This window comes from Pygocentrus nattereri, chromosome 14, assembly GCF_015220715.1.
Source record: "Pygocentrus nattereri isolate fPygNat1 chromosome 14, fPygNat1.pri, whole genome shotgun sequence".
In the NCBI taxonomy this organism is placed as follows: Eukaryota; Metazoa; Chordata; class Actinopteri; order Characiformes; family Serrasalmidae; genus Pygocentrus; species Pygocentrus nattereri.
In genome coordinates, this window is record NC_051224.1 from 11,832,879 (window position 1) to 11,894,622 (window position 61,744).

The following is a 61,744-nucleotide window of genomic DNA, read 5'->3' on the forward strand; positions in this document are numbered from 1 at the left end:
AATCTATATGTGTCTTCTGAGTATGTATAGCCTATGTAGCGTTGTTAATGGTGAAACAGGCATTAAACCCCTCAGATATCTGAGTCCCATCACCCGCACTGTGAACAATTTTGACTTAGTAAGTTACAAGCCACTCTAAAAGATCTTGTCATATTAACCGCTTAATGACAGAAAAATCTGTGGCATTCCCTTTAAGTGCTCAGCATCTTAAAACTGCATGGGACCCCTTAAGACTTATGAATAAGAAATTCTCTATCTTGCAGGAAATACCCAGAAGACCATCTCTCACTTCAAGCCCATGCAGTTTCACTATGATGCTGGAAGCCTGGAAGTTCAAATGAGTCCACTCCAGACTGCGAAGCAGCATCTGCCACAGTGTGGATCCAGGCTATGACTGTCCTTTTTCTGGCACACGGCCTGTTGCCTGCATCTTCCTAGCTAGAGAGTCTATGTTATGATGGAGGGACCCCTTTGCTTTGGCAGCTTTGTCTTTTAGGCCCTTTTGCTCAGCACGCCGGAGTTCCCACCAGGTAATACAGCCTGTTTAACGCGGGAAATGGGTCACAGCTGAGCAGTGGCGCCTGATCTGAATAATAAGCCCTGGCTGAGGTTACACGCCCCGCAAACCTGCGAGCAGAGAGCTCATGAAATATTCTCACTAGAATCTAAGCACACGGGATGTTCCCATGTGCTTAGTCTTTTAGACTGTGTAGCCGGTGTGAGGTGCGTGAAGAGTGGGAATTTGGTGGGTGATGAGCTTGGCGGAGTGATATGCGCTTAATCAGCAGAAAAATATGCGAGAAAAGTCGCGGTGCAGTTCCTCGCGCCTCTAGCAAAATTAGCCAGCACACTCCCTCCTTGCATGCTCACGACACCCCCCCGCCCCCCGCCCAACCAACCTCCACCCGAACACGCATACACACACCCGGAGTGAGGGGAGTGCTGCTGAGACAGACGGAGAGGCGCAGTGGAGCACATGCAGTAGGTTCTCCAGCCTGCTTTTCTACTATTTACGCGGAAACTAGCTTTAGCGTAGCTCTTCTTTTCTCCATCTTCAGCCCTCTGTGGATTCAGTCTCCTCGCGCCACGCACTGCTGCGTTCATCCAGCATGAGAGCGCTGCTTGGAATATTCAGTCGGGTCTCGCGCTAGAAAAAGGTGGGTGCCAGGCTTGCTGCTGCTCCTTTATGCTTCATTAACGCTCTCGGATTTATGCAGCATGCTGTACAGGACAGTGTGTAGTCTCGTGGGTGTGTCACGCTCCTTTTTGTGCTCGGGTGCTCCCCACACTCCAACACTGAATTGACAGCCCACAGCGCTGGTGATAGTAGGTGAGCACGTAATGGTGTAGCTGTTTACACAAATCAGCATGAAGTTGGTGACATATGGACACAATAGGTCATTTATGTGCTGTGAGGTGAGATTGTCCCTTGTGGAAAAGATCTGTGGTCATTCTTATAAGAATTCCTTATTATTAGTCCTATGTTTAGTTCAAACAGTGACAATAGTTTATCACAGGATATGTGACACAAATATTATAGGATATTATTTAGACAGTGTGACAGGGATGTCACACAAAGGTAAACAAATAGCGTTGGGTTATTCTAGAAGTATCATTACACTATAGAAATCTTATAGTATTGACATAGATTTTATTTATTTATTTATTTATTTATTTATTTATGTGAGAGGTGTGGATTTAAGCATTTCGCCCAGCAATTGTGCCTCTGGAGACGGGTGTGTCGTCTCCTTCTCCCCCTTTTTTCTTTCTCTCTCACAAACGGAATGGAAAATGACTGATATTCTTCAGTATTCCTGCCAAGTGCTGCTTGCTACAGGATGTATACCCCATATTTACTCCTTTAGAAGGCATATCTTGCATAACCCCATGCCATGTGCTCTAAATCTGTGTTTGTGAGTGGTTGGGCAGGTGGGGTGAAGTAGATATAATGCATTAAAGATCTTTGGGGTAACGGAGGAAATTTCACTGAGACGTTTTTTGCCACAGGACAATAATGCTCACTTAAAATCTATAGTGTGTTCTATAGGAGTGGTGGACCCACACGATAAGATAATCAATATGTAATGTGGTTCTTACAACATATAACCCACATTCTGGGCGCCCAGCAGTAGAGCCAGGATTCTGTTGAAATATGTTTTAGCAGTAAGCATTGTAAGCCAGTAGTATTCGGAGAGCCACATAATAAGAAAAGACTTGTGTGATTTGCTTGTGATTGTATATATTGGTGGTCACATATACAGGTGTCGTCTCTTGAGCCAAACAGAAGGTTTTTGTGGGAGATTTTAGCCCACATTTCATGTAGCGCAGCACTAGAGCCAAGATTCATTTGATGCATTCAGCCTGCTGGGGTTCGAATCTACATCCTGTGGGTTTCAGAGCACAGTGACTGTGGGAGGAGAACACAGCAAGCTGTCTGCTCTGCTCAGTCAGGAGTGCTTGTTTATCTCTTGATCTACAGGCAGATTTCTTCTCTCAGCATATTGTAGCATTGGAAGATGAACTGACTGTGGTGTCAGGTTAGGTAAAGGACAAACAGAGAAAATGAGACAGAACCATGGCCGGATCTGTTTCACTTGAGTCAGACTTTTAGGTGAGCATGCAAAGGGGATGGCTTTAAAGGCACATTTAGGGACTGCTGAAACAGCAGCATTGCCATTGCAGCACTAGCACTGCAATTACTGATGTAGAGTGGTAAATGAAAAATGTCATCCCTTTTGTAACACAAGCAACAGTTCTTAACACGTTATAGAAAGAGAGTTGGATATAGTAAAGTGTGTAAAGACGGTTAAAGTTTCCAAACCATGGAAATTCTTTTCCCAGTTCATACAATCCATATATGGAAGCTAAGCTGTTTTGAATTCTGTCACATCACATTTCCATGTATCTGCAGTTAGCAGTTGAGCTCCGCCCATTTATACTGAAGTTATAGGGTGTGTTTTAACCCAGGATGTTTTTTGAAAGAGCCACAGTACAGCCAGTCATAACAGAGGTTATTTACATGTTTCAGTCTTAAAGGCACAGTAGAAAAAACAGACAGTTTATGGTTGGAAAATCATGTGAAGAATGAATTATGGCTGTTTTGGATGCATTAAACCACACATAATTGGACCTCAGTGAAAAAAGTAAAGAACAAGAATAATGTGTCATCATCAGCTCTTTGATCTATCTTGAGTTGAGTCCAACTTATTGGTCATGAAACGTTTATAAAACGTAAAAGGGCAGCCAGTAGTGTTAAAAAATAAAAAGGTTTTGGTATAAAAGATGCAACATAAACTCTCTCTCTCTCTCTCTCTCTCTCTCTCTCTCTCTCTCTCTCTCTCTCTCTCTCTCTCTCTCTCTCTCTCTCTCTCTATATATATATATATATATATATATATATATATATATATATATATATATATATATATATATATATAATGTTTTGTTGTGTGCTTACTTTACAAAATACTATACATCCTGTCTTATTAATATTAATTAAAAGTACACAATAAAGCAAAACATTTCACAGTTGTAAAAATGTTCATCACCATATTTGCTAGGCTTTGCTAGCCTAATTAATAATAGGGAGCAAATAATGAAATTATTCTATTTACCATATCAGTTAAATCCTTTATTTTGATTCTTTCCACAGTGATTGCGGACCTCACTACCCCAAAAGGCACATCTTTGCTATATAGACTGAAAACAAATCAGGCATTTCTGGAACTTTGTGTCTGTAATATGGCTCTGAACACGGATGCCAATGCACCTACTGCTGCCCCAAGTGTTGGCGAGGAGGAAGAACAGCAACAGACAGAACAAGGAACCAATCCACAACCAAATGGCGATCTTGGCCATGCCCCCATCTCCTCTCAGCCAGTGAAGACGGAGCAAGTTTCACCCCCTGCCTCAGAGTCCACCTCCGCCCCAGAAGGCCCCACACAGTTGGACTCCCTGCCCAAAGAACACCTGACCGTCATTGATGAAAACATGGAAATAAGTAAACAGACTCTTAAAATATAATGAAGTATAATTTTTTAGCTTAACGTTTCCATCTTTCTTCTTTACATTCATTTTATTTCATTTAATTGTCCCCCCAGTCACGCTGTGATGTATGAAGCCCTTCTGGAAACATTTTCTTCATTTCACTTAATTTCCTTTGTCAGAGAGAGTGACCATGACACATAACAATGATTTAATGTCTCTCTCTCACTTTCACTCTCTCACTTTCCTCTCCCCCATTTCCTCTCGTTGCTCTGTCCATCTTTCTTCATATCCTCCTCTCTGTCCCTCTCTCTGAGCAGGTAATGGAGTCTGCTCCGTTGCTGTGGACACCTCTCCTCCTGCCTCTTCTCGTTCATCTCCCCCTCGTCAGCAGCACACTAAGCAGAGTCATGCTCATGCTAATGGTCATGCTCGACTGGGCAGCCGCTCGGGGTCACTGAGCTATGCTGGGTCACCTCGCCCATCACTCACTCGTCAGCCCAGCGCCACCACCGAGGGGACTGGAGAAGGCCCCAAGCCCAACGATTACCTCGTTCTGGCTATACTCGCCTGCTTCTGCCCTGTCTGGCCCATTAACATTGTCGGCCTGACCTTCTCCGTTATGGTATGTTTATTTAACCCATTAAGTTTAACTTGGCCAATAAACACCACTTCTTACATTTGGTTTAGTTATTTCTCACTCGTAGCTCACTAAACCAAGTAAAGATATTCCGTCAGAAGTGTGGAATCTGAAATTTCAATCCAGTCTAGGGTTTGGTGATATAACAGCACCACGCTGCTTAAAAAATTAAACCAATATTAAAATGATAAAAAATGACCACTGGTCACTCAACTTTTGCTCTCTCACTTAGACATTAGTTTTATGACTTAACTTGTTTCAGCAGAGCACCAGTTAGGCCGAATCAAACTAGTACTATGGTGTGTGGCACTGTTTGTGTCTGTAGCCTGCTTGCTGAGATAGCGTTAAGTAACGCTTGGTTAGCTGATTCAGCTACAGATCTAAACACCACAGAAAAGTTTTAATTTTGCTTTTCTGTTCCTTATATGCCAGTCTCTCGACTTCACCTCCTCAGATTTAAATAATTATTATCTAAATTTGTGTCTGTGCACTGTTTGACAAACATTTAGCAATTGTTAGATGGCCTGGTGTTTCAGTTATTTGGTGACCATGTAAGTGAACAAAACCTTTTGATTATTTTCCATTTTTAAATAATGTAAAACGAGACGACATAAAAGCAATTTCACAAAAAAACATTCACAAACTGATGTTCTACAAATAGCTTACAAGATACTTTTATATGTATGTATATACATATAAAATATATGTATATTTTTTTAAAGATATTGTACATAAATATCATTACTTATATAATTGTAATAATTTTATAATTACATAAATAGAATCACTAAAATTACAATAACAACTCTGAACTTCTAAGAGTTAGAGACTCTATGGGATAGGCTAATAGGGGCTAAGGTTTCATAAAATGTTTGCATTTCTTGGGATATTACTAAAATTAATGTACAATTTGTATTTGGGTTCAGAATTTAAAGTCACTGTTTATTAAACATCACACTATGCAGTATTGGTATTTGGTATCGGTTAATGTCTTCCCTCTTATCAGCTGTAATTCTAATACTGAGACTGATGATTTCTTACTTTCTTGCCGCATGCTTCTTTTCATCATCTTTAATTTCCTCCTTCCTCTTCTCGCGCAATCCCTCCCTCAGTCTCGGTACAGTCTGCAGCAGGGGAATGTGGATGGGGGGCGGCGTCTCGGCCGCAACGCAAAGATATTGTCAATTGTCTCAATCGTGGGTGGAGTTCTTTTCCTCACCGCCGCCATCATCATCAACTGGGGATGTGAGTATTTTTCGCCTGATGACAGAAACGTTTAGGGCTGGCATGGGATTTGTGATCCAGCAGCATGTAAGATTGCTTGGAGGCTTATTTCTGTCTGTGAATTCAAAGCTGAGCTCATTGCAGTTTGTGGATTTCCATTTTGTTGATAAAAGATGTTAACATGCTAAAGTTGAGGCAGGCTGAAGTTTACAGTAAAATGAAAAGCTGTAATATCTTGTTGAGATTTATGGTTAAGATTTTGTGCAGCATGTCTTTTCTTTGTTTCTCCTAGTTTCGTAAAACCTTTTTGAGCTGGTTTTGGTTGTTTTACCGTTTATATACAAGAGATTACTTTTAGATTTAATAAAGATGTACCTCCCCGTGACCCTGACGGAGAAGTGGCTTAGAAAATGGATAGATGGATGGATAAAGACGTACCTTCCATCTACCTTATATCTTACCTTCCATCTGTGTTTTCCCTACCATAAAATAGCAAACATACCTATAGGCTATTTGGTTCAGTTAGGACAGACTGATATTTGCCTTAACATATTGCTTTAGAATGGCCAAAAGAATTTTTTTTATCTCTTAAATAATCTATTTTCAAATGTAAGAATCTTAAGTCTGGTGTGAATCTGATCTTTGATATAGTGTTGTTTACCAGAAGCAAGCTACTTTGTGCCTATCTACCTTGAGTTTTCATCATAGAATGTTTTTTCTGCAAAGTAAAATACTAGTTTGGGTTGTTTTATTGAAATATGGCATTAAATAAATGGTAATGTAAGACATGGAACTTAAGCATAGTGTTTTTCATTTTATTTTGCTGATGAATAATCCTGCTGGATGTCTGCAGACATAAGCAAACAGTTGCTGTCGCATTCTGCAAGTGCTAATAATCAAGAGCAGCTGTTTGGGCTTTCTTGTATGCTTAGTCTAAGCAATATTTTGTGTTAATTTACTAAACTATTCTGTGGAAACGTACTGTATGTCAATTATGAAAAACTTAATCTTCCTCAAGTGATGTAGTATGTGAACATTTTAAAGTTTCAGAACATTCTGTTAATGCTAAATTTCCTTTGGGATAAATAAAGTATCTGTCTGTCTGTTTGTCTACCCATCTATTTATCTGTCTGTCTATCTATTTATCTGTCTGTCTATCTATTTATCTATCTGTCTGTCTGTCTGTCTGTCTGTCTGTCTGTCTGTCTGTCTGTCTGTCTGTCTACCCATCTATTTATCTATCTATCTATCTATCTGTCTGTCTGTCTACCCATCTATTTATTTGTCTGTCTGTCTGTTTGTATACCCATCTATTTATCTGTCTGTCTGTCTGTCTGTCTACCCATCTATTTATTTGTCTGTCAGTCTGTCTGTCTGTCTGTCTCCCAGTCCATTCAGTCCGTCAGAAATTAAACTGCAAAAACATCATGTGGTTTTGTCATATCACAAGAACCAACTTATTAACATATAGCACCTATGGGGCCTGCACCACCAGTTTTGGTATATAGCAGTCTTTAACATATAGCAGTCTTAAAGGCACAGCAACCCAAAAAGCCTGTTTAATTCATAAAATAATGCAGTAATTTATAAAATATAATCAAACAAACATTATAAGTGGAGCTAAAGAGAAAAATAAAATAGACAAATGTAGGACATGGGCCCTTTAAAGCATTTGTGTCACACACAAAGTTCTCTGCTAAAAATTAACTGCCTATAAATGGCTAATTCTCCTAATGACAGAATTGCACTTTTTGAAAATAAATGTATAGAGGTTATAAAATGTTGTGTATTCACATGTATACACTATGTATGTATGTTTTCACTGTATTTTTGAAAATATTTCTGCGCTGTGATACAACTCCAGTCCTGCATATGTTTGATGGCAGCTCATACACCATTTGTGCTAAAACTGATTTTATGAATCTTGGCTCAGTGATGAAAAATCTGTTTTACTGCTTTTATCAGTCCAGATATTACATAAGCATTTCATTTGCTGCTTCTCATTTAAGGTTATGCATTGCAGTGTCTTCTTTGCTTGCTAATTGTGTGAGTGATTATTGATCATTATTTGTGATTTATTTTGTTTAATTTTCATTCTGATTTTGTTTTGGTGTTAGCGCTGTATCTGACACACCTCTTCCCATCTGTTCCAGTTATATTAAAGTCCTGAGGGTTGCCATGACAATCAGGGCCGAGGAGGAATTGCTGACCAACCACCCCATCCATGATGATCATCATCCTCTCTCATGCTGCATTTCCAGATCATTCTGAATAACCTGGAGCTTTTTTAAGTTATTTTCTACTTATTCTGAAGACTCTGAAGCTGAACAACCCCATTTTCATCTGCCGAAGCAAAATCAACACACCTTCCCAGCCTTTTGAATGCAGGTATAATGACTGAAGCCAACGGAATGGCAATGTGCATGTTTGTTTGTTTGTTTGTTTTCCAACAAAAGGACTAATATTTCTTAATGATGTCAGTGTGGAGGCTTCCAGTATGATCTCATTTTCTGTCTCAAGTCACTTGGGTGTGTGTGTGTGTGTGTGTGTGTGTGTGTGTGTGTGTGTGTGTGTGTGTGTGTGTGTGTGTATGCAGAGAAAGAGAGAGAGAGAAAGAGAGATGAAAAGGAGCAAATGAGCTTTAAGGAAGCTTTTTGTTTGGAGAACAAATGAAAGATGATCTCTTGCCACCAAAGTTCAGTGGGTTCTGAATAATGGCATCAGCTTCATACATAAAGAGAATGGCACAGATAAAAGGTTGAGAACAGTTGATATGTCTCTAATGCAGATTAACATGAGAAATGTACTGGTAGGTGGACTGGTGAACGGGAATGAACAGAGGATTTGAAAGCAGGTTTCTGCAGAAGTAAGTTTTCTTTTGGGTATGAGAGTAAAGGAAAACACCGTAAGAATCTGATGAGATGGGCTAGCAGAATCTGGAGCAGAATCTCCAGCCTAGGCTTTTCATCTCTATCAGACACAATCACAATCCCCAAAGAAGCAAGACCATGAAAGAGACTAGTAGACACTCATACAGCACCTCTCGCTAAATCTGTCTGTCTCTCTATCTGTCTATCTAGCTATCTGTTGATCTGTTTACTTAGCTCAAATATGTACACCATTTGCAATTACACTTGATTTGCAATAGACAGACAGATAGACTGAAAAAATAGTGCATTTAAAATATTTGATTTAAATGCGTACATGAATAAAATATATTACATCAAAACAGTTACTTCCCAAAGTAAACTGAAACACAATATTTAATTGATGTAATATGTTTTATGTATGGTATATACAACCTAATTTATTGTACTGAATGCTTTTTGAAATGACAGTTCATTGAATGTACTGTGTTCAAATTTCTGTATTATTTACAAAAGTGAAATGTATTACTTTAACATAGTTATTCCATTGCAAGTAAACTGAATGATAATGTTGTACATATATGTACACATATGATTGACACTTTTAAATCAAGTACAAGTCTGTCTATCTGTCTACAGTACTATCCAGAGACCACACGTAATTATTTAATTTCAACTCAAACGGCCTTAATGACAGTCTACACCTACAAAGCTCAGTCTTATAAGTGGGATGCATTTTCTGCTTCTCACCATCCAAACAAAACACATTAAATTATGTTGATATCAGGACAGTCCATTGATCTGAGAACACCAGCATCTTCATTCTTTGATTTGCAAATGTTCTAAAGGGTGGTCTAACTTTTGCAGAGTAACCTATCTATCTATCTATCTGTCTATCTGTATGTCCATCTGTCTGTGCTGAATACAACTCGGGCTGGAATTGTGTGAAAACAGGCTGGATTTGTGGGAGGTGAAAAGCAGAGAGGGGGAAACGCAGGTGAACACACAGAGGCATGTTAAGATGATGGTGATTGGCTGTGTGAGGGTAACTAAAGCGCATTGGAGGATTTGGTGGTGTGGGGGGGGGGGGGGGTGCGAGCAGGACTGAGCTGGGCTGCAGTCCTTTGTTTCACACAGATGGAGAGATGAGGGAGGGGTGGAGGGAGGTGGCAAACCGCTGATGATATATACTCTAGAGATGGAGAGAAATAAGGAGTGCAGTGCTGTTGAGAAGGATGGGAACAAGAATTCTGAGTACCGTGTGTAGGAGGGGGGTAGTGATATTCCCCTGCATCCTTTTCTCTCTCTCCTTCCCTCGTTACATTCACTCTCGTCCACCAGTGCAAACCGCATCTCCATGTAATGGTGAATCAGTGCTATAGGTCAGTATGTAGTTTTTGTTTCCTGTTATTTATTTGTTTGTTTGTTTTTGTTTATCTACCTGAATTAATTTAATGTAACTATACACTGTATATCTTGATGTTTACAACAACACTGGAAGCCAGTATTTTCCTGCACAATCAGATACCAGATCAGGACCCTTTCACTATGAAGACCCAACACACAGCTGAATCAGTTAATGTGGTTGACTCGTTTCAGAGTGATACCTGATTCATTTCTATTTGGATGCACAAAACAGAATCTGTGCCAAGTTTCTGAAGGACAGATTTTCTCTTTGGCTCAGAAGGTGTTTGTGTTTGTGTGTGTGTGTGTGTGTGTGTGTGTGTGTGTGTGTGTGTGTGTGTGTGTGTTTGTGTGTGTGTGGTGAGAGGATTAGATTACGAGCGGTAATTGGTAAGTATTTACAGAGTTCTTTTTTTTTTTAAAGCTATAATATTCCAATCCCAAAAACATGGTATTTTACACAATGCTCCTTCATGGAATCACTTCTGATATATAGCCATCCCATTGCTGGAAAGTAAATTCGCTTCAAACCCAGTCATTATCTAAACATTCACATCTTCATAAATTCTCACTCAAAGTGTTTATAGAGTTCCCTTCTCATCCACAGTTTATGTTTACAGTATGATGGCCTTTTGAAGAGACAGAAGGAGGTGACTGATGGTTCGTTGAAATTGTATATGCTCAGTTTTTTGAAAAGGCTAGACCTTTGTTTTGTAGCACTTTGTTAATAGATGGATGTTGGAAAGAACCACTGGATATGACAAGGTTTACACTATTGTTAAGCACCCTGACCCTCATACTGGGTCTAGTCAGTGTAATGCGGGTTATATCGGTCATTAGAGAGCCTGCATGCATTTCGTATTTTAAAGCTGCACAATTAAGATTTTGTCCTCTATAGGTCACTCAATTCATTTATAAAATAACAATTTTGGAGAAGGACCATGCCTGAAACTCTCCCCAACCAGCCCCACCCCCCACCTGCATTCTACGCTCTATAAAGTTTACTCTCTCCCTTCAGCTTCCTGTGATGAAAACTTTGCACCACCACCCCAACTCCTCCCATGCTTCTATGATTTCCCTCTAAATTATCAAAGAAGCCCCAGAGGTCCTGCCCAAGCTTCCCAGTGTTGCCTCCTTTGTCCCCAGCTCACCAGGTGTGGTCCATTGTAATGAGAACTTAGAAGTCTGAGCATGCAAATGTTTGAAAATTTGGTTCTGTCTTTGTCTTTTAGAATCAATGATCTCAAGTCCCATTCAAACTGGATGAGTTTTACCTGGAGAGGTGCTGAAATTTGAAAGATCAATGATTTTAATCTACTTCTAATCTGCTAATAATTCCAGTATTACCTTCTATAATCTGTGAAACCTGGAGCTCCTTCAATAATAGTAGTCCTGTTCAATTCACCCTCACAATAATGTAATTTTTTCCTGATGACCTAATTAGAAGGAGAATAAAAGTTAAATATTTTGGTAGTGTCTCTAACAGGGTAGTGAAATTTCTGTCTTGTTGGGTAGCTTATGTTAAAGCTACACTATGCAAGTTATAGTTTTGGGGATTTGGACCTGTGCCAGTGTGTTAAAACATATAGATATATGACATGGTCCAAAAATCTCCCACGAAATCTGACCCGACTCCTCTGACTTTCAATATTATTATGATTATAGTACTTCTTAAGTTGAACCCACTTTACTATCCTAATGTCATTGTATCTGGCATCAACTGGGAGTTTTAGTGTTTGTTTGTTTAATGGGCCTGTGTAATTTTTAATCCAGCTTGACTAGGGCTTGAGACTGGCTTTGAATGCGATTGTAGGCCAGGTCTGCTCTGATGCCGATGATTTATAAATTAGCGCACAATGTTTGATGACCCTTTTCTTTGCTCGGTAGCGCTTACTCTAACCTGGCAGACGAACACCTTTAAATGTGCAAATGGGTGAATGTGCTGGCCATGTAAATGACCCAAAGGTTCTGAAAGCAGGTCAGAGAATTTTGATATCTGGTAGAAGTTGCCTTGTTGACTTGACACCACATCATGAAAATGGCAACTTGATTTCTGCAGCATTTTGACACCTTCCTTTTTCTTTGCACAAACCTAAAGAACCTGTAGCATGCCTATTTTTAATTAGCGTCAGTCCAAAACATTCTCTAAGCAGCAGTGTGAGAAGTTTGTTTTCTCTTCAAATGCTCTAACTGGCTTTAGATATTTACTCTGGCTGCACTGCTAGAATCTCTCAATGTATATACATGTGTACATATGTGGATGTATATATTTGTACTGCTACCTTCTGCCTCTGCTTTCCTCTTTGATTAATTATGACGAATATTTGCAAATTCTTGACTGTTACCACTACAGTGCTTTCACAAATTCTGTTCTGAAACTTTAATTATCGTTATGCGTATTTTTATGGTTCTGTACTTTAGAATTATGCCTCTGAATTAACCATGCTTAGAAATATATATACACAATATGTACAACATAGCTTTTGAGACTTGCAGTCACTTGTTGGGCTGTCTTTGGTTTTGCTGGTATATTACTGAGGTGTGACCGTTGACCTCGCATGTTTACACACTTTATTACGGAATCCACATGCTGCTCAGTGACATTCTGATGGAAGAATCGTGTAATCTTTCAGTGACACCAGCAGAGTATTAATCTCTGGGTTTCATTCAGTTTCACCAAATCTTAGTCCATTTCTACTTCACGATAACGTTATCGATATCTTTTTTATGCACCTTGTAAAAGCACTCTATGCCATTTCCTCATGTCTCTCTCTTCCGTGAATGTGACTTGATTTCACCCTCACGTCGGGTAAGTCACCAGTGCCAGAGGTTTATGTTTTTTCTCTATGAACTTAATGTTTGTGGCGTTATGATAAGCCCTGTTGCTCCTATAATCCTGACTTTGTGCAGACTTGCCTGTGCATGCCTTAATGGATTGCTTTGAACCAACAGTATGTGATTTACACAGTATGTAAGACAAAGCCTTTGATAGAGCTCTCTGTACTGATCTTTCAGTCCTGGACTGATTATTGATTGTTTCATTGAGCTTTGTGAATAAACTCTTGCTCATTAGAGTCACCTCTGCGTGTTAAAGTCTGGGTCGCAAACACACACACATACACAGATGTGTATGCCGCAATATGGAAAAATCAAAAAGCCACTCTTGAAATTTCAAGTCAAAACGGCCATTAAGTACAAATCGTTCATCATTTCTCGAGGAGATATTACTGAGATTAGATACAAGGTAATCCACTTGCATAAAGGAAGGGAAAGTAAAACAAAGACATAAAAATAGAAGCTTCCAAACTAGAGTTCAAAAAATTATCAGAAGATATCAAGAAAATAAGGTTGTGTTTCAGATTTGGAAAAAAAAAAAAAATCACAGGTGTTTGTTCGTCCTTCTACTACGAGAAGACAGCTCAACACTGAGTCTGAAAAAAATGTGGAACTGTCAAGGAGCTGTTATTTTTAAAATTATAAACAAGAAAAAAGTGCATATCAAACAATGAAGCTGCTGGTGTTCTCAGACCACCCTAGACTGATCACCCCAGCATCCAGACCTCAGCATCATTGAATGTGTATGGAACTTGAATGTAACTTGGATCACAAGAAGCAGAAACTGTCATTAGCTTCTAAGACTGAACTTGGTGTGGAAAAATATGCTTACAGATGTGTGAAAAACTGAAAGCAAGTCTCCTTGCAATGAAAAGCAAAGGGGGGACACAACAAATACTGCAAATTTTGATATTAGATATAATTGTTGAGGATTTCATGTAATTATCTAATCCTGAAAAATGAATGAATAGTTAATGGCTGTTATGACTGGAAATTGAACAGATAAAGGGTGGTCTCTTGGACAGTACTGTATGTCTGTGTCTTAGTTTGTTGAGTCATTAAGATCTCTCTTTCTCTCTATCTTTCTCACTCTGTCGCTTAATCTTTCTTTCCACCTCTCTTTCTTTCTCCTCTCTCCCTTTTATATTTCCCCGCTCTTCAATTCTCACTTTCTTTTTTCTGTTCCCCTTTGCTTACCCTTTCACATACACACACACACAAACACTTTTTCTCTGTCTCTCTCTCTCTCTTTCTTCCCCCTCCCTCTCCCTCTTTTTTCTGGCTCTCTCTGTCTTTCCCTGCCTGCTTTTACTTGCTGTCTCCGCCACATCCTCTGCTTATAAGATGTTTCGGTTTCCAGGGCAATGGTTGGTAAGGAGTGTGGTCCTGCGGAAGGGAAGGGGAGAAGGAGTGTGCTCTACTGACTCTAGTGTGTTAATAAAAAAAATCTCTCATTTGAATTTTAAAGCAGAATGAATTATTAAAAGCTTCTGCCAGTGGTTAGAAAACGGGGGGGGGAGCTCAGGGATTGCAAAGCACACTGACTGGAGGATGAGGTGTTTGAAACAGAGCATGTGAGAAGGGAAGGCGTTGATGAAGAACAGACTGAGAGGGAGGGGGCAGACAGTTTATATTTATACTGAAGTGAGGAAATGCTGCACATGCTGACACTCTAATCTACAGCAAAATGCACCCACCACGAATCTGCCACCTCAGGGGGTTCGTGAGAAATATAATGAACTTTGCCCAAGAGATATTGAGTAATGAATACAGGGAGTAAGCAGAATGTGGGTGATGATAGTGCGGGAAAAGTCTCTGTCATAATGCAGCTGAAGCTCAGAGCAAGGAAGAAAAGATGGGAGGGGTTTGCAAAGCTGAAAACCAAATGTAAAAAAAGAAGCCAAAGTCTAATGAGAAACAGGAGAGAAGTATACTCGCTGGTCACTTTAGGTACATCAACCTTGTATCTACACTCATTGTCCATCTTGTCAGGTCCATATAGCAGTAGATGCACTTTGTAGTTTTACAATGTAGCCCATCTGTTAGCTTTTTCTCCCAGTTCATCAGAACCACCTCAGGACCATCATTGAGCAGATATCTCAAAACAGTTTCCATGTTAAACGACATGTTTCATTGAAACGAAGCAAAACGTGTGTGCAAAACGTGTGTGGAGCAGGCTTTGAAATATGTTTTCTCTCATTTGCCAGGTGTGTCAGATATGTTACTCCTTCAGCGGCAACATGTATGTTTATAGAAATCCTACTATATCAAAAAGGCAACAGACACAATAGATTCTAATATGTCCTCTACAAATATACAGACTGTGTGTGTGTGTGTGTCCCCGAGTCCCTCCCGGATGACCGAACTTCTCACCCTATCTCTAAGGGAGAGTCCAGCCACCCTGCGGAGGAAACTCATTTCAGCCGCTTGTATTCGCGATCTCGTTCTTTCGGTCATTACCCAAAGCTCATGACCATAGGTGAGGGTGGGAACATAGATCGACCAGTAAATCGAGAGCCTTGCCTTATGGCTCAGCTCTTTCTTTACCACAACAGACCGGTAAAGAGCCCGCATCACTGCTGACCCAGCACCAATCCGCCTGTCAATCTCCCGCTCCCTTGTACCATCACTCGTGAACAAGACCCCAAGATACTTAAACTCCTCCACTTGAGGCAAGAGCTCATCCCCGACCCAGAGAGGGCTCTCCACCCTTTCCCGCGTGAGAACCATGGCCTCGGATTTGGAGGTACTGATCCTCATCCCGGCCGCTTCACACTCGGCTGCAAACCGATCCAGTGAAAGCTGAAGTTCACGGCCTGATGTCCCCAATAGGACCACATCATCTGCAAACAGCAGCGATGTGACCCTGAGGTCACCAAACCGGACACCCTCCATCCCCTGACTGCGCCTAGAAATTCTATCCATAAAAATTATGAATAGAATCGGTGACAAAGGGCAGCCCTGACGGAGTCCAACTCTCACTGGGAAAAAGTCTGACTTACTGCCGGCCATGCGAACCAAGCTCCTGCTTTGTTTGTACAGGGCCTGAATGGCTCGTAGCAAAGAGCCATGTACCCCATACTCCCGAAGCACCTCCCACAGAATACCCTGGGGAACACAGTCGAATGCCTTCTCCAAATCCACAAAGCACATGTGGACTGGTTGGGCAAACTCCCATGAACCCTCGAGAATCCTGGAGAGGGTAAAGAGTTGGTCCAGTGTTCCACGACCAGGGCGGAACCCGCACTGCTCCTCCTGAATCCGAGGTTCGACTATAAGCCGGACTCTCTTCTCCAGTACCCTTGCATAGACCTTACCAGGGAGGCTGAGGAGTGTGATTCCCCTGTAGTTGGAACACACCCTCCGGTCCCCCTTTTTAAAAAGAGGCACCACCACCCCAGTCTGCCAATCAAGTGGCACCACCCCCGATGTCCATGCAATGTTGAAAAGGCGTGTCAGCCAAGACAGCCCCACAACATCCAGAGCCTTGTGGAACTCGGGACGGATCTCATCCACCCCTGCAGCCCTGCCGCCAAGGAGCTTTTTAACTACCTTAGCGACTTCGGCCTCAGTAATGGACAAGCCTATTCCCGTGTCCCCAGACTCTGCCTCCTCACTGGAGAACATGTTGGTGGGATTGAGAAGGTCCTCAAAGTATTCCTTCCACCGCCCAATGACGTCTTCAGTCGAAGTCAGCAGCACACCATCTCCACTATATACAGTGCTAGTGGCACACTGCTTTCCCCTTCTGAGTCGCCTGACGGTTTGCCAGAATCTTTTCGGAGCCGACTTAAAGTCACTTTCCAAGGCCTCACCGAACTCTTCCCACACCCGGGTTTTTGCCTTGGCAACGACTGAAGCCGCAGATCGCTTGGCCTGTCGATACCTGCCAGCTGCCTCTGGTGTCCTACAGGCCAACCATGTCCAGTAGGACTCCTTCTTCAGCTTGACGGCATCTCTCACCTGGGGTGTCCACCACCGGGTTCGAGGATTACCGCCCCGACAGGCACCAACTACCTTGCGACCACAGCTACAGTCAGCCGCTTCAACAATGGAGGAGCGGAACATGGCCCATTCTGAGTCAATGTCCCCCACCTCCCCCGATATCTGGTCAAAGTTCTGACGGAGGTGTGAGTTGAAGATCAATCTGACAGGTTCTTCTGCCAGACGTTCCCAGCAAACCCTCACTATACGTTTGGGTTTGCCTGGTCTGACTGGCATCTTCCCCCACCACCTGATCCAACTCACCACCAGGTGGTGATCAGTTGACAGCTCAGCTCCTCTCTTTACCCGGGTGTCCAGTACACATGGCCGCAAGTCCGCTGACACGACTACAAAGTCAATCATTGAACTGCGGCCTAGGGTGTCCTGGTGCCATGTGCACTTATGGACATCCTTGTGTTCAAACATGGTGTTCGTTATGGACAAACTGTGGTTTGCACAGAAGTCCAAAAACTGAACACCACTCGGGTTCAGATCAGAGAGGCCATTCCTCCCAATCACACCCCTCCAGGTCTTACTGTCGTTGCCCACGTGAGCGTTGAAGTCCCCCAGTAGGACAATCAAGTCTCCAGGAGGAGCACTTTCAAGCACCCCTTCCAAGGACTCTATGAAGGCTGGGTATTCTGAACTGCTGTTCGGTGCATAAGCACAGACAACAGTCAGGACCCGTTCCCCAACCCGAAGGCGTAGGGAAGCTACCCTCTCGTCCACCGGGGAAAACCCCAACATACAGGCGCCGAGTCGAGGGGCTATGAGAAAGCCCACACCTGCCCGCCGCCTCTCACCATGGGAAACTCCAGAAAAGAAAAAAGTCCAGCCCCTCTCAAGGAGATTGGACCCAGAGCCCAAGCTGTGTGTTGAGGTGAGCCCGACTATATCTAGCCGGTATCTCTCGACCTCGCGCACCAACTCAGGCTCCTTCCCCGCCAGTGAGGTAACGTTCCAAGTTCCAAAAGCCAGTTTCAGCAACCGAGGATCAGAACGCCAAGGCCCACGCCTTCGGACACTGCCCGATCCACAATGCACCGCACCCCTACTACTGCCCCTCCCATCGGTGGTGGGTCGATAGGAGGGGGGACTCATGTAGCTCCTTCGGGCTGGGCCCGGTCGGGCACCATGAGTGAATGCCCGGCCACCAGACGCTCGCTGGCGAGCCCCTCCCCCAGGCCTGGCTCCAGGGTGGGGCCCCGGTAACCCTGATCCGGGCAGGGTACACGAGTCCTGCTTTGTTGTCCTCATAGGGGTGGTTATGGATCACACTTTGTCTGGCCTGTCACCTAGGACCAGTTTGCCATGGGAGACCCTACCAGGAGCTTTTGCTCCAGACAACATAGCTCCTAGGGTCCTTCAAGCACACAAACCTCTCCACCACGATAAGGTGGTGATCCATGGAGAGGCGTGTGTGTGTGTGTATGTATATATATATATATATATATATATATATATATATATACACACACACTGTATAGGAACAGTTATAGTACTGCATATATATTATTGCAGCTCAGTGTACACACAAATGAAGAAATTACAAGACATTTGTCATAATTATTAGTGTAATTTTATAGAATACGCTAGAAGGATGGCAAGAATGGCCTTCTCAGCTGCCATAGTTGCAATGCTTGCATAACACACACCGCACCACCATTTCCATTAAAATACGTTTTGCTACGTTTGCATGGTTGAATGCCCCCTAGCCTTGCATGGTTGTTAGGAGTCCCATTTCCTCTGTATCTTTAACTAATCTTATTATATCTTATATCTGGGAAACTTATATCGTATATCAACTGAAAAATGAAAAAGTATAACTCAATGACTGTTTTCAGTGGAAACTAAGTAAATAAATGGTAGTCTGTTACTTTTTCACAGTACTGTATATTACTTCAAAGCTGGTACAAAATACCAGTAAATCACTCACTTCTACTAGACATGATATAAAATGTTTATATAATCTAACTCGCTTCAATCAGACCAATAGATCCCTGGTGCTGCTTTATGAGACAATGGATAGAGAGCAGAGAGACCGGGCCAGTGATTAGCAAATGTCACAGAGTGATGGAGGAGATAAACAAGCTGTACAGAGGAGTTAACCTTGGGGGATTTAATTATACATTCTAATCAAATTACTCGATCAATGAATCTGATCTAAGTGGGAGAGGTTGCATGCCTGTCCCAGTGCTTGGCAAGCTGCAGACCTCTAGTTTGACTGTGACAGTAATAGAAGCTGAAGACTACGCAAAAGTGGCAGGGACCTCGGCTAGCTACAGGACAATTACTCTCCTGGTCCGAACTCTCAACACCTCTCAGATGGACTCCTGGTCTAATTTCTAACCCAACCCTCATAAAACAAGACTACTCTGATTAGATGTGCTTGAGAGAAAGGTCATCGTCATCTGGCTGGGCGAAATTAAAACCAGGAAGGGAAACTGCTGGCAGTGCAAAAAAAAAAATAATCTTGTAAGGATAATTATGATATTAATTAAATGACCTGTGTAATTTAAATAAAAACAGTCCCCTATAGAGCTGATATGATTTAAGGCCATGTATTGCTGCATCTTATTCCATGCATACTTTACTTCTGCTAGCTTGACTTAGCCTTGAATTTGAATAGACTAGCTGCACAACCTTCACTGTAATGTAGCTTTTGAACATACGATGTTCTGTTCGGTGCATTCTTAAATTTGTGGTGTTTTGTTACATTATTTATTTTATTTATTTAATTTCCTAAAAAAACAAATACAAAAAAACAAAAACAAAATAAATTTGTTTATACTCTGAGGTGGTCATTATGCTTGATGCACCCTATAAAGGAGGCAGAAAATAACAAATTATCAATATTGAATAAATACAAAACTTTACCAGCTTTTGAATGTAGCCCCCTAGGTGCTTAAGTGATGTCACTTATTCTTCATTATGTGGTTTAGAATGAGATTAAATTATCTTTATATTACCTTTTATTATTTTTATTAACTCTCTGCACATTTTAATGCACTATTACTCTTTAAAGTGGCCTGTGAAAAAGTTCATATAACTGATGTCGGAACAAAACCTCATATATCCATATTGGTCACTTTTCAGTTTTTGACATAATTTGAAAACACCTGTTGTCTTTTACATAGTGTGTAAATTTCATGATGAATGATCTACAAGAAATAATAATAATAATAATACCAGTTGTTGTTATTATCATTATTATTACATTTATATTTTTATAGCTTTCCCTCCAATATGTTAAACTCAGTAAATACACAGAAATTGTGCACTGTAATTTGCAGACAAATGTCATCTTTAAGTTTGTTCACTGTAGAGGCTTTTACTTTCACTAAGAAAATCAACAAAACATGTCACGTGTCTGGAGGCCTTTACAGATTTTACACACGACTGTATGTATGTGAAATACCAAAACGGGCGTTCACAAACTATTAGGAGAAGCTGGTATAGAGGAATATACAGTACAGAGGAAACGGGACCTCGACAACTGGACAAGACCTGGTAGACCCACAAAACTGTCAATATCAGATCAAAAGTACAAAACACTTTGATCTTTGAGAGAGAGAGGAGAAGACCAAGCTCCGCTCTCGCTTCAGATCTGAAAAAGGAGGAGGGTATAAATAGAATACATGGATAAACTTCGGGATGCCCTTGATACCCTTCAGCAGAAGGAGGAAGCTGCGGTCACCATGGCAACAGAAGGATAAGCTGTGTTGTCATACTGAGCGGCATAGCTCATCGCCTTTTAAGCCTGTCCCAAATGCTGAACTTTTGAAAAATTGGTGGAATTCCCCTTTAACCTACTTTTTCGACACAAAAGTGGTCAGATGCTGTTGTGTTCAAATCATAAGGAGATCGTACATCGGAGATTATGCGCATTGTGGGCCGTGTCATCCCAATATTCCGTTATATGTTACATTTGATCAACAGTCATCGTGATTGTTGACAGTGAACGACAAAAACATTTTTATGAGTGTTTTTTCAAAAAAGAACTACAAAGACTGTCGCGCGGATTACGTCACTGTCACACAGCCTTCCAATCGGTGCGATCATTGAATCATGGGATTTGTATGTAAATTTCAGTTATATGGCTCAGCGAAATATTCTGTTAGATTTTATTCATAACTGTGGCGCTTATAGGGTCACAGAATGCCACAGTTCCAGCTTTAAGTGATTTTGAACGACAGAAATATGAAACTGTGATTCAGGCTATGTTAAACGCGACCAGCAGATGGCGCAGCCATGCACTTTCCCTCTCCAATATGGCGAGCCCTCCACGTGAACGCGCACACAAAAGCGGAGTGGCTAGGCAGGGCGAGTAGGGGGCCAGATGAGACTTGTGCTAGATCCTTATTCTACGGGCTCTCTGGCGCCCGCTTGTGGTCTCTGTGTAACACTGACATTGATCTAGATTGCTGACAACCGGAAGGCGGCCAGTGTAGCCTCTCGCTTTTTCCATTTATCTCTTTCTGGCGAGAAGGTGGTGCGGAGATTCGCATCCACAACAGCCTGCATTCACTCCTCTTCGCCTAAAATGTCTAAGATGGATATTTTAAACTCCTATTTGACGGAGCGCTTGGCTGTAGCCGTGAGGGAGATTCTGGAGGCGGTGGAAGCCACGGTGACGGAGTACCGCCAGGAGACCGCGCAGACCCGGATCGAGAACGAAAAACTCCGAGGGCAGCTTAGGGACGCGCTGAGCAGGGCCGAGACTGGAGGACAAGGTAAAGTACCTAACTCGGCTGAATACGCTTACTGGGCCTCGCACTAGGCGTCATGTTAGGGTGCACTTGTAGGGTAACTTAAGTCAGAAGTGCCTCGGGTGGAAGTTGCAGCATCGTAGGAGCCGCAACCCAGACAGCTGCAAATCATCTGGCAAAGATCCCAATAGACTCCAGCTGCAGAGCTCTGGGCTCCTGGCTTAGGAGAGCCCGTAGCAGAGCCAATCACACAGCGCGGTTATGTCACATGACTCTGCTGCCAAGATGAAAATAAAAGTCCCACATCAAAAGGCTGTTTTTAACCTGTTCTCTTTTACAAACGGGAGGTTTGCAGACACGGAGGTTACTTACAATGCACCAAACTCTATTCTGCTGAAAATACTATTTTTTAATTCAGCATGTCAGAATAATGAGCTGAAGAAGAAACAATGGAAAGATCCTACAACTGGTAAAACTAAACAGTTAAAAAAAGATAATGGCGTAATACACTGACATCAAATCAGCTCGTTGTTATTATGCAGTTTATGTTACTATTTACTGTAGGCTGTATGTTTACAGGCTCGCTATAAATGGTCATTTTTATAATGCATGCAGTTGTTCAGTGTTCTATAGTCCTGACCAAAAGTCAGAGACCGCCCTGCCTTTATTACATATTCAGTTAAATTGGCTATTACATACAGGTTTTTCATTTTTCAGGAGATATTTTGAAGGAGATTAGCTGTAAGATAATCTACTTGCATAAGAAACGGTAAATAAGTGGACAAGCAACAGGAGTTTCAAAAAATGGAGTTTCAAAAACCCTTAAGAGGAAATGGCATAGAAGAATATACAGAGGAAATGGGACCTCAACAACCAAGCAAGACTTGGTAGACCAACAAAGCTGCCATCATGAGATACAACTTAAAGCTTTCATCTTTCAAGGAAAATCAAGCTCCACTCTTGCTTGAGATCTGTGTTGTGGGGATGGGATGGGATGGAGGTGTGCATCATTGTGCATCCCTCAGCAAACTTTTGAGGACTGGAAAAATATCCCTGCAGATTTCTTTGAAAAACGAAGTGCACGTCACTTGAAAAGAATGGAAGTTACAATAAAGGCAAAGGGTGGACACATTAAATACTGAAAAACTAGTTTAAACTAGTGTAGTTTAAATATAAGTTTTCTGCTTTTTAAATTATGCGTTAAATGCTGAAAAATGAATAACTTCTACCTAATGGCCATTTTAAATGGAATTGAAATCAATGAAGACTGGTCTCTGACTTTTTACTGCACTGTATACATACTGATAATATACTCAGAAATGTATATTGTGATGTAATGTGTTATGATAATGATAACATATAATCCAGTTGCCAGCCTTTATTTATACTTGTGCTTAGAGACTTACACAAAATTACTTTTTTCCATTGCTTTTCCTCTTCTTGTCCAGAAACAGTCCACAATGCATCCAAGACTGTCTTAGAAGAAATCTCTCCTTGTGGGGCAGAGAAGTGGAGCTCCAGCCTTGAGCAGAGAGAAGAACTTCAAGAGGTGCAGGAAAACGAAACTCAATGCCAGAAATGGAGTGATGGTCCATTAAATGAGAAGGGCCCACAGATACTGGTACCAGTTTGCAAAGAAGAGAGATATACTCTTAAATTGGGATCCCACACAGAGTCTCTAACTTCTGTAGACGTTCAAGGGCACAACTCTCAGCAGGGCTTAGATGTGTCCTTACCTGTTGTGAAACTGCACAGGGTAAAAATTGAACCAGAGGAGACTGAAATTCCCGTAAGTTTGCCAGACACCGACGTTCCTACACACACTGGCCATTCATACAGCCCTGAAACCTCTCAGAGGACGGTTAGTCCTAGCAGAGGCTGCCAGAATGCCCCTCTCTCAGGCACATACATGCCAGACCGAGAAGCACCTCACAGCGCTGCTCAACCGAAACTCCCAAGCTGTTCAGAGAAAGTGACTGGTGAAATCCATGGAGATGCACAGTATAAGTGTTCACATTGCAGGAAGACATTTAAGGAGCTGAAGAGGCTGCAGACACACCAGCAGGCTCACGAGCGAGCCTTCGGCTGCAGCTGGTGTGGCAAGGGCTTTTACCAGTCGGCTGACCTCCGGCGGCACCTGCGCACGCACACAGGTGAGCGGCCCTACCGCTGCACCTGGTGCTCCAAGAGCTTCAGCCAGAGGAGCAACCTGCGGAGACATGTGCGCATCCACACAGGAGAGCGGCCCTACCAGTGCACTCTCTGCTCACGGAGCTTCAGCGACGGCCACACACTGAAGAAACACCAGCGCAAACACTACGAAGAACGCTACTGCTGCTCACTCTGTGACCAGAGCTTCACAGTGGCTCGGTCACTACAGCTTCACCTGCTAAAGCAACACCTGATAGAACAAAGACAGTAAAAATGAAAGACAGATGGGTTTTTATAAACAACGTGGGCTATGCATATCTGTTATACTTATTGAAAGACTAAATAAAATTTTCAGAGATTTCCATTTCCATGACATGTCATTGCTAAATGGAACAGAAATACTTGTGGAAGTACTCTCCTTTTTCTTTGTTAGCAGTGGTACAGTATTGTGAGAAATTGAATACATCTTCTCTAATAAACATTTGGCTCTTTCAAAGGGCCAATATCATGGAAAACCGAATTTCCTTCACTTTTTTTAAAGAAGTTGCAAATAATATGTAAACTTGGGATGTGCGTTTTGATATTTGACTATCCTTAATAGTCCATGGGCATGTGTCTGGTTAACAGTAGGGTAAAACAATCAAAGCCACAAAAACTTTGGACAAATATGATGCAGAGTTGGGTTACCTTTGTAGGTGACAGCAATGGTGTTGTACAAAAATATAGCAGCATGCAGAGCAATGTGTCTTAATCGAAAACAGCTGAGAACATTGTGAGTTTTTTGTGTTGTAATGAGTAATGAGGGCCTCTTCAGATAAGTGGGTGAGCTAACAGAGCTTACAAGTGTCATCTTAGTTGCTAAAGAAGACTCGCCTTCTACACTAATTATTTTCTGTTGAGTGGATGATGTGTCATCATGGTGTTTGCCAGAGAAATATATTTTCATTGTTTTTGGATCTAACATCAGCTAGAATAGCTAGCCTAACCTAACCTAAATGTGTCCTGTCAATGCACTCATGTTCAAACATTCATGTTTCAGAGTAACCAAGTACATCTAAAACATACTCACATATATGAGCAAAACCATTGCATTTCTCTGAGTTTAGCCTCTATTGTCTCTGCCTAACAAACATAACCCGAATAGTGATCTCAGTATTTGAATTCTGGCACCTCGAACAGTTAACCGAGCGCTCAAGTACTCATACACATTCCTAATATAAACACTGTTAAAGTTTAAAAATGTACCATTCACTCCTCACTCTGTTCAATCCATTTATAGAAAGTAAGCTGCAAAAACATTCTGTTTATAAATAATTGTGTCAATGATGTCTTATGACCCATGTACATACATCCACCTACAGCAGTTTAGCTCTGCCCATTCATACTGCAGTGCTGTTTGAATGAGGCTTAATACAGGGCAGCCAATCAAAACAGAGATTATTTACATATTTCAGCTTTAAAGGCACAGAAAGAAAACCAGCCTGTTTAAATCTGAAGGAAAAAGAGGTTGAAAATTTGTCATGTAAAAAGGAGTTATGGCCATTTTTGGTATATAAAAAACTCAAACGTTGTCAGTGAACCTCAGTGGGAAAATATATCCTTTCAGTTCTATCAGTGGATTAAAGTGATCTAATTTAACAAATTATTTTAAAATGCACTAGTTTTTGTATTAATTTGTTACATACGTATTATCAAAAATACCTGAAATTCAGTAACAGTGTTACAACTGAAATAGTAAGCACATCCCTGGCTTCAGTGCACAGTTTATTGCTTTGCAGTTTATAAATAATCTGTCACACTGAGTTGGATTGAAAACTTCACATAGACACTTAGCCCAAGCCTCTTCTGCATGTGAAAGACCAATATTCATGCAAGGCATATTTTATGCAAGGCAACCACTGACACTGACAATCTGCTCTAATATTACTACAAAGGTCTCTATTATTTTTTTGGTTAAAAATAGAATTTAGAAATGTGGTTAAATTATGTATGTTAACTCCTTAAATGTCCAGGGCCCAATGTCAGGCCCAAAGCTTTATTGCTTAATCATATAATTTAAGAATAACTCAACTTGTTTGCATTGAAGCCCCTCTAGCTACTTAATAATAAGCCTTAGTTTGTTGCCTGGGATTTTAAGGAATTTAGGAAGTTAGAGCAGTGAAAGGCAACCAGATCTTTCTATCAGTAACAAAGTAGGTTTAAACAAATCTCTTTAAGTAGCATATTTACTTTCTGACAGCACAGTGATCACAGTGTACCACTTCTGCAGTCTTATCTACATTAATGATAATCTTACCTGTTACATCCCAAAGAAAGTGTATGGGTTTTTGAAATAAAGTAGTGGCTTTGTGGTTGCTGTATTTTCTCTCATCAATTCTTCATATTCCCCTTAACTGCAGATTAATGTATAATTCAATTGTTGATATACAGTATAAAGAAGTCGTGCAGGGTGATTTGATGTAAAATGCTTTATTGTAGAGAAACCTATAGATGCTGATTTCTTTACAGTAGCAGTGAAAGGAACCAGAGGTTGCAATGTGTGCAATACAAATATAGCCACTTTAACATAAAAACACAGTGAACCTACATGTCTGTTTGGGATTTTTGTGTGTAATAAATGCCTGATATGTAAATAAGTGGCAAATTGGGAAAAAAAAAAAAAAAAAAATTCCATTGGGTCCTACTTTGGTTTATTGTAAAACCATGTCTCATGAATCAAGCATTGGATTTATAACAATTTTGTGTAATATTTTTGTTTAAGGTTGTTAGCTTTTAGTGCATTAAACACTTGGACTCTTGTCACCTCCACTGTGAACATTTTATATTGTTCTACCTTCTATGGTCTAAATCAGAATTGTTCACGTTGGTGGTGATTGAACTCAAAGTCTGAAAAGTTTAATGCTTTTGAAAGCCACCTTACAAAATGGTTATTCATCATACACTGCCTGATGCCTGACACATTGCTTTACAGTAATTATATGATAAAATTTTGGCCTAAAACAACTTGTTGCATTTTTTTAATTCGTTCAATGGGGAAGGGAAACATGCAGGCCATTGTAAGGCAAAATAAAAAAAAACGTTTTTCGACGGGATTTTTACTATTTTAACATCATACACATTTCATATAAAAACTTGAATAAGTGTAGGTTCATTGGTAATTTTTGGATAATAAATTGAGCGTTGTAGATATCGCTGTAAAGAAATCTGAATCTCTAACTTTCTCTACAATAATCCAAAAATGGGTGGAATTCCCCTTTAACTCGTTTTATTGCGATAACTGTTTGTGTCACTGTGAGCTGTTCTGGGCTTCAGCCTGTAGGTGGCAGTAAATCCAGCTAGTTGAATTCGCACACTTGAAGGAAGAAGAACAGCGTTAACGAGGAGACAGCGAGTTAGCCGCTCTCTTTGCTGCATGTTTAGATACTAATAGAAAATAGAATAAAATCTGGAGAAACAAACGTGGAAAATGACCAAACTACAGCTTCTGCACCGGGCGCTGAACGAGCGGCTGATGGCGGCGGTGGAGCAGATAATGGAGATGGTGGGCGGCACGGTGCTGGAGTACGAAGCGGAGACGATTCGGGCGCGGAAAGAAAACGAGATTCTGAGACGGAGGCTGAGATGGATGGAGGGCGAAATTCCCACCGACTGGCCAGGTAACGCTCGTCCTACCTGGAGGTTCGGCCTGCGGCTAAGACGGTGGGGGGGAACACTGATAGTCACTGATTCATAACACCGCAGTGTCGAGTCTGTTTACATTCCTCTGGTAACTTACACTGAGTGACGAGGCTAAAGTGCTGAGGTTGGCTTTCCTGGCTTCTTGATCCAGTTTCCCGTTGCACCTTAACTATTGCAGCAGTTACCTCTGAGCTTCAAGCAGCAAAATGTAACTGCTGCACCACTGAAGGTGGAATGGAGAAACCGAACAAGACGCTGGCGAGTAAGAGACTTGACTTCAGCTTCGTCACTGAAAGCATGTCTTGTGTTTTTGCTTGTGTTATCCTGTTCGTTGTTAGCTAGTTAGTTAGCGACGTGGCTAGCAGGTCTGTCTGTTGTCAGTTAACGTTGGTTCTGCACAAGCTATTTTTGTGCTTCTTGTTGGAACAGCTTACGGTTTGCACAATCCAGCAGGCTAGCTATAGTCTAAGAGTAACGCTGTGCGGAGTGAGCAGAGTCTCGGTTAGACTAACGGGATTCTCCTGAACATCTTGAAGAGTCTCCAGTGCCCAACACTGTAATGATAATGTAATTATACATATATAGGATTAATTTAAGTCAGTGTAAACAAGTAATATTACTGTTGCACCATTTAAGGTGGAACAGAAAAATCCAATGAGAAGCCAACTTTAGCTTGGCTCTCCGCTGCATGCTACAGAGCTGCTTTTCGCTCCAAAAGCGACCTCTTTTGTATCTCTGTAGTCCTGCTCCCTCTATGGCCCACAGGCAGTAGTTTCTCCATGTATTTAGCCAGTGAGCTTTAGGACAGTTGGTCCTGAATGGCCATCGCTGTCCCTCCGTTGTGTAACTGGGATTAAACTCGTTAGCTTTAGGATAACTGTATCTACCAACCAGTTTATTTGTTTGGCTTTTGTTCCAGGAGAAGAAACAAAGTTCCAACAGGCCATCTTTGATTTTAGTCTTTTTTTAGTCTGTTTTGGCAGAAGAAAAATAAAATCTACTGTTTACAGAAACCATATAAGAACACTTTAGTTTAACTGCTCAGTGGAATTTGAAGAACGTGTGAACAGTTTACATGATGCTAACTGGTGTCTGTAGGCCACCATTACTTATGAGCTGTACTGGCTCCAGTGCAAACCCAAAGAATTGAGCTTCGGACACCTTGTCCTGTCTAGTTTTGGGTACGTTTTGGGTTAGGGTAAAATTGTGCAAATCATTTTTTTGGCTAGTCAACTCTTTTAAAGCTGGGAGTATGAGACACGACATATAAGATCCTAACAGGTTTTGATATTGGTGAAAATGAGCAGTTTTTTGCAGAATGTCTTGTCTAGTTGTGAGAGCATGCACACATTTCCAGTTTGGGAAGTTCTGTGTAAAATCATTTCGGTGGGAAATTTGGGAAGTTCTGTGTAAAATCATTTAATTCATTTCCATCTGATGATGAGCTCAGAAAGAAATAATTAATCGCAATAGAAAGGAGCGAGGAGCCAACATTCAAAGTAATCCGAAACAGCACGTATGTATGCAGCACACGTTTCAACCCGTCGGACATCTACGTTACACCGAAGGGACAAACATGAGTGAAAAGGGTCGCAGTACCATGTCGTTTCAGCTGTAGTTAACCAGCAAAGAAGTCTGTGTATAGCAGAGAGAGGGCTTGCCTCGGAGACTCTACTAACGAGGAGGAGGGGGGTGGAAGATAGAGGAGGGAGAACAAGTCTAGGAGGGAGGGTATATACACTGTGTGCTCAATTATTAGTAAGTCTTATTTTTGAGGATTATTTTTATTAATCACCAACTACAGTGCTCTCAGTTAATCCAAAATATTAATAAACCTCAAACATGAATGTTTAAGAAAGTAAAAGTGAAGTTTTGGCTTTCTTAGGAGAATATCTATATGTGCACAATCATTGGGCAACTATTATTGTGCAGAATTATTACCCAGCTAACTGAAACACATTTTCCCATCTCACTTTTTTATTTATCTGTTCAAGTGAGAATTATAAACAAACAACTCAAAACTTTCCCATAAATATTTCTGATATATAAAAATAAAAAAATCAGTGGCCAATATAGCCACCCTTCTTTTCAATAACAGTGATAAGCCTTCCATTCATGGAGTCTGTCAGTTTCTTGATCTGTTGACTATCAACTTTTTGTGCACCAGCAACCACAGCCTCCCAGACACTGTTCAGAGAGGTGTACTGTTTTCCTTCACTGTAAATCTCAATTGGGTTCAGGTCAGGTGAGGAAGGGGGCCTTGTCATAAGTTTTTCATCTTTAATGCCTTTACTGGAGTACTTGGATGCATGTGCATTGTCCTGCATAAAAATCATTGCCTTTTTGAAAGATGCAGATTCTTCCTGTACCACTGTTTAAAGAAAGTGTCTTCTAAAAACTGGCTAGAAGGCTTGGGAGTAGATTTTGAGCCCATTTTCAACCCGAAAAATGTCCAACCAGCTCATCTTTAATAATACCAGCTCATACCAGTACTCCACCTCCACCTTGCTGGCGTCTGACTCAAAGTGGAGCTCTGTCCCGTTACTGATCCAGCCACAGGCTAATCCATCTGGTCCATCAAGAGTCACTCTCATTTAATCAGTCCATAAAACCTTAAAAAATGTCTTCAGATATTTCTTGGACTAGTCTAGCTGCTTTAGCTTATGTGGTCGGGTTTCAGCCTTCCTTACCTTGGCCATGTCTCTGAGCACTGAACATCTTGTACTTCTTGGTACTCCAGGTAGGTTGCAGCTCTGGAATATGACAGAACTGGAAGATAATGGGTTCCTGGTAGCTTCACACTTGATTTTTCTAAAATCCTTGGAAGTTATTTTGTGTCTTTTTTTTTTTTTCTCAACAAGATTCTTGCAGCCCTGTTGACTATTTGCAACCAAATGTTTGATGGTTCTGTGATCACGCCCCAATATCTTAGCTATTTCAAGAGTGCTGCATCCCTCTGAGAGACTTTTGGTAATTTTTGACTTTTCAGAGTCAGTTAAATGTCTTTTTTGCTCCATTTTGCCTGAAGAAAAAAGCTGCCTACTAATTATGCACACCTTGATATAGGGTGTTGACCTCCTTAGGCCACACCCTCCCTCATTACACAGAGACACATCACCTGCTATGCTTAAATCCATGAAGCATTCAAGTTTATCCAGCTTGGAGTTAGAAAATATGCCTAAAAATGATAATATGGTCAAAATACTCACTTTCCTAATAATTGTGCACACAGTGTGTGTGTGTGTGTGTGTATAATATGGTCACTTTATTAGGTGTTCAGTTCCTTGTTAACACAAATGGCTAATCAACCAATCACACGGCCGCAACTCAGTGCATTTAGGCATGTAGAGGTGGTCAAGACAACTTGCTGAAGTGCAAACTGAGCATCAGAATGGGGAAGAAAGGTGATTTAAGTAACTTTGAATGTGGCGTGGTTGTTGGTGCCAGACGGGCTGGTCTGAGTATTTCAAAACTGCTGATCTACTGGGATTTTCACACAGAAACATCTCTAGGGTTTACAGAGAATGGTCCGAAAAAGAGAAAATATCCAGTGAGCGGTAGTTGTGTGGACGAAAATGCCTTGCTGATGTGAGAGGTCAGAGGAGAATGGGCAGACTGGTTCGATAGAAAGGCAACAGTAACTCAAATAACCACTTGTTACAACCGAGGAATGCAGAATGCCATCTCTGAACGCACAACATGTCGAACAACAGGAAACTGAGCCTATAATTTGCACAGGCTCACCGAAATTGGACAATAGAAGATTGGAAAAATGTTGCCTGGTCTGATGAGTCTCGATTTCAGTTGCGACATTTAGATGGTAGGGTCAGAATTTGGTATAAACAAGCATGGATCCATCCTTGGTCCGTAACAAAAAACCTACGCAGACATGGGGAGAACATGAAAACTCAACACATATGACTGTTCAAATGTAGTACAAAGCTAAACGAAAATAAATAAATGTATATTATTAAAATGGGAGCAGACTACAGTGGTTGTTTTTGAAATTTTAGGGATATATTTTAATAACAGCATTTCACACACAATGTAAGTAATGGTTGCCTCTTATATGTATGCCGACCCTCCTTGGCTTGTTCTTCCTCCTCTATCGTCAACCACCCCATCCTCCTCATTAGTAGAGTCTCCAAGGCAAGCCCTCTCTCTGCTATACACAGACTCCCTTGCTCGTTGGCTCCAGCTGAAACGACATGGTACTGCGACCTTTTTCACCCATGTTTGTCCGATGGGTTGAAATGAGTGCTGCGCGCATATGTGCTGTTTTGGATTACTTTGAATGTCAGCTCCTCACTCCTTTTTGCTGTGATTAACCTTTAATTTCTGTCTGAGCTCATCATCAGATGGAAATGAATGAAAAACTCATTTTATCATTCTCAACTCATTCTTTACTCAAGAAATCATTTTACACAGAACTTCCCAAACTGGAAATGTTGACCCTGGAAACGAGAGAGGCTCATTGGGCAAGAGAGAATATCAGAACATATAACAAGTTTTAGGTACAAATAAGCACTTAAAATCCCAAACTTTTGTCATTGTCACATGACAAGACAGAGTGCGGAACTTCTCATCCAGTGCGCTGGAGCCCGTTTTAGTAGAATTGATGTGCCTTCTTTGCACTATCCAATGCCCTAGACAAGCCTAGTTGCATGTGGTAAAACTTAATGTACTCTTTAATTTTTTAAAACTCTTTTGTGACAGACTATTAAAAATACAGACTAATTACTTGGACTTGGACTAATTGGACTAGGTAGAAATGCTTATGCTGGTTTATCTCTGAGCTGGCATGTTGACGCCTTTTTGGGTTCAACCCAACCACTGCTTTTTCTATTCTAGATGACGTTGACCCCTATGTCCCTGAGCAGCCTGTTAGCCTGGCAGACGGACCAGTATTTGAGGGGCTGGCGATCAAAGCAGAGCCTGTTGATGCCTCTGATTGTCAGTCATTTACACCTGACCCCAATCTCACAGCATCAGTGTGTACTGCTGATTTGGAAACGGTCAATCCTGCAGCCAGTCAACCTGCCAGTGCTGTCCTTCCTGATGGCACGGTGTGGGATTCGTCTCACAGCTATATGGCTCCGCTGGACTTTGACCCTACCATGGCAGCAAGGCAATGGAGAGGAAGGGGCAGGAGTCAGAAGATGTCATTTGCCTGCCCAGACTGCGGTAAAGTCTTCGGGAGGGAGCAGAGGCTGATGTTCCACATGCGCATCCACTCTGCTGAGAGGCCCTACATGTACCGCAGGCGCAAAGCCTGCTTCTACGGTGACAAGAAACGGAAGAAGAAACTTTGTGGTCTTTCCAAATTATATGTAGGTTTTAAAACTTTTCACGTCATCAGATTATACATTAACGATTATTTAAAACAGATATCCTGTCATTATAAACATTTTAATCTCCTTTTGTAGTTTTATTAGTTCACCGTTTCACTGGCAGGCCTGGTCATGGTTAGAGTTTAGCAAATGCTTGTCCATACATTTTTATACATTTGTTATTTTTTTAAACATGTTGAAGTAAATGCATTAATTGTTTCCTCTCACATCTAGCCATCAAAAGAGATTGTGGAAGATCTGTCAGACGCTTCAGAGCAGACAGAGAAGAGTACAGGATCAGCCAGCATCAGTGCACCAAGAGCTACTGCCCCCAGTGCCCCAGAAGCAGAAACAGGCGAGAAATCAGATGCAGCCAGCAGAGACACTAGCAACAGCAAGTATCCAGAAAGCAGTGGAGCCAAGCCTGTGGGTCACAGAGGCAGGCAGGGACCAAGCAGATCCAAAATTCCTCAGTGTCTGAAATGTAAAAAAGTCTTCAAGTCTGTATCAAGGCTGGCAACACATATGAAGACCCATAGGAAGCCGTTTCCCAGCCAAGAGCAACAAAAAGAGCAGGAAGATGCTGACGAGACAGACAAGAGACCACAAAAGCATCCTAAGGTACAACACACTGAATCTGATTTAAATTTAAAAGCATCTATAATTGGTTCATTACTCTTGTAGCGACATGGTAACGTAAGCGACATGACATTGTAAGCGACTTACATATATATATATTTTGTGGTCTTTTAACTCCTTAAACTGCAAAGGCCAGTATGTGAGTGCACTTTAAATTCCTCTATTTCATAACAGGTGATGTAAGGTTTGAAGTAATTGCCAGATAATTTGTAGTAGTTTGATAATAGTTTCATAAGAATTATGAGCTTTTTTTAAGGGTTACTCATTAACAACATAAAAAAATGTACATGAAAATTAGCTTCAAGCATTGTGTCTTGTTGCTGGTTTTCACTGAATTTGCAGCTGCCTGTGGTCGGGTGTCCCAAGAGCAAAATTGGCCATACTGTCCTTGGAAAGGGTTGCTTAGTTCCTCACTTACCATTGGTTCACAGTGATCACTTGTACTTGTTTAGGCAGTCAGTGCTCTCCTCCACGTGTGCTTAGTTGTCCTACAACAATTTTGGGTCAGAAGTTGGTTCAAATAGTTTAAAAAAAACTTACACTGGGGAGAAACCTGTGTGAAACAAAGGGAGATATTGCATATTTCTCTCCATGTGATATATTTCTGGAAAATGGTGTGGAATGCAGGAGGAAAGCAGTTATACTATGCCGAGCTTTCCATATCTGAAGACACATTTGCTGCAGAATCACAGAGATCTGTGGAATGGTAAGACTCTAAATGTTTTTGAAGATTTTATTTGCCAAATAAATGAATCTCAGCTGAACATAAATTTTAAATTGTGGTAAATGTTTTAAATAATACTGTATTGTATTACATACTATGCATATTAAACAACTTCATAATATATTTACATCTCTAATTTCATAGCAAAATTGTATTTTTTTTTTTGTGTAGTTGGAAATGTTGTCAAAATATTTGATTTGGTTAATTTAGAGTTGTTTGTTTTTTCTTCAGGTTACCCATTCAAATGAGTGGTAAACAGGGTGAACGGTGGCGAGAATGAAAAGGCAACGTGTCAAATTCTGCCCTGAATGCAGTTGTGTACAACCATTATTTTGTATGCAACACTATTTAAAACAGATTGATTTCAGCTTTGATTTCAGGTTTTGATTATTATCAGAATAGTTTATGTTGAGCAAAAATATACTATCATGATTTATTGTTTGACAAGCTGGAACAGACAAAAAAAAACCTGTCATGCCACGTTTAAAAATGTTATGAGTACAACTGGTTCCTATTTAACTTTCCAAACAGTGCACTGAACCAGATTCAATTAAACAGGCCGACTTATGGTCTTTTTGTACTAAATCATTCAGTTTGGCAGTGTTTTAGAAGTGCTGACATTATCCACAGTATGCTCAGAAAAGTATTGTGAAGCCATTTGTCACGATGACGATAAATATTATCATGTCCGCTCCTAAGTCTATGGTTTTACCTCATCGTTATTTTGGCGAATTATTTTTTTTTTTTATTTGTATGTTTGTTTTATAAAAAGCTTTAAAACTCTGCCTAAGACCATTTTGAACCACCGTTACTGCCAAATGTCTGCCATAGCTGTCTATGGCCACGTTCACATTATAAGCCTTATTGCTCAATTCCAATTTTTTGCTTAGATCTGATCTTTTGAATTTGTTGCTTCACATTTGTACTCAAATCTCTTAAATGTGAACAAACCAAGTGTCCTAAAACCACCTGCATGTGTGCCTCCTAATTAATAATGTCACATGAGTAAACGGTTTCGCCTTGAACAACAAACTAATCTGGTAGTCAGTTTTGTCATATCCACACTAACTACCAGTTTTCAGCTGTTTATTATTGAAGGAAGATGAAGTGAAAAAAAATTTGATGCTCTGACTTTGCATTATTTACTGGCTCTAATTTCATTCATCGCCACATTAACACTGAATAACAGTGCAGTGGGGGGGGGGGGGTTGCTGCTCTGAAAACATTGGATCTGTATCACATTACAGCAAAAAATCTTATTTTGTGCAACTTAAGCCTGGAAATGTGAACGAAGTCTATGTTGCCAAATGTGGTGCTTGGCAGGTTTTTATTTGATTTTTTCCTTAAAAGTACCTATTTGAGATGTTGTTCTTTCAGTGATGAATTTTACATGAATAAAGGTTATTTTTCTCTTTGTGGGCTGCATAAAAGTTTTAATGTTATATTTAGAGAAACAGACCATCAGTTAATCACTGCAGACAATCCGTATCCCCAGCCTTGTGGTGTGGGTACAACACGGTAGATAACTGTTTTCAATAATAAAAAAGCGATCATATTTGTTGCCCAAAATTAGAGATGGCACTCTGGGTTAATACAGCAATCACAAAAATGTATGGGTACAAGAGCGGGCAGAGCAGCTAAACTGACAGAAACCGTGCTGACACAAGAGAAGCTGAATAGAATTGGAGTTGCTAAATTACCCTTAGGTTTGATTCTATGTGTGTGAATATATATGTCTGCCCTGCAATGGGCTGGCAAATTGTCTAGGGTGTTTCTTGTCTTTCACCCAATGACTGCTGGGATAGGCTCCAGCCCCCCCACGACCTAGGAGGATAAGCGACTTAGATTGTCTGTGTGTTTGGGAGGGAAGGAGAGAGAGAGGCTGAATAAATGTCCTGATATAGAAATAAATACACAAATAGTAATCCCAACACTTATGTCTATATTATTTTGGTTATTGAAATTATAGTTGCAGAAAGAGGAAAATGAGTCAGTGAGGGTGCTGCCATGAGTTGTAAGAGAGTTGAGAGAGCTTATGCTAAGGTCCAAGAACTGTTGGTGCTTGTGTGAGAATAATACAGTTTTGGATTATGCAAAAAAAAGCAATAAATATCAACATACTACTGAGACTCGTGAATGACAACAGATGGGGTGAAAAAAATGCTAATTCTTAAGTAAATGAAGTTAGTCTTGGTTAATTGTAATGTCTTTCATGTCTTTGTCATGTTCACATGTGTAAAATATATCATATATAATATATTATAGGTCTCACAGTAAAACCAACCTCCATTTCCCTCAAACAACTGCATCCCACCACTCCCAGAATAGTTTGTTTTTTATTTTATATATCTATATATTGTACTGGAATCTGTAATGAAGAAGAAAAAGAGCATCGTGCCATCTCAACCTAAAATATTAAAACCTCTACTGAATTTTGTTCAGTTTGAAGTATTATTACTATTATCTAAATATATTATAAAATACAGTAATAAACAATGACCTTAAGGTGAGCTAGCATGATCATGGCTTTAGGGTAAATTCAAAAAAGCAGTGTCAAAATCTGAGTGAGAGTATAATTAATCAGGATATTAAAAATGTCAGAGAATAAGAAATGGAATACAAACAGTCTTAACTTTAATAGGTTGTGTTTTGCCCAGTTTGGTGTTTTGATTGTTCTGTTACCTTTTTAAACTTCTTTCAGAAACCAATAATGAGAAACAATGAAATGGAGGTTGAAAGGGCCAAAGCAGGAGGCCATTCCTTGTTTCAGTGCCCTGAGTGCAAGAAGATATTTGCTCGTTCCTGTTGGCTGACTTTCCACTTGAAGTCGCACGAACGGGAACGCTCCTTAGCCCGCAAAGAGCAGAAGCAGCTTCCAAGTAAAAAGATGAACAACAAAGATGCAGAACAACGCTCAACTGAGGTATCTACAGTACTTAATTGACCATTTTAATATGTAGTATCTAGGCTAGAGCTTTACTGTAGAGCTGAAATGATCATCTTTAGATCTTCCTATCCAAATTCATTAAATGGGAATTTCAGAGGTTTCAATTCTGTGAACAGAGTACAGGTGCAAGTTGTTTATTAAGTTGAACAACAGAAATAGTATATTTATCTGGTTATTCCCTTTATTTTCTTATATAGTGCGAATAGTATGTTATTTTTAGCAAATCAAATATTTGTATACAGAATTATTTTCAACAGTTTCATTTTTGATGTTTTTTTTTTCATGTAGGTGACAAAGGACGCACAGGAGACAGTTGCTGAAAACAGCACAGCTCGTGTATTAAAGAAAATCTTTGCCTGCCCACACTGTGACAAAGTATTCACTCGTGAAGGCTGGTTGGGGCCACATATTCGGAGTCATGTACTTAAAACGGCATCAAAAAGTGAAATTCACGTACAAGCATCTAGCATCTCGCCTGTCTCTCGGAAGAGGGCTCGGCGTACCCTGTCTCAGGTTGGTTACCTTTTATTTACACCGCACATTGCTGTGTATGGTGGCATCACCAGGATATTAGCTGTATCTTTGGTTTCCCAGAAATGTGACTTTGTAATAACAGGTTAATTGAGTTGATTTGATGAGGTTCATTGAATATCACACATTTATATATTAGAGTATTTTGTTAATTCCAGTGTGTACTTATTTCTACTGCTAACATTGTTAGAACAAAGTCAGATAACAGGAAGTCGGTAAGATTGGATTGTAATTATGTTTTATCATGTTATTCAATCTTTTCAGTTGTCAAAAGAAGATGCTGTTGATGAGAAAAATGTGACCAAAGAGAAAAGAAAGTCAGAAATAGTCTCTGACCAACCAACAACAAAGACTGAGTCACAAAAAGTCAGTTTAGAAGCAAAAAGAAACTCAGAATCTAAAACAAGCAATGATGAATCTGAAAGAATCGTGGATAAATCCAACAAAATCTTAGAGGAATCAAGAAGAATCCCTGAAGAGTCTACCAGAGAAGCAAGAGACATTCCACGATCAAAGAAAACATTCTCTTGTCGGGAGTGTGGCAAAGTTTATTTGCTTCTTGGGTGTCTGAAAACCCATAAGAAGATTCACAAAAGAGAGAGGATGGAAGAGAAGCAAAGAAGGCAGATGCTCAAAGAACTTGGACAAAAGGAAAGGAAAGAAGAGCAAAGGAGTCTTGTGGAAGAAATTATGGAGAACATTGAGGAAAAGAAACGAAAGAGGAAAAGGACACTTCTAGAGATGCAGCACAGCATCGATAATGTAGAGCAAACTAGGAACCCGGATGCAACTGTAATGGTATGTTTCCCTATTCATCTCCAAGACATTAGAAGCTAATATAAAATTGAATGGGATTAAATTGTATGGAAAATATTAACACATGCATGTTAAATGATAAATTAACTCTTATTAACTAATATTTATGTACGTGTTTCCACTGCTCTTAAGCTGTCGAAGGAAAATGGGGACAAGTCATCTGAAATACAGGCACCTGAATCCAAAAACAAGGAATCTGCTAAAAAAACGTCTGCTCGTTATTTCTGTAAACACTGCGGCAAAGTCTATGCTAGGAGGAACTGGCTTAACATGCATTTGCTTGGCCACAGGGAAGCAATGCTGACTTTGCAGAAGAAAGTAAATGATGAGGCACAAAAGAGTGATAATGATCAGGTATTTGGTATTGCCAGGTTTTATTGGAAGCTGTATTAATTGCTAGTCTTTTTTATTTGCATTTTGCAAGTTTTATCAGACCTAATATTCTCCCCCAATTTCAGATGCCGCAAGAGGGTTCATCCACTGAGGATTCTGTAGTTCAGAAAGAAGAGGATGGAGGTAAAGTTTCGTATCCGTGTCCCTTTTGTGATAAAGTCTTTCGACGAGGAATGCGGCTGATGGTGCACATGCAGATCCACTCAGGCGAGAAACCATACTCCTACCGACAACGTAAAGAACAATTTTATGGTGACCTGACAAGACCCAGAGTCCCAGATACCTGCAACCAGGAGGTAGGAGAATTTATGATGAAACACATGATGACTACAAAAGACTGCATGTCAGACTGACACCTTTGAGGAATAACTTGTTTGTTTTTGTAAATAAATTGTTGACACTGTCCACTGACACTAGGATTTGAACACTGGTTATGAAACATCCTGAACTGTTTCTTCAATTATTATTTTAAAATGTTAGGAAAAGCACCTCAGAGACCTCATGCCGTCACCAGACAAGTCAGTCTGGGATTGACCATTTGAATTTTTATTTTTCAGTTTTAGTAACAGTTAATGCAGAATTCTAATAAGATTCTTAGTAACACTCCAGTAGTGCCAACATATGTACTTAAGCATCACCAAGGTTCATGCGCTAAATGTGTAGGGCCCGCTGCCCTGTGCATTTTAGTGCTTTCCAAGCTTTAAAGTCCGTGTAAAGGAAATTCAGAGAAAATACGTGATAGTAACACAATAAGAACACATACGTGTTAGAAAATAGTTGTTGAAAACATGTGAAAAGACATGAATTTGGTAGCACTGAACTGTGGAGTTGGAACGGTTTTCATCGTTTTTGTCTTCAGGGTTTTTTTGTTTGTTTGTTTGTTTGTTTGTTTGTTTTGTTTGTTTTTGAGCAGGGCTGAAATTGTGAGTTGATGATGCACTGGGGCCATACTTGGTATGACCCCTCCCCTCACACTATTACATAATAAAAACTAGAATGCATTAGCATCAGTGGTTCTCACACTTGGTCGTAAGTTGCTACATCTATTGCAGCCTACAGTTTGCAACTAGCCATGCCTTTATCCCACAAATGCATCTTCCCTGGATGGCAGAATTTGCAGAACAACTTGCCCCTCATCCGCTACAGTGCTTGCATTGCTAACTTCAGGTAAGCTATGGTGCTGTCTGCTACATTGGCCAGCCTGCCCTATTCGAGGCCCTTCTTACTGAGCTCGATCTAGGTCAATGCCCAGTGGCTACATTTCACTGGGAAACAGGACCTTCCACAGAGTTTTGCAGCTAGACTCTGAGCCTCAGCCCCACATTACAGCTCACTAGTCCTCCACTGCAGTGCTAACTTCAGCTAATCTAAAGATGCTGTCAGCTAGCCAGCCTACTCTAGCCTTTCAGGCTGTTTGAGCTAGGTCAGTGCTCAGCAGCTACCTTTTACACTGCGAGCCATGGCTCCTGTTATGGCTCCCTAACCCTCCGTCACTTACTTCAGCTAGGCTGGAACTCTCATTCCAGACCATGTGTGGTAAGTGTGTTGTGTCTTCAGGTGACATGTTAGCCGGAATGGATGCTTACAGAACAGGGCTAACAAGCTACAGACTGCTATTACTCTATTATCTTACACTAGCCATTGCATAAATGGTAGAAAAAATTATCATTGTGTTTCAGACTGAGAGGAGCGAGGTTGATTCTGGAATAGTTCAGTGTCCTCTGGCTCCAAATTGGATTCTGGCTGAGGTTAAAACGTGTAGCCATACATGTCCAAAACTGCTAGACATAGCATCCATTTTTCAGGTCGTAGTGGTATTTCATACTTGAGAGAGGTTCCATCTATTGAATTGAGTTAGATTGAATCTTTCAGACGATTGGGTGTGGTTTCAGTGCTTTCAGTGTACTTGCCCCTTGTGTTTCAGAGCAGAGAATATTGTTTTTTTGTTTTGTTTTTCACGATAATAAAACCTCATTTTATATGCTTGGTGGTGTGACAAACTCCGAGGCATTTATTCTTGCTTTACACGGACTTTAACACGCTCGTTTAAACTCAGTAAGGGCTTCTTAATGAGCTGATTATTTCAATTAGAATAGCTGGGAATGGGAAAAACGTTAAAATGTGCAGGACAGCGGACCTCCAAGACCAGGGTTGGGAAACACTGCACTACTGGACACCCTGTTTTTAATTTTGTTTTTTGACATAGACTACTCATGTAAAAGTTACAGCCTCATGTGTCAAATATTTCTAATTTCAGTCATGTGGAAGCCAAAATGTGTGTTCAAAAATAAAGATCTGTCTTTGCATGTTAATAAAGCATTGTTCTCATAGTGGCCATTACCATAACACACAAATGGGTATAGATTATTTGCAGTTATGCCTTCCAAATAAAGGGCTGTTTCTACCTGCAAGTTGAGTGCCTTGACATCTCCATTTGTTCCACTTTTTTCCTTAAACCAACAAAAAGAGTAATTATTGTGGGTTACCACATTAGGCTTTTTCTTAAATAGTGTTTAGACTTCTCTTGTTAAGAATTACTAATTGCCAACTTTCCCCCCCTGCAGCCTGCAATAGAAAGCAGTGATGAAAGGGAGAAGGATGGAGGATTCGCACTGACTAGGAATCAGACTTCTGCAGTGTCCCAACATCATTCAAGTACCACAAAGCCTATGGAAACTGTCCAACCTCATTCAGTTTGCACTGGCAGCCTAGTACTACCTCTGCAGTCAGCTGGTGCTGCTTCCTACCACAGCATGAAACATCAAAGAACTGACACAGAATCAGTTAGCAAAGCCAAAAGCCACTTCAGTTTGCAGCCTAGAATTGTTCTAGAACCAATTACATCTAAATCCAAGCCCTGGGCTCCACCTGGAGATGTTGATTTTAGATCAGTCAATTCTAAGACTGGTGACAAGGAACTGCACCTAATGTCTGACGCGGCTACAGCAGGCACTGTAGATTGCCAAGTGAAGCAGGGCTGTCCTCGAACTTCAGTTGAAAATGCATATGAGAGCCAGAATGTGTTGTCTGGTGTAACCTATGCTCTTAAGTCAGAGACAGATGATCCAGGTATTGTTTGTGCTACTGTAGGTTCAGATTCTAAGTTATTTGAAAATACCTCCTACTCTGAAAAGATCCTTGACAGCGTAGAGGACCATTTATACACAGAGCACTCCAAGAGCAAAATGTATGAATTTTGGCAAAAAGATGGTCAGGTAGAAAGCCTTGGTTGTTTGCTTGATGCCAAGCAGATGACCATCAGAAGTGAACTAGAGTCCAGTTCTGGCACCATGCAGCAAGTAGGTTACCAAGAGTCAGTCTGTATGAATCTCTCAGATGTCAACAGTGATTATGATGACGACGATTGGTCAAATGTATCCAACAACCTAGATGAAAAGAAAACCACAACAGAAAGTAAAGTGCAGACTGCACAGTTGTGTGTGAAAGATGCCATGACCAATCATCCTGCAGAATTTCCCACCAACGTACAAGTCTGTAGTTCTTTATATAGTCATTCGCAAAACATGGATCAAACTACACCGAAAAGGTTGGTGGACACAAGAACAGCCAACCGTTCCCTCCCCAGATCCTCACAAAAAGTTATTGGTGCTGCCTTAGATGTAGAGTCTATACCAGATGAGATAAAAGAACAGTGTACCTGCGACGGTCGGCTCACTAAGAGAGATGAGCAAGTGGTCACCTCTGTCCCACAAACAAAGGAGAGCACTAAGGGCCGGAAGAGCTCGTCTACATGTATGATTTGTGGTTTAATATTTGCTGGCAGGCCATCCCTGTCACAGCACATGCGGGTGCACTCTACTTCGGCATGTATTGGTAGGACGTCATCCACCTTCAGGACATTCAAGAACAATGAAACAAAGATTAAACAAGATGATGTGCATGTCCAGGTACGCAACTCTATCAAAAGAGAAAAATTGACAATGTTTTAAATTGCTTACATTATTCAGCATGTGGTTATATAAAAGAGGTATAGCCAATTATAATATATAGCCTGATGTATGCTTAATTAGAAGCAATTCTGATGTGTACATTCTGTTTGTATTCTTTGAAACATTCCTGGTTCTGAAGACCTCAGACGTGCATAGAGACGATTCAGCAGACAACTCTGAAATCTTAGGAAACAGCGACTCTGCAACAGTGAGGAAAGCAAGAGCAGTGAAGTCATCTGGGTGTCAACCAGATACGAAAAGCCGATGCTCCAAAAGGGGCTGGAAGATTAAGAGCAAAGAATTGAAAAAGGAAAAGAAAACTGTTTACTGCAGATTTTGCAGTAAAGCTTGTAGAACAATAGAACTGCATCTCCAGTATGATCACTCAGAGGAACCTGAGGTGATAGAAGCTTTGCATTTTAGCAAAACCCAAGAGGAGAGGAAGAAATTATTGAGCCGTCTTTACAGGCGAAAAAGCTCAGAATGTGAAAACATGCGTACAGTGATGGATAAAGACCTTGTTCATTGTCTGTTTTGTCAGGGATCTTATCAAAGGAATCAATTTTGGAAACATGCTTTGGTGTGTGAGCAGAAGGAACCGGAAAGAAAAGAGGAGCTGACATTAACTGAAGCTACCAGCAGTGTACATACTCCAAACACAAGGCCTAATATAGCACAGAAAACACTTGATCCAGAGTCTGAGTATCCGATTCAGAAGTCCATCACAACAGCACAACGGACCCTTCCAGAGTCACTGAATGCTCCCTTACCAGATGTTGGTCCTAGCATTTATCATAAATCCCTTTCTTCAGATTCAGTTTTTCCAGAAAGTTGTAGTACTGAGCTAAACCCAACCTCTGATCCAGTGAAAGCGGTCCCAAACATTTTCACAGAAATGATGTCACTTGATTCAGAATCTTCGGGCCAGCCCATTTTAGATGCATGCCATAGCACAACAGAGATGGCCCCTGTTACATTAATTGACAACAGTATAACAGAGAGTCCAGATGTGGAGCCATCAGTTCCTCTAGTTTTAGACTCTTGTCACAGGACTAAAGAAAACACTTGTCTAGAATTAAAGAATGATGCAGAATCATCTACTTGTGTTTCAGAACAAAATATTGATTCTGAGTGCTCAGGTCTTCTCATTCTGCAGTCATCTCTATCTGATGCTAGCTTTAGTGATGTTCAAAAGCCATTTGGAACTTCTTTTCTTAGTTCTTCTTTTCAAGGCTCTGGCTCCTGTGGCATACAGGAAAACACTATTCAAGATGTTTACTCCTTGCAAAATTTAGACTGTATTGGAGAAGGTATTTTCTCTTCAGAATCGGTGGGACATGTAGACTGCAATTCACACCAAACTCCTGGCCTAAAATCACAAAGGATTACAACCCCAAGAACAGACATTGGTGACCTACAGCAAACCTTTAGATCTAATGCAGAATTGGAGCAGACGGTCATTGACTCAGATATGGGTGACCTTGATTTGGAATCAACAGATTCTCTAATTCCAGACCCTTTAATTGGTGATGTAAAGAGAACTGATGGTGGTGAAACAGGAAGCCCTTGCAGTCTCATTTTTGACAGTAGCAAACATGGAGCCCCCAAGTTAGAATCAGGTTGTCCTTTTGTTCTGGATTGTATTTCCACTAAAACACAGCGACCCCCTGATCCAGACACAGACATGCCATTCAGAGGAGTGACAGAAACGTTTGATTCTGAAGGTCACGTCAAAAAGAACATGGGCAAGATTGAAGATTCTGGCCGCGGCGGTGTTTTTAAAGTTCTTGATTCAGATTGCACTGCAGTAGTAAAAAGGAAATTGGACAGCCAGAGCATCGAGTTCAAAGAAGCAAAGAGAAGCCAACAGAGCGATCCCCCACAGGTACATGTTCCTCTGAGTTAATTTTTTCTCCTGCATACAGGCTAGGTTTGGGCAATGACCTGGATTAAAAAGGGCTTGATGTACTCCACGTATTGATTTTGGTCCTGGATTTTGAGATGGCCTGCTTAACTGCTTAACAGAATATGACAAGTGTGTTAGGGCTAAGAGCACAAAGAACAGAAACTGAATAATTAACTCTCATGTTATGTTTGGCCTCGTGTAGGCTTCTTAACATGGAATAATCAGCATGATGAAAAATGGCTGTTCCTCATTTTGTGAGGATTGCTAATATACATGATTCGGTCTTGGTGATATGTTGCAGTACAAATTTTACACACCATCTGCTTTGGGATCTTGGCAACCCCAGCTATAAAACAAGGATACATTTAATGGTCTTTCACATGGTTTGGTTTTCTGATTGGTGTTGAAGGTTCTAATCTGTTTTCCAAAACTTTGTTTCTCTCACACATTTTTTTATGGGGGAAAAAATCTTGTTTGTTTATTTCAGGTATCAGCATGAGCATGTTAATTTGTGCCACTACCTTTATTAGTGCCATTAATACACTTTCCTAATATGACCCTTCTAGCCTTTGGTTTGACCCTGAAGCCTAGCTTTCATGCACTAAATTTTCCTATCACCAACTTTGTGACTGTAGCCCTGTCATTCTTTCACCCTATTGTTATGTTCATTGTGCTTTGACATGATTATGTTCATGTAAACCCTGTGTTCACACAATGAAAGACAGCTTAATGTGCCTGGATCAGAATGTTATATATTACAGGTACAGCTTTGGTATTTCTGGGCCCCAAAACAATGAGAAAATCTAAACATAACATGAGGGTTAAGTATAAGGTGCTCTGCAACATTTTTTGTAGTGTGAAGAGCACCTTAACACTGCAACACGTGATATGAATTGAATGAAAACCTTGTATGTCCATTTTTGTTGTTTTTCAGGTTTTAACATAATGTGAAAATGCCTGTTGACTTATAAGTAAAGTAGATTTTTTTCCATTTTCTTGTGAAGTTACCATTTTGGAGATGCAAGGTTTTCTTCCAACAACAGCAATATATATTCTGATTTTGTGTTATGTACTGTTGCCTACTAACAATCTTTTTTACAGTACATGATTTTAGGTAAGCTCTTTTTATGTATTGTCCACTTGTTTCCACTCAACTCCATTGTATTGCCAACAACACATCTGGCAATACACTTGAGCATTGAGGGGCCACACAGATCTGCCAGAATGGCTCATTTCTAAGTCTTAGTTATTAGTTGTATTGTTGAGATTTTCATTCTGTGGACTGATATGTTGCAGCTGATTCAGACCTGTGGTTGATTTGTAGTACAGCTTATAAAAGGGATGACCAAAGGTGTTTAACCCAAAGTGCTGAAATTAATTTGTTTTTTTTCCCTTTATTCATAAATTAACAAATGCATATGGTGGAATTAATTTGTTTTTTTCCCTTTTCACAGCTTAAACTCAGTGACTATATTTGCTGTTTAATGTATGTTTTGCTGTAGCAATCATCAGCAGAAGTGAGTCCATCAAGTATTGTTCAAACTTCCAACCTGGAGTCTGGATTTCAAGCATCCAACCTGAATTCCACAGTTTTGGAGAACAGAGGAGGAAAAGCTAAATAAATCATAAACTATATTTCTGTTTGTGATGTTGGAAACCTTGCTTCTAAATCACAGACCATCTCCAATCTGAGCACTGGGCACTGAGAAGAGCCAAAGCCCTTAGTTATGACAAGCTCAAAAGAAATGAAACAACTGCTGGATCTTTGCTGGAGAAAAGGAAACTTCATGATGTCTCAAATAAGGACTGTGTGCATTATGATTACTGTCATGGGTTATTTAACACAATGTCTGTTGCTAATTATGCACAAAGGTGCAAGCATAAACATCCAGCCAGAGCTACGACTAGCTTTGAGTTGCTTCAACAGTCTCGTTAGTAGTGAAGTAGGAAGTGACCACATGGCCTGTGTCACTCTGAATGTAGCAATAGTGAAGACAAAATGACAAAGACTGAGCCAAGCAGTGAGGCCAGATTCGCTATAGATAAGAGAAGGAATTCTTGTGTTCAAACTCAGGAAAAATGTTGATAGTTTATTTCTTGATAAGAAATGATGATTCCAGTGGCTACACTCATATTTGGAATTTTTTCAAGATTATTGTACAGGTAGGAGAGAAGAGCAAAAGACATGGGAGGGATGCTAAGTTATCCTACAATGCATTAAGCTGTTTCTTTCAATGTTTTGGCTGTATTGAAGAAATGTATATGTTCAGCACCGTGAGGAAGAGATGGCATTTATTTTTGTTCACGTATTTTAAAGAAATAAATATTCAAATGCCTAAATAAGCTTTCTCTGTGTCTGTTATCTTGGTAAACAGCATGAACCTGATTAAAAAAAACAAAACAAACAATATTCCCCAGTGCAGTAGTTATAAAATGCTGTGGTGGTGAAGGCTAGCATGTGCTTCCACCAAGACGTGCAGCTACATCTTTTCAAACTGCTGTTAACGCAACATCACTGGACACCTGAATGTGTTTGAAGGAGAATGCTAGCTGACAATTCTGTGATGTCAGCAAGTAGGTACTCAGTATTTCATTAAGTGATGGGAGGGGGAGGGGCGTCCAACCTAAAACTAAGACCAAGACTAAGGCCAATTATGCTCATTTGACTCCTGGCCACGGCATTGCGGTAGTATAAGATCTCAATCACCTGATGATGGGACCATTGTTTAAACAGTTGCACCACTCAAGTGCACACAGTGTAGAGCAAGTGCCAATTTATGCTTTAACCATTTGATGTTGGCTAAACAGTTAGAGGCTGCCTTTGCATTTTCTTGTCATTTGTATTTGTTCCATTATAAAGCCAATGAAAATGGATGATGACCGTTCAGACAAAGAGGAAAGTGAGTTGCAGAGCACAAAAGTGCACACCTGTCAGCACTGCAGCGCCACATTCTGCAGCCCTTACCACCTACGCAGACATGTGTACACTCACACAGGTTAGCAGTCATACATGCTTGCACAGATTCTTTTCTCGAATGTGCCTTTTTTTAATATTTCCACAACTACAAGCGGATGATGTCCAATTTATATTTATAGCCAGACTTTGATCTTTTGTAGGTGAAAGGCCTTACTGGTGCAGCCAGTGTAATTTGGGCTTCATTCAGAAATATCGTTTTCGAAACCACAGAGTGACCTACCATGGTGAGTACAAGTTAGAATGAATTTTGGCCACTTTCACACCTTCTTTCTTCAACCAGACTTTAGCTCAGTCTATTTTTACAGTTGCAAACTCTCCACCTGTACCTGGTTGCAGGCCAAGCCAATGAACTGTGGTTCACCAATGAACTTGATTGGTTAAATTAAAACTGACACACATTTAAATGGCAGTTGTAGAGAAATACTAGTAAAGTTCAGTTTTACAACCATGTTGGCAAAAAATTGGGACATTGGGAATATAAATTGAAAAATGAATAATGTGGAAACCGTTTAAACCCTATATTAAATTGAAAATAGTACATTGACAACATATTATGTGTTTATTTATTATTTATTAAGTGTTGTTTGTGTATTAAGCTTAACATTACATTCTGTTTTATTTAGATTTTGCAGTGTCCAAACTTTTTTAAAAGTAGGGTTATATGTTAAAAACTTTGTGGTACACTTTAAAAGACTTTATTTTTAGGCAACAAAGTGGGTATTGTTTGGTGTATTATTTACTTATCAAACCAGAAACAAATAAGATACAATATTTGCAAAACCCATATTCTGATGCAGCCTAAATGTTTAGGCAATGGTCCTATAGGCTGTTTCTGTACAGTGTTTTATGTGTGAATTGTTCCTAGATCTATTTCATTTGAAATATACATTAAGCATATTTGAAGCCTATGTCACTTCATCTCTAGGAGAAACACAGGGAAGCTTTTACCAGGATCTAGCTAAAAAACGCAAGACACGATCTGACAGTGGAGAGAAGCCAACACAGAGTGAGCCCTGCAAACAGGTGTTGTACGAGATCTCCCTACAGTTTTCAATGAGAATGTCACATTATCTGCGTTATGAATTTCTCATTATCTCTCAACTCCTGCCCCTGTGGGTTTATGTTTTTTTTTGGGGGGGGGGATCCTTCTGTCTGTCTGTAGACATTTTCAGAGAGCACTGCGGCTTTTCTGGAGCCCTCCGTTCCCAAGGAAGAAAATGCCACCTCAAAAACCAGAGGTAAAAGAACACTGTTTTTCTCCCCTTTAAAAAGATGCTCAGGACTGCCCAGAGTGAAGAAAGATTTCTTTGCTTAGTTTTACCTGAAGACACCCTGCAATTTGAATAAATGGCAAGAGCATCTGTCATTTTAGTCCCATTTATTTATTTATTTATTTTGAAGCCTATAGTTTTAAATGTATGTTAATTAAAAGTATCTTTAATGCTGCTTTTATGTTTGTAAAGCATATTATTTTTTGTTTATTGATGTTGCCATTGCCTTGCATCATTTCTCTGATTTATTTTTAATCGCTTTTAATGGTTTATGTTTCTTAAATATTCTTTCGTATTCTTGCTGCACTTATGTTGGTGTGATCATCATTGCTATTCTAATTATAATTATTATTAATCTTATTATTATTAATAATATTTTTTATAAGTGTGCTAAACAATAATTCTAGAGAATCTGGAGAATTTCCTTCTAAGATTTGCAGAACACAGAGCTCACTCAGTAATGGTAGTCCAATTTGAGCTTATATCATAGTGATGTAGTAACAAAATCAGGTAATATAAAGCAGCACCTCAGTTTTTCTCTTTTGACCTGAAGACACAGCTTACTGTTAACATGTAGCTCAGTTTGACCCAATACTGAAACAAGTGCCGTTGTTCAGACCTGTGGTGTTTATCACATTACTAATGTGAACGTCTGCATGATAGTGTTTTGATCTGGGCTATTTGGGGGAAATTAAATAGAGCCTTTATTCCGTATGAATCAGCCAATCACACACAGATTACATAAATGGACCTCCTCAGGTTAAACTAGTTCAAATAGGACTAATGCTATTGCACTTATTGTGGGGAACAACAGAGCAGTATAGCACATTCATAGTAATCAACCTGATAAGATGCAGGCCTTGAGTTCTAGTTGCTCCACTGAATGGAAGCAAATGCTGTGTCTCTTGAAAAACAGAAAACTTTACCCATATCTTTGAAACATAGAAAAAGCAGTCAGGGAGCATCAGACTTAACTATGTATCTAAAAGTGCAAGGTTCAAAGAATATAAACCATTTTTCATCAAGATTTTTTGAAAAGAGAACAGTATAGTCACAGGACAGCATCTCCGTCTTCACCCAGTGAGGTATGCCTGTTTGGTTATGCAGCCATGCTGACCACTTATGCAGTAACAAAATGTCTATTCAACACTATCGTAATGCAACTGTTGTTCTACAAAGAATGTAGAACTATTGGGTCTGGATTATATATTGAGAGGTGAGCCCTATGGAGAAGTCAGATCACTGCTGTATTACTGGCCCAGCTGCTTTTGTATTTACCCATATTTCCAGATATTGAAGTGTTCATTGTCATAATGTAAGATGGCTTCTGGCTTCTTCTGTTTTAGAAACTTGAGGATGTTCCACTGGGGGTGGTTAACTGACAGCAGAGAACTGACATGTTTCTGAACTGTTGCCACAGAGAAGCGTTTTCAACAATGAACAGTGTTAAAACCATTTGCAGCAGATTTGGATTTTTGGGGATTTTTTGTTTGGATTTCTTAATTTGCTTGTACCAATATTTTTAACAGAGTAACATATAACTGAACACTGACTGAAGATGCTGATCATCTAAAAGGGTGCAAAAATGTGTGCGTTTGATAGTGAGTGTGTTTATAGCATAAACAGCCAGATATAATTGACTTCCAAATGCTAAAAGGTTGACATAACTGAAATAAGTTAATCCACTTGCATTAGAAAGGAGAAAATCAAAGGAAAATATGTCAAAAACAGGAGTTTACTCCTGACTAGACTTAAAGTTATTGAAAGATATAAAAAGATGAGACTCTTTACAACCATGCAAGACGAGGTAGACCACCAAACTGCCATCAGATAAACAGTACATAAAGAGAGCAGAGAAAATCAAGGTCAACTCTTGCTAAAGATCTGAAAAAAACCCACAGGTGTTTCTGTCCATCCTTCCACTGTGAGAAGACAACACTGTGGGTCTGAAAGGATGTGCAGCTGTCAAAAAGCCCTCTCTGAGAAAAAGAAGAAAATTTGCAAATCGTATAAAGAAGCTGTTGGTGTTCTCAGAACAATGAACTGACCAAGCAGTCCAGACCTCAACATCATTGGGTGTTTGGGATTACATGTATCATCAGGTGCAGATAATGTGATGGATTTCTAAGACTGAATTTTGGAGGTGTGCAAAAATCTCCCTGTAGATTTCTTTAAAAAGCTGAAAGGAAGTCTCCTGAAAAGAACAGTAACTGTAATAAAGGTAATATGTGGGCACATTACATGCTGGAAAAAGATATTCTACTTTCTTCTTGTTGTTTTCTGCTTACTTGATACTGAAAAATAAATGCGATATAGTTGGAATTTTAATTGACTGGAAATCAAGCGAAGGGTCCTCTCTGACTTGTGCTCAGTACTGTGCATATGGGTATAAATAATACAGTTGCATTTTAAATGTAGTCGTATTTTGCATTAATATTACAGGCAGTGGTGCTGAATGCTGTTGCAAAGTCTCCCTTCAGCTGGAGCTTGAACACAGTTCAGGGGGTGGTAGTATTTGCAGTTAGCTGCAATTTACTGTCCCATTTCCTCTAGCCATCCCAAAACTGATCTAAATTACAATCTATAATCTATCCTTGACTTATTATTTATTGCTCTTCTACATAACAAAATGATTTTACATTGTATTTGTTACAAAACTGTAAATATAAAATGTGAATTAAAAGTATGGAAGTTTTATTTGCATAATAAAAATAAGATGTGTGTGAATACCAGAAAGAGACTGCTCGGGCAAAAAAGGAGAACAAGGGCCTGGAAAGACAGCTGCAGACCCTGAGTCTGATCGCTGATGAGACAGGTACATCAGTTCTATTTCATTCTGGTCTTGGTGATGTTTGGGGTCTTCTTTGTCAAAAATATTGCTTTGAATTACTGAGGCTGACTTTATCTCTGAATAGTCTGTACATTTTATTTAGTCTTGTAGTTCAGCACCTTCAGAGCTTAGTGATTAGCTAATGTTGTGAAATTCTGTGGTGGAGAGGCACCAGAGCCCTTTCTTAAATTTTCATAAATCGTGACAAATGCATTTAGAAGTTATAGTTTTTCTTTTCCCAGTAAGTATTTTTTCCCTCTGGCTGTTTCAGAATAGTTATTTGTAAAAATGTTAATACTAAACAAATTGACCTATAAAATTTTTATTCTAAGGTGTCAGAATTTACCTTTTGGCATTTGACAAAGTTTCCATTCACACATTTTATATTTATTTTGGAAATTCAAATAAAAAATATATATTGAAATGGGGAAAAAAATTAAAAATCTAACTATAGGTAGGATATTTTGATGGCCTAAATCACCTTATAACACCTTATAATAACAGTAAGCTGTCTACTGCACTTAAAGTGAATTAAAGGGAAATTCCAACGATTTACAACGAAGCGGTTTTTATAGAACGAACCATTTCTCATGAAACCACTCTGAATGGCTTTGTTTCAGTCTTAACCACTTTTTTTTCACATAAACTAATAACAAAACAGAATAAACAGAAGAACTAAATAACTACTAAACTGGGCGTGCGCAGTCAGACTACTCAATGGGGCACATTAGAACGTAAACTGTAAACATGACAGAAAGCTGCCGTTTTGTTAACTAATGAAAAAACTAAAACGAAATAACGTTCACGTTACAGTGAACGGACAAAACGTGCCTGCTGCCTGTTACTGAACATTTCCTCAGACGCTTACGATGTAAAATACACTCATAAAATGACTCAACAAGATTTCTCTGCCCATATTTCTCAGAAGTGTTGTACGAACACGATGCTCTCTTTATTCCCTTGTACAGACTTGACAGAAAGTCAGCTTAATTCGCACATTTCCAGTGATTTTAATTACAATTCAATTATTCGCTCGAATTTAACTAAGCAGCTCATCTGGGTGGAAAGCTGACCGTTGACGCTATGTCTCCTGTCCAGAAGGGGGCAGTGCAGCGCTGAGTTAACTCAGTTTGTCTTCCTCAACACGAGTGGAGCCAAACACAGCTTGTTGGAGTGTTTTGAGTTTCGAGAAGCGGTAAAATGACCAAACTAGACCGTTTAAATTCATTCTTGTCCGAGCGACTAACGGCAGCGCTAAATGAGATAATATACACGGTAAGCATGACGATGAAGGAGTACGAGGAGGAAACGGCACGGATACGTAAAGAAAACGACCACCTAAAGGAAATGTTAACGCTAAAGGTTACAGCCTGCAGTGTTACAGAAGCAAGTCCTGGTAAGATGTATGATATCAGAGGCTTAATATAATAAACTTCTCCTCTTTAAGACCTTTAAACGACGAAAGTCAAGAGAGGCCGTGAGGTAGTTATAATTTTGGTAACGTTAATTATAATTGTGTTATCTTCAGATCACGACTTAACTGTTTTGTGATGTCAAAATTATCAAGTTGTCTCAAATTTTTATTATCTTGAGATCACAAGACGAGTTATAATCCTAAGATAACAGTCAAGAAAAACTGTAACTACCTCATAGCCTCTCTGGACCTCCCTACAAGCATCTAACATAACTATCTCTGTATGTAAACAGTACTTGAAAACAGCTGATTGGGGACAAATTGCACAAACAATAGCATTTAGGCCTATTCATTACCTATTTTTGTCTTTTGCGATGATTACCATCATTGTAGGGCCATTTACTTACTTTAAAGTGACAAGATGAGCTGCTTTCTCAAACATGCAGGGTATCTTATTTCACCCCTGTTAGGAGTGGTCAGCTCAGATGTGGTCGCTCCCATTCCACATGGACAAGAAGACTTCAGCACAAGCTTGGAGCAGGAATCAGAGCCCCAAGAGAGTCAGAATGGACACTGAGGACTGAAGCGAGAAAACTATAGCATAAAAACAGCAGCTTTGAGCCAGAGACAAAAAACAATCATCTAAAGGAAACGTTAGAAGTTACAGCATACAGTGTTACAAAAGCACATAGCTTGCAGAATCTCTTACTGTGTGGGGGACAAATGATGCAACAAAGTTATATTGAGCTGTTTTTCTGTTTTGCAGTCATTACCATCATTATAAGTGGTTTAGCTTACTGGTTTGTTTGCTGACCTTAAAGTGGCAAGGTCAGTTACTTTCTCAAACATGCAACCTAACCTATTTCCTTCTTGTTAGATGTGATGGTCTTCTCCTTGCCCGGTGGACAAGAAGACTGCAACTCAAGCTTGGAGCAGAAGTCGGAGCCCCAAGAGAGCCAGAATGAACACTGGCAACAGAAGGAAGAAAACTCCTGCATAAAAACAGAGCAGCCCTCTTACTCTGCAACACAGCCAGACTGCACTGTGGTGCCTCTCCAGTGCACCTCACCCTTAAACGCACAGGCTGTTGACCAAGAGATGATGCACTATGAGCTGACAGAGATCAAAGTAGAGTCAGCAGACTCAAACTCTTATTCAGAAACCACGGATGATATGGACAGAACGGAGAGTACAGACAGTACTGAGCAATGGGATAAGATTTTTTCAGAAAAAAGTAGCCTGAGTAGGGTGCACCAAGCATCCAGTCGATGGCCATGCGCAGATAAAGGGGTGCACTTTAAAGAATCTGCTTCCCAAAAAAACAGGCCCATGGAATTTCGACCTGTGTTCAGCATCTCAAATCAGATCTTATGCAATAACAAACAGCATTGTACGAGCAGGCAGTGTGAAATGCACAAGACCATACCTAAATCGAGTCCTGTGTGGAGGTATTTCTCTCTGAAAGAGGGAGACTGCAGTAAGGCGGTGTGTCTCATATGTAAGGCAGTGATATCTCGTGGGATTAAAGAATACACAACATCTGCGTTGTTAAGACATCTCCGTGGGAAACATGGCAAATGCTAATGTTCGTGCTTTCCTTTTAGTTTGCTATGACTCAGCAGCAGTGCCTGTGAGCTCCCATTACTTGTTGGCTACATTAGTGTAGTACCTTCAGGGCAAATCTGAAGAAGAAGCATACACCAAACACGTCTTGGATTAAGAGGAAAATTGTGTAAATTTCATTCTTAAAGCAAATCATTCCTTTAAGAGCAGTTAAAATGTTTAATTCTCTCATGACCAAAGGTACCTGAACATAATTGTCACACTTCTTTAAAAAAAAAAAAAAAAACCTAAATCATCTCTTCAAAGCAACTGTGTTGGACTCTATGGACCACATTGGTCTTTTGTGTCACATTCCCTTCTTGTTGTATTGATGGTGTAGGAAGCTTAATATGTAGTACTCAGCTTGTCCATCCTCAGAACAGCCACTAAAAATAGCAGGATTTGCTTCACAGTGGTCACTCAACCACAAATAAAATTAGACATTTCTAATTTCCACATCTGGTTTAATGCATACAAAACCCAGAGAGGAAGTGCTTGTGTAGGGCCATTTTGTCTTTTAGTCAAACTTTCATTATCTCTTGTAATTTCAGTCAAGCATTAGATATGATCCCAAAGTAAAAACCATGAGGAATGTGCTGTTTCACATATAACTCACATATTTCACTTTCACTTATAAGTTGAATAACCTACACAACTATATAGATTTTAAAAGTGGAACTTGAGAAAAGCTAACACTTTAAATGTCCTTTTAAGACATGCCATTGGGGTAAGATATCTATTTTATTTTAAAAATAATTTAAAACTATTACACATTTCCCCTCCAGCACACCCAGAAGGAGAAGCGGCTTAGAAAATTTCCTTTCAGCACTTGTTGCAAAATTTTGCTCTTTGTGGGGAGGCCATGTACCCCAATTGTACCTGTTTATATGAAATAACTAACATTTAAAGGGGTGTTAGTTATTTTAATAACCCCAATGAGAGAATATAATTGATATATATGCTCATTAAACTTATCAAATACTTCTTTTTGTTTTTCAATTTATATTTTAAAAATGATAGTAGCAATATGTAATGTAATGTTATCAAATGCATTTTCATATACCTGTTTATATGAAATAACTAGTATTAAAAGGAAGTTAGTTATTTTAATAACCCCAATTAGTTATACACTATATTGCCAAAAGTATTCACTCACCCATCCAAATCATTGAATTCAGTGAAATTTCCTCTCTACTAAATATTCCACAGTCAACTGTCAGTGGTATTATAACAAAGTGGAAGTGATTGGGAATGACAGCAACTCAGCCACGAAGTGGTAGGCCCAGTAAAATGACAGAGTGGGGTCGGCGGATGCTGAGACACAGTGTGAACTTTCTGCAGTCAATCACTACAGGCCTCCAAGCTTCATGTGGCCTTCAGATTAGCTCAAGAACAGCGTAGAGAGCTTTATGGAATGAGTTTCCATGGCCGAACAGCTGCATTCAAGCCTTACATCACCAAGGACAATGTAAAGCGTCGAATGCAGCGGTGTAAAGCACCGCCACTGGACTCTAGAGCAGTGGAGACGTGTTCTCTGGAGTGATGAATCGCACCTCTCCGTCTGGCAATCTGATGGACGAGTCTGGGTTTGGCGGTTGCCAGGGGAACAGTACTTGTCTGACTGCATTCTGCCAAGTGTAAAGTTTGGTGGAGGGGGCATTATGGTGTGGGGGTTGTTAGTTCAGTGAAAGGAACTCTTAATACTTCAGCAGACCAAAAGATTTTGGACAATTTCATGTTCCCAACTTTGTGGGAACAGTTTGGGGATGGCCCCTTCCTGTTCCAACATGACTGCGCACCAGTACACAAAGCAAGGTCTGTAAAGACTAGAAGAATGGTCAAAAATTCCCATAAACGCACTCCTAAACATTATGGAAAGCCTTCCCAGAAGAGCTGAAGCTGTTAAAGCTACAGAGGGTAGACAGACATTATATTAAACCGTATGGATTAAGAAAGGGATGTCACTGAAGTTAATATGCGTGTGAAGGCAGACCAGCGAATACTTCTGGCAGTATTGTGTGTGTGTGTGTGTGTGTGTGTGTGTGTGTGTGTGTGTGTGTGTGTGTGTGTGTGTGTGTGTATATATATATATATATATATATATATATATAGGCCCACAGCGTGCTGTGCTCAGCTGGTGTTTGAGTGTTTCTCCTGTCCAGCAGGTGGCAGTATAACCTTCTGTTCGTTCAGTTTGTCTTCATCAGTGTTGTGGAGCTAAACATTGTCAGCGTAGCTGTAAGCGGGTGTCATACTGTGTGAACAGGCCTGTTCAAGAATATCAGTTAAGTTTCGAGAAGCGGTAAAATGACCAAACTAGACCGTTTAAATTCATTCTTGTCCGAGCGACTAACGGCAGCGCTAAATGAGATAATATACACGGTAAGCATGACGATGAAGGAGTACGAGGAGGAAACGGCACGGATACGTAAAGAAAACGACCACCTAAAGGAAATGTTAACGCTAAAGGTTACAGCCTGCAGTGTTACAGAAGCAAGTCCTGGTAAGATGTATGATATCAGAGGCTTAATGTAGTATAGATTACTCTATGATCATAATAGCTGACGAGCATCTAGCAAAGCTGTGTAAGTTTTCTCTGTGTGTGAACAGCATTTGAAAACAATTGAATGGGGACAGAGTAAAACCGTAACAGTTGGGCATGTTTTGCGACTGTTTTTGCGATAATTACCATAATTGTAAGATGACTAGCTTGTTGGGTCATTTCCTTACTTTAAGATGACGAGGTGAGTTGCTTTCTCGAACATGCAGACTCACTTTTTTCACCCCTATTAGGAGTGGTCAGCTCGGCTGTGGTCCCTCCCATTCCGCATGGACAAGAAGACTGCAACACAAGCTTGGAGCAGGAATCAGAGGAATCCGGGCCTCAGGAGAGTCAGAATGGACACTGGGGACTGAAGGAAGAAAACTCCAACATAAAAACAGAGCAGGCCTCTTACCATGCAGATGCTGGCTTTGAGCCGGAGGCCAGGCAGACATATGCGACTCAGCCAGACTACACTGTGGAGCCCCTCCATTGTTCTGCTCATTTAAACTCACAGGCTGTTGACCAAGAGATGATAGACTATGAGTTCCCAGCAAAGATCAAAGTAGAGTCAGGGAATAAGCATTCAGCAGACACGACGGACAGTGCAGATGCAAGCACGCAGAGCTGGTCTCCGCACAACTGGGATGTCCTTTCAGAAAAAAGTGACCGGGCTAGAGTACAACAAGCATCCATTCAGCCATGCACAGTTGAAGGCGCTCACTCTGCAGAATCTGCCTTCCAAAACAGGCCCGTAGAGTTTCGAGCAGCGTTCAGTTACTCAAACAGAATTACCTGCCATAACACACTCCACTGCACTAGCAGACACTGTGAAATGCAGAAGAGGACCATAGCAAAATCTAGTCCTGTATGGAAGTACTTCTCACTGAAGGAGGGAGACTGCAGTAAAGCGGTGTGTCTCATGTGCAAGGCAGTGATATCACGTGGTGTTAAAGAGTACACAACATCAGCACTGTTAAAACACCTCCGTATGAAACATGGGAAATGTTGACGTTCAAGCTTTGTTTTTAGTTTAACTTTTTTTTTTTTTTTTTGATGGATTCCTGGATTTAATATTGTTTTTTTTGCTTGTTTTTTTTTTATCAGGCTTCATTCAGTTTCAGACTCAACTTGATGATGTGGGTCAAGTCAGGCTCAGAGAGAAAGTTTCTGGTTTCACTAAAGCTCTACTTCAGGACAGGACCTTTTTTACCTGCTGTCATTACTGGGTTAAAAATGTTAGTATTTCAAAAACTATGACTATCTCTAATTTAAAACAATTTACTAAGTTATACAGTTTATGCCAGATTGCTTAAAGCTGCACTATGTAAGATTTTGTGTTAAAATTGAAAGAAGTGTTGAAGATGATTGAGTCAGGAGTAAAAAACACACTAAGATATGGTACCTGTGCGCTGCAGCGAATCTGACTTTACAGGCTGATATCACATTCCTTTTTGTACCATGTCTTTACTACTTAACAAACACATATAGGCTCAAAATGAATCTCTGGCTTTATGTTTAGGTGTTAACTTTAAAACAAACATACTAATGAACATATGAGAATAGCATACAATTCACTTACATCCTTGGAAGACAGGTCCTTTACCAAGTTTTCTCTTTTACAACCAATGTTACAGAATCTGACTCCCCGTGTTGCATGCAATTCCACATTTCCACCAGATCCCCAGAGCTTACGTAGGGCAGCTTTAACAACTTCAAACAGTTTGGCCAGTTAGGTATAAGTTTAGGTATAAGTTTCCATTACTTGGTAGCTACATTAGTCTAGAAGCTCTAAAGAAGAAATAGAAAAGCACCCAATGTCTTGGGTGAACAATTCCAACTTTGGGAAGAAGCAAAAATGTTACATTTGGTTTTCAAAGTGCTTTAAAGTGACGTGCAAAAAAATGCTTTTTGAGGTACAAACATTGTCACTGGGGTGGTCCCCTTAAGGATACATCTTCTGTGTCTTTAATAAGGGAACATAACTGTACCATATTTCATTGGAGTTATGCTTTTAAGTTTCATTGACTCCATACACTACGTCTTGGCTCCAAGCCTTTTTATTTTATTTTTTTTACTTAAAACAAAGTTATTAAAAGGTACAAATATTACCTTTTGCTCTGGTAAAGAGGATGTAGTGTGCCTTTAACATTCATTCGCGTTACACAATTGGACCTTGTTTTTAAGGGTACTTTTACATTGGGGGACTAAAATTTACCTGGACATTATTAGACTAGATGGACTGCATTCATTTTATTTATGCAGTCATAATGTCTGGTACCCAACCTTTTCATAGCATGTGGGATTTGTGAGGTATTTACATCACACAGTGGTCACTCAGGCACAAATATGTTTATTCAAATGTTTTCTAGAAAAATCTAAAGTAAAAATGCTGGTCTGGGATTGTTTTTTATCTCCAGTGTCTGGGTGAATTCTAACAGGCTAAAGGGTGTATGAAAAAAAGCAGCTACTTTATTTTGTACCAAGTGCTATGTTATCAGAATTACCTGATGCTAAATGATTTAGCTTGAACATTTACTAATTACTTGTGAACTTTATTTTGGGCTTTCTCTGTTGTTTATACCTACTGTTGAGATGTCATAACCTCCTCAGTTACCATATTTGAATCCAAACTGTGCTAAAAGTGATATTTTGTGTTTGTGTAGCATTTGCATTGGTCAGGTTCGTCTTTGTTAGAAATGTTTTCTCAAAATGTCACAAAGTCGTCTGAGGAGGCATGAGTAAAAGATTTAATAAAATGGCGCTGGGTAATCTATACTCCCAATTTCTTCAGGTGTATTGGCAGAAGGTATGTCAGGATTTGCTGAGTTGTATATGTTTGCACACAGAGATGAACTGGGTTTCATCGTGGCTAAAGGTTACAGCAGCCAACGCGCTCGTAAGACTGTAAAATTAATCCCCGTCTCACTTTCTAAATGGCACAGCCGTCCTTTCTGTCAGCAGGTGATATTGATTCACTTTCACCTGCTTCATTCAGAATGCACACACACAGACTAGTGACCTTATGACTTTATAGACTGACCACTCCTGACTAGGCTGTGCATCTGTGCATGTATTGTACAATTTAAAGGTGATTAATTAAAGGGCAATTTCACTGATTTTTTTCCTTATCTTTTTTTGGTCATAAACATTTAAACAAAGTCATTCAGATTGTTTTGTAGTGACATGAAACTTACTAGCTCCAATTTCTTTACAGTGGTGGTGATAGGAACCAGGGGTCACAATATTTACAACAGAAATATAGCCATTTTATTTACTATCCAAAATGACCAGAGAACTGTCTGAGTGACTTCTGAGTTACCATTGCTGTTGGAACAAAACCTCATATCTCCAAAAATAATTTATAGGAGAAGGAAAAAAATATTCTTAACTTCATTCTAATCATATAAACTATAACTATAGGCTATACAAATACACATACATTTTCAAAAATTGGTGAAATTTAAGTTAATGGTAATGAATTGACATCAATATCATTGCCAAAGGGGTGTAAATCTCAGGCCATAACACATTTCAGTGCATAAATCTTAAATTTCAAGTACATAATTTTGATCAAAATCCTTTTTAAAAATACTCTAAATAATAAAACGTGATTAGTCGGTTCCTTTCGTTCCCACTGTGCAAAAATCAGAGCTGGTAAGTTTCTCTACAGTGAACTACTTCACATCAAACCATTGCGAATGACTGTATAGTTCAATAATCTCAATTATTGAACTATACAGACATTTTGCAGGAGAATCCCCCTTTAAATTATAGACTATACCAAACATCCACAAAGATGCCCAAACGGCAAGTATGGTTTATAACAGGGAAAAGATGATTCCTCTCAGTAATGATGCAGGCATTTATGTCTTCAGGACATTTTGCCATGGATGCGATGCAAAGCTTGCATCTCAGCTGAAAGATGCACATCTGCAGTAGTCAACACTGCCTTGACTACATGCTGAGAAGTTGATGATACAGTACTGATTGACAGTATATTTAATCACACAAGCACTTCCATAATGCAAGCTATTAATGTAATTGTAGGAAAAAAAATTTTTTTTTTCTTTCCCTCATTAAATCAGCAGATCAAGGAGAAATAATTGTTTGTATTATAAGCCTAGTCTGATGTTCTTAACTTTTAATGTAAGTCAATGTAAAGAGATACTATTAAAATGGCCAAAATGGAGATAAAATAAAGACATGCAGTACCCACATGCCAAAATGTGCAAAACTATTCAAACTCACTGGCTTCTGGGGGAGTTTGTCACTGACAAAACAGTATGTGGTTACCAAGGCAGTAAAAAGAATAAACTAATAGGCTGCCTACACCCTAAGCAAAATGAGTTCTGTATGGGACCTAAAATGCTTCTATGACTTGGTAGCACATCGA

At 40.0% G+C, this 61,744-nt stretch overlaps 4 protein-coding genes across 8 annotated transcripts; all 4 read left to right on the plus strand.

Moving 5' to 3' along the window:
* The first annotated feature begins 892 nt into the window (after positions 1 to 892).
* LOC108412424 (trafficking regulator of GLUT4 1) lies at positions 893 to 9,791 on the plus strand. Its single transcript, XM_017684432.2, has 5 exons — positions 893 to 1,157; positions 3,653 to 4,000; positions 4,305 to 4,609; positions 5,737 to 5,869; positions 8,002 to 9,791. The coding sequence occupies exons 2-5, from the start codon at positions 3,742 to 3,744 to the stop codon at positions 8,016 to 8,018; spliced, it is 714 nt and encodes a 237-aa protein (XP_017539921.1). The 5' UTR covers positions 893 to 1,157; positions 3,653 to 3,741; the 3' UTR covers positions 8,019 to 9,791.
* An 11,451-nt stretch (positions 9,792 to 21,242) lies between these two features.
* On the plus strand, positions 21,243 to 24,318 carry zgc:66443 (uncharacterized protein LOC406856 homolog). Of its 2 annotated transcripts, none has more exons than XM_017685734.2 (2): positions 21,243 to 21,671; positions 23,096 to 24,318. In XM_017685734.2, the coding sequence occupies exons 1-2, from the start codon at positions 21,482 to 21,484 to the stop codon at positions 24,067 to 24,069; spliced, it is 1,164 nt and encodes a 387-aa protein (XP_017541223.1). In that variant the 5' UTR covers positions 21,243 to 21,481; the 3' UTR covers positions 24,070 to 24,318. The 2 variants fall into 2 exon arrangements, with proteins under 2 accessions (XP_017541223.1, XP_037400655.1); XM_037544758.1 differs by lacking the exon at positions 21,243 to 21,671 and adding an exon at positions 21,716 to 22,116.
* Positions 24,319 to 27,142: 2,824 nt separating this feature from the next.
* On the plus strand, positions 27,143 to 51,767 carry zgc:66474 (uncharacterized protein LOC327500 homolog). Of its 3 annotated transcripts, XM_017685714.2 has the most exons (11): positions 27,143 to 27,454; positions 32,328 to 32,806; positions 33,041 to 33,427; positions 36,871 to 37,092; positions 37,405 to 37,629; positions 37,912 to 38,445; positions 38,596 to 38,817; positions 38,922 to 39,152; positions 41,421 to 42,764; positions 42,946 to 44,691; positions 46,215 to 47,059. In XM_017685714.2, exons 1-11 carry the CDS (start codon positions 27,265 to 27,267, stop codon positions 46,332 to 46,334), a joined length of 5,700 nt encoding a protein of 1,899 aa, XP_017541203.1. In that variant the 5' UTR covers positions 27,143 to 27,264; the 3' UTR covers positions 46,335 to 47,059. The 3 variants fall into 3 exon arrangements, with proteins under 3 accessions (XP_017541203.1, XP_037400654.1, XP_037400653.1); XM_037544757.1 differs by lacking the exons at positions 36,871 to 37,092; positions 37,405 to 37,629; positions 37,912 to 38,445; ... (3 more) ...; positions 42,946 to 44,691; positions 46,215 to 47,059 and adding exons at positions 47,573 to 47,708; positions 47,830 to 47,913; positions 48,615 to 48,712; positions 48,852 to 48,927; positions 50,307 to 51,767; XM_037544756.1 differs by lacking the exons at positions 41,421 to 42,764; positions 42,946 to 44,691; positions 46,215 to 47,059 and having other exon boundaries at positions 38,922 to 41,411.
* A 586-nt stretch (positions 51,768 to 52,353) lies between these two features.
* Positions 52,354 to 60,467, plus strand: si:dkey-93n13.2. 2 transcript variants are annotated; one of them, XM_037544759.1, is made up of 3 exons: positions 52,354 to 53,053; positions 57,177 to 57,309; positions 57,600 to 60,467. In XM_037544759.1, exons 1-3 carry the CDS (start codon positions 52,991 to 52,993, stop codon positions 58,358 to 58,360), a joined length of 957 nt encoding a protein of 318 aa, XP_037400656.1. In that variant the 5' UTR covers positions 52,354 to 52,990; the 3' UTR covers positions 58,361 to 60,467. The 2 variants fall into 2 exon arrangements, with proteins under 2 accessions (XP_037400656.1, XP_017541244.1); XM_017685755.2 differs by having other exon boundaries at positions 52,356 to 52,990; positions 57,114 to 57,309.
* Positions 60,468 to 61,744: the final 1,277 nt, after the last annotated feature.

Bases quoted from the DNA above. Each gene is read 5' to 3' on its own strand.
- zgc:66443 (XM_037544758.1), top strand. From the start codon at position 21,909: ATGTCACATGACTCTGCTGCCAAGATGAAAATAAAAGTCCCACATCAA. The intron at 22,117-23,095 runs GTAAAACTAAAC...CTTCTTGTCCAG, and splicing joins ATGGAAAGATCCTACAACTG to AAACAGTCCACAATGCATCC.
- si:dkey-93n13.2 (XM_037544759.1), top strand. From the start codon at position 52,991: ATGACCAAACTAGACCGTTTAAATTCATTCTTGTCCGAGCGACTAACG. The intron at 53,054-57,176 runs ATAATATACACG...GCGCTAAATGAG, and splicing joins TAACGGCAGCGCTAAATGAG to ATAATATACACGGTAAGCAT. The intron at 57,310-57,599 runs GTAAGATGTATG...CACCCCTATTAG, and splicing joins TGTTACAGAAGCAAGTCCTG to GAGTGGTCAGCTCGGCTGTG.
- zgc:66474 (XM_017685714.2), top strand. From the start codon at position 27,265: ATGACCAAACTACAGCTTCTGCACCGGGCGCTGAACGAGCGGCTGATG. The intron at 27,455-32,327 runs GTAACGCTCGTC...TTTCTATTCTAG, and splicing joins AATTCCCACCGACTGGCCAG to ATGACGTTGACCCCTATGTC. The intron at 37,093-37,404 runs GTATCTACAGTA...TTTTTCATGTAG, and splicing joins CAGAACAACGCTCAACTGAG to GTGACAAAGGACGCACAGGA.
- LOC108412424 (XM_017684432.2), top strand. From the start codon at position 3,742: ATGGCTCTGAACACGGATGCCAATGCACCTACTGCTGCCCCAAGTGTT. The intron at 4,001-4,304 runs GTAAACAGACTC...CTCTCTGAGCAG, and splicing joins TGATGAAAACATGGAAATAA to GTAATGGAGTCTGCTCCGTT. The intron at 4,610-5,736 runs GTATGTTTATTT...TCCCTCCCTCAG, and splicing joins GCCTGACCTTCTCCGTTATG to TCTCGGTACAGTCTGCAGCA.